We start from the raw sequence: 69,241 nt of genomic DNA on the forward strand, positions 1-69,241 counted from the left end.
CATGCTGAACTAGGTGGTACAGATGTAAAATGTACACAGCCTGCCTGAAAATAAAGTATGCAAAAACAAATTTAATAATATTACTTATTCTCTTGAAGACAAAATGATTTTTCAATATAAAGATGGTGTTGCAATGTAAGAAATAATTCTTACAAATCCAGAAGTCATCATATTTGTTAATGATTCTAAAGCTTCGCATTGTGTTGGATGAAAAAGAACAGATTTGGAATTTTTTAAATAAGATCCACCAATATTTCCTATTAATTGTTTTGGCATCAATTGCATTATTAACTTTTGTGGCCATGTATCTGCTTTTCTAAAAATTTTAACAAAACAGCATTATTCTATATAAGTATACGATTATTCATAACTATGATAAAATAATTATTTAAAATTATAACTACAATATATTATTAAATTAAAAATTTTTACAATTCTGGATCTCCATCTTTTGAATTGGCAGAAACTTGACAAGGAACGTGTCTTGTTTGCTTCTGTGCATCAGCAGGATTTTTAGTCTTTTCAATCCATTCCACAACACCTTGCCAAATAGTATGTCGTTCTCTTGCAGTTGTAATCTGTTGATTTGAAACATTTCCACTCCCTCCATTAATCTGCAATGTAGATAGCAGGACAAATACAGAACAAAACTTTTAACATATATAAAACGAAAGGAAACAGAAGAACGTGAACAAAAAGAGGGAAATGGAATCATTAAGAAAAAATTATTGGAAGATGCACTTCTATAATAAAAATATTTATCATGAAGTACCTGTGCTTGAGGATGAGTAGCTAGTGGAGTTACAGAACATACTGGAACTGGGGCTTGAGATGCAGTTACAGTTGGTGGAACTTGAGTAGGCACAGATGGACTTACACACGATGCTGTGAGTTGTGGCGTTGCTTGACTGTGTGCTGGCTGATTTGAAATAGATAAGGATGCTTGTTGTTGCTGTTGTTGTTGTAGCTGCATAGTCAATCGCAATTGATGCTGCTGTTGCTGATTTATCTGTTGTTGTTGTTGTTGAGCATTTGCTGCCATGATATTACTGTTAACCACTGAAATGTGAATATATAACACATGAGTAAATTCATATAATTTTGTTACGCATATAAATATAATAGAATAATTTGCAGTAACATACTACCATCCATTCTTTGACCATATGGAGATACGTTAAGTCCTAATGATGAAGGTGGTTGTGTTAATTGAGCAATTAAGGCACTACTCTGTGCATTAGTGGGAGCATTAGCACTTGGTGCTATGAATGGTCTCATCCATCTAGAATGTGTAGCTCTTGCACCGACAGCCCCTGGATGATAATTTGGAGGAGCAGATATTTGAGGATTATAGGGTGATCGGGCACTTATAGGTGCAGCCATATTTTGTGCTACTGATTGATGAACCGAAGCAATATTTTGAGGTGTTTGATTTCGGAATGTAGGAGTCTGTGATTGTGGTGTTGGAGCAATACTTTGCTGGACTTGATTTGGATTTGGGCTATCGTTGCTTTGTAATGGGCTAAGAGGAATCTGTGCTGTATTTGGTACTGCTGTATGAACTGTTCCTCCAATTGATGGACTGACAGGTCTCTCTTTTAAATTATAATTACGTAAAAGTACTAAATGTCGTGGATCTTTAGCATAATTCTTTGTTTGAGACGATTGCAGATCACCTCCTGCCTTTTCAAATAATTTGAACAATGCTGGTATTTTTCGTGGAGACAATACCGATAAATTGATGTTTCTCTAAAAATAAAAATATTATAAAGTACTCAATTTATATATAAGAATCGATTAATAATTACTTAAAAAATGGTAGACCTCTTGGAAAAGAGTAGCTACTTGTTCCACAGTATGACCGGCAAATTTATAAGATTCTTGAATAACTGTTTGATACGGTGGTGAATTACAGATCAAAATACAATGTTTCTGTGTTGCACTACTCGGTTCTCGTCTTAGCAATAAATCTTCAAAGCATTGCAATGCAGTAGCAAGGCCTTCTCCAATATTTGCATGTGATTCTCCTTTTCCACCAACCATTCTACAATCATAACATTTTAAATTAATAAATGATACATATACATACATAGAAAAAATTATATTAACTGGCGGTTTGCATAGAATGCTTTCAGTAGTTATGCCAGCTATGTTTGTAACTAAAACGCAGATTAAAATAATAAATATAAAATTTTACATACTCAAGTTTATCTAAGATAAGTAGTAATTTATGGGGATTTACGTAAGGGCCAAGAGTTTCTGTGCAAGATGCTGGCAAACAATCAGCAGCATGATATAATACTATTCCATACAGTGTAGTACTATTCTGTTATATTAAAAGAAAAATACTTTACAATACTTTAAATATAAATGTTGCATAAAATAAATAATAACTCATGAATTCAAATACCTCTGCAACATATTCTCTGTCTTCTATACCACCTTGACTAAAATACCTATAAAAAAAATAAAATCAGTGTAACAAACATTACTGTTATTACATTTTATTCATATGTATTTAAGTTTCATAATTACACAAATATTACTTACTCTAATGTAGGTATTAAATAATTGGTTTTGAGATCATTCAAATATGCACCATTTACAGCTGTTTCTTCAATAACAAATATAACATCAGCTTGTATACCATGTTCAGCAGGTCCAGTAACCATTTTTTTAAATTAAATAGATTATCACTCGAAAAGCACACAACATACACACAAACCTTAAACAAGTTATAAGAAGTGTATTCGAAAATTTTCATCAATGCCTGTAAAATATAATTTAAACATTATATTTGACCAATTTTGTATAAATACCTTGAATCACAATATAATAATAATAATAATTGAATTTCGTATTAATGTTATAATCTTATTTTGTTGAACAAATATACCCATAAAATTTCATAACTAAATTTATCAAACACTTCATTTTATAAGTTAGTATTTACATTTAAACTTTCATGACGTTCTACTACAGTAGCTCATAGTAATTATATCGTGAAATAAAGTTTACTTTATATCTGTAGTGTTAATAACACTTATAAGAGAACATTTCGAGGGAAAAAAGCACGGAGCTTAGATAGAAGGAGCACGAACGTATAGTATCAGAAGTGTCCCCGAAAAGTAGAGCAAATAAAGTTTCATTACAGAGTGCGCTGCAACTGCCTCGAACCAGTTTTTAAATTTAGCGGTTAAAAATATTATAACACAGAGTAAGCTATACTTAACCTACAATTCCAATGTTTACAGATTTTCAAATAAATAATTAACAATTAAAAAATAATGTTGAAATAAATAGTTAATGGCACATTTAATTTTTTTTTGTGACATCACAGAGATTTACTTGCCCGTTGCGCTACTCTGGTGGTGAAAATATGTACATGTTATTTGATGCTGTTTTTGGGGACACATTTTATACCAAATGCCCTATGCTGTGCGTGCTCCTTCTATCTAAACTCCGTGGAAAAAAGCAAGATCCTTAGTGATATTAAACTTTATTTTAACTCCCCTTACGACGCCCTCTTTTTTACGTGACTCATACTCAACTGATTTTTGTTTAAGACTAAAGTGGACTAAAGTCCTTAGAACGCGTTGCCAATAGTCGTAAATTGATTGTCTTATATAGCGATAGGTGGCGGTAGGTAGCGTTTTGTAGCGGAAGGAACCAGGAACTTGAATTCTATTGGTTCAAATACCGAACGCCACTACTATTTTTATGTAACATTTATTTTATTCATAAATTATTACAAAACAAGAACGGATAGCAAAAATGCGTTGTTGATCGAGCACGTGTAACTTCTTAATTCATTTCTTTATTTATAATAACGGAAGAAGAAAGTCTTTGTAACTATAGAAACATTAACGTTCCCATAGAAACGTTGTTAGCCGTGATAGAGTGCTAACGCTAAAGTAGCTTGACCAAAGAATCAGCGGTGAGGATGGCGGCGCCAGTCGCATAGGATAAGGTAGAAATCTGCTTATTGACAGCAGGCCGCTACAGTTTGACAATCGCCGCGCTATGCACTGTTAAAAACTAATAGCTTAAGAGCTCATGGAAAAACGCTAAAACAGCTCAAAAAAGTTGGCATAAAACCTCCAGAATTAAGAACAATGAAGATATAAATTTAATTGCTAGCTATCTGCTAATTCGAAATCAATATTTGTTATGTCTTTTAATTAATTATTTAATTAGTTGTTGATAAATAAAAATTCGAAATTTTTTTTTTTATTTCTCAGTAAAGCAACGTAGTTGGCCACAGCAGAAAAAAATAAATAAGTGCACTAATTTGCTAACAAAATTTTTATTTAAAATACATAACTTTTAACTTTATTAATTAATTATTTAATTAGTTATTACTAATTAAAAATCAAAAAACGTCATGAAGAGGTTATATGTTATGCGCATGCGCAACCACAAATTCAAGGTGCAAGCGCACTTTGGAAAAAATAAAAAAGTAAAGTTGGTAAACCTGCAGGGGATATATTTAAAGTTGATTAATAAATATAATATAAATAAAGATTATATATAGATATAGATATAGATATAGATTATATATAGATAAAGATATAAATAAAGTTGATTATAAAGCAATCTATTATTAGTTAAGGTATGACAGCCTTTCTTAATTATTTTTAAAGACAGAATTAAAAACTATATTTTGGAAGTCATATAAGTATGTTTATTAAAAAAAAAAGAACACTTTTTTTAACCTATATAATGGATATGTTCTTAGGCCAGTCAACGAGGGCCAAACATCGACTTATTTAGCTAAACGCCTGCATATTTGACCTAAGGGTAAGTTGACGACGCTGAATCGAATGGTGCTAATTATAATAAAATCTGATCTCGAGGTTTTGAGAAAAAGGGTAAAAAAGGGTAAGATATGGCGTTATCTTAGAATCTAGGCATTTAATCGAAAAAAGTTTCAAACAAAAGTTGTAGAGAATTGAAAAATACATAAAAATGTTGTATGGTTTATCTTCGTATCTGCAAAAATAAACGAGAAAAAGTGGTCAAAGTTATTGTAAGAGTGGGGAAGCAAGTATCGCCCCTCTGTCGGTTTTTACACGCGAGCGTACTAATGTGCGTGCGAGCGTCCGTGTGCACTAATCACACAAAAACTTATAAAAAAAATAATTCCCCCACGAAGAATCGAACGTTAATAACCGGCGCGAGAAGCAAAGACGTTAATACTTACGCTAACGCACCACTTGACGAGTATTCTAGTTTTTTCGTACAATCCTTAAGACTTCGAAGATGAATCAGAATGCATTACTGTTTTCTTATAACATAATAAAAATGGATTAAAATTATGTATAGGCAAAAAATAAATTCCACGTTTTTAGAATATCCTTTCCTGTATATCTTGAATTAATTTTATGTGCAGATATAAAATTCTTCTTTTTCAAATATGTATTCAATTTGATATACAAATAAATTTTTGTGAGGCAAAGAATTTATATCAATTAATTATTCTAATTAATTTTATGGCGAGACACAAAATTGATTCATTATTTTTACTCTCTACTAAATAATAATAGTTTCTGCTAAAATGAATTATAACTCCACCTGCATGATCGCAGCGATCATGTTGCCGGTCCTAAGCCCGGGAAAAGGAGGAAGGTTGTTGGATCAGGTTAGCTCCCTACCCAACGTAAAAAAAAAGAAATTTGCTCATAGAAAAGAGTTTTTGCCTCGGAACAGGACGGATATACAGATGACGACACATGTAAGGAAATGGACAACGAAATGGAAGAAAGAACATGTAATGCGTCTGGCTACATGGAACATCAAGTCATTCAATAATAAAGATCAAGAAACCCTGAAAGAACTGAAAGATAATAACATCGATATTTGCGCCTTACAAGAAACCAAAAAGAAAGGCAAAGGACAAATACAGTACGAAGACTACTTAGTGATCTATAGTGGTGTAGAACAACAAATCAGGGCAAAAGAAGGGGTAGCCATCGCAGTGTCTAAGAAGTATCAAAATAACATACAAGAATGTAGCTACGTATCTTCACGAATCTTGGTCGTAAAAATGAAAGCGGAAGACCAAAAATTAAATATAGTGTCAATTTATGCACCCGAAGATAATAAACCGAAGGAAGAGAGAGAAGCCTTCTACGACCAACTACAAAATTTAGTCGGATCATTACCAAGTAACCAACAAATGATAATCCTTGGAGATTTTAACGCCCGCATCGGAAACGATATAATACCTGGAATAAAACAAAGGTTCAACGAAAACGTGTTAAATGACAATGGAGAACTAATGACACAGCTATGCACATTTAACGAGCTAAGGATTAATAATACATTTTACAATCATAAGGAACACTATAAATTTACATACAGCAACACCAGAGGCTTCAGGTCTACAATTGATTACATTGTTACCAACAGATACGTCCAACCAAACCAAATATTAGATATCAGGACGTTAAATTCCGCGAATGTAGGAAGCGATCATAGCCTGCTATTAGCAAAGATAAGAATGAAGTTTAAACCCCAAAGAAATCTTGCACGAGCAACTCAAGAATTGAAAATAAACATCGAGTCACTATGGAACTTACCAACCAAACAACTATACGAGAACAGGTTGAAAGAAAAAATCGAAAAAAGCCCAATAAAAGAAGAAGATAACATAAACATAGCCTGGAAGAAACTAAGAACCAACATTTTAGAAGCTGCATATGAAGCCCTAGGAACACGAACTGTAAAAAACCGGGCTAGAATGATCAAAACTCCTTGGTTCCGCCCAGAGATTAAGGAAATATGCAAAAAAAAGAAAATAGCATACCTTAACTATAGGACATTAAGAACACCTGAGTCATACGAAACGTATAGACGAATCCGGAATCAAACAGCGACATTAGTAAGGCAAACAAAACAACACCATTGGGAGATTTTTTCGAAAAGAATGGAGAGTGACTTCTATGGACTCCAAAAACAAATCTGGCGATTTATTAGAAATCAAAGAAAGGAGGTCAACGAAATGATCGAAACAAATCAGATCACAAGAGAAACATGGATTAACTACTTAACAGAACTCTATAAATCAGAAGAACCTCAAGCGGAACTAAATACGCCAGAAATAGTAACTAAAAACGACATACAAATTGAGTCCAGTGATGTAGAAACAGCTATTCGGAAACTAAAGAATAGGAAGAGCTCAGGGCAAGATGGCATTCCAAACGAATTATTAAAATATGGTGGCCAACGTCTCACACAACAGTTAACACTCCTAATCCAAAAAATAATATGCCAACACAAAATACCTGAAGAATGGCGAACTAGTACAACTATAGTTATGTTTAAAAATGAGACAAAAAACTACCTACAAATTACAGGGGAATAAATCTTTTAAACACTTCATTGAAACTAACAACAAAGGTTATAACGAATAAAATTAACAGCTTAACGAATCTAGAAGACGAACAACAGGGATTCAGATCAGGAAGATCGTGCACAGACGCGGTTTTCATCATAAGACAGGTAACAGAAAAATCAATTGAATACAACAGACCAGCATATGTGTGTTTCATTGATCTGGAAAAGGCATTCGACCGTGTGCAGTTAAAGGATGATATACACCTCCTCTATAACCGGCAAATTCCGAACAATCTTATCAAGACCATAGAGGACATCTATAGAAACAATAAGATCCAAGCAAAGATAAATGGCGCCTTGACTGAACCGATTGATGCAGGTCGTGGTATCCGACAAGGGGATTCCCTAAGTCCTCTGCTTTTTAACATCATTATGGACGAAATAATAAGAAACGTAAGACTGCTAAAAGGATATAAAATGGGCAGTGAAGAAATAACCATCCTATGCTATGCTGATGACGCTGTATTAGTGGCCGAAAATGAGGATGATCTACAACGTCTACTACACCGATTTAACTGCATAGCCAAATCATTCAACATGAAAATATCGGCCCAGAAAACTAAATGCATGACAACATCAAAGACGCCGTTAAGATGCAAACTGGAAATTGAAGGGAAGGTTATTCAGCAGGAAATGAGATTTAAGTACCTAGGAATAGAAATCTCAGGATATGGTGATGTTGAAGCAGAGGTAAGAGAACAGACAATGAAGGCATCCAGAATAGCGGGTTGTTTGAATGACACAATATGGCGAAACAAAAACATTGACATAGAGACCAAAGCAAGAATCTACAAGGCAATGGTAAGACCTATTATGTCACATACCGCAGAAACTCGACCAGACACGGCGAAAACGAAACAGTTACTAGAGACAACCGAAATGAGAGTTCTTCGCAGAATAGCTGGAAAAACACTACTGGATCGAGAGAGAAGTGAAGATATAAGAAGAACATGCAAAGTGGAAAACATCAACGAATGGATACTAAAAAGAAAAAAAGAATGGAACGAACATATTAACAGAATGGACAACGAAAGAATTGTCAGAATTGCACGGGATAAGTCACCTGTAGGCCGCAGAAGCACGGGACGCCCACGAAAACGATGGTGCGACAATTTAACAGTGCAATAGGCAGAAAAACGTCGTTACGAAACAGGCAATTTGCCTAAACTAAAGAAAGAAGAAGAAGAAGAAAATGAATTATTTTTTTTTTTATTCAAGTTTCATTATTTTTACAATAAATAAGAAACGGCGTGCTATAAGCATCAAGATTCGATTTAAAAATGCCACGCTTATACGCCGATATATATAGATATACAAAACGCTCGACGCACGATGGCCAAAACGAAAAATTCTCGCTACCGAAAGAAAAAATAGAAAGAGAGAAATATCAGTTTATTGTCTCACTCGCACTCGTATAAAGAGAGCTCAACAATCGATGGCCAAGACAAAAATACTCGTTATCGCCTAAACAAATAGAAAGGGAGAAATATCAGTTTCTTCTTTCAGTCGCACTTGCATTCAAGATCTATAGTCCAGTCAATAAGGGCCATTTGCCGCGATTTCAGGAAAGAAGGTGAAAACTTGATCTAAGGGTAAATAGACGATGCTGAATCGAATGGTGCTAATTTTTTTGAGGTGAAAGGTGCCGTTTTTGAGAAAAAGGGTAAAAAAGGATAAAAATTGGTAAAAAATGGCTTTATCTTAGAATCTAGGCATTCTCTCGTAAAAAAATCTTGTATTCACTTTATAAAAAAAAGAAAATTAAATAAAACTTCACAAAATTATAAATTTAATTACTTTCACTATATACGAGATTCACTCTATAGCAGCGTTCAAAAATATTTGACGAAAATCCATTACTGAAATGGACTGCAAAAAAAAGATGATTCGTTCCAGTAAATACAATAATACTGTATCATTGAGAATAGAGAAATAAAAAAGATCTGTTTAGTCTCTATATATAGCCCAGTCAACGCGGGCCAAACACGGAACTTTTTTACTAACAGCTTCAAAATTTGATCTAAGGGTAAGTTGACGACGCTGAATCGAATGGTGCTAATTATAATAAAATCAGCAACCGGCATCTTGGGGAAAAAGGGTAAAAAAGGGTAAAAAATAGCCTTATCTTAGAATCTAGGCATTTAATCGAAAAAAGTTTCAAACAAAAGTTGTAGAGAATTAAAATATACATAAAAAATGTTCTATGAGTTATCTTCGTATTTTCAAAAATAAGCGAATAAAATTGGATTGAAGATGGGAAAAAAATTGTAAGAGTGGGAGAAAGCAAGTTTATCCCTCCGTCGCGTTATACACGCGAGCGAGCTAGTATGCGTGCGAGCGTCCGTGTGCACTAATCACAAACGAAGGATCTTCGGCAATCTTCGGGACTCTCGGTCTTGAATGAAAGTGAGAGTGAGAGAAGAAACCGATATTTCCCTTTTCTATTTGTTTAGGCGATAGCGAGTATTATTGTCCTTGGCCATCGATTGTTGAGCGTTCTGATATTTCTCTTTTTATATTTTTTCTTTCGGTAGCAAGAATTTTACGTCTTGGCCATCGAGCGTCGAGCGTTTTGTATAGGAGTGCGAGTGAGAAAGAAAACCGATATTTCTCTCTTCCTATTTTTTCTTTCGGTAGCGAGAATTTTTCGTTTTGGCCATCGTGCGTCGAGCGTTTTGTATATCTATATATATCGGCGTATAAGCGCGGCATTTTTAAATCGAATCTTGATGCTTATGGCACGCCGTTTCTTTATTTATTGGCAAAAATAATGAACCTTGAGTAAAAAAAAATAATTCATTTTAACAGAAACTATTATTATTTAGTTGAGAGTAAAAATAATGAATTAATTTTGTGTCTCGCCATAAAATTAATTAGAATAATTAATTGATATAAATTCTTTGCCTCACAAAAATTTATTTGTATATCAAATTGAATACGTATTCTCTTTAAGACGAAATTTAAAATTTAAATATTTTTCCTATTAAATTATGTATTTTATAAAATTTTAAATAACTGACTTTTTGTCTCGTAAAAATTTATTAGTGTATCAAATTAAATACACATTTGAAAAAGAAAAATTTTATATCCACACATAAAATTAATTCAAGATATATATGAAAGGATATTCTAAAAACGTGGAATTTATTTTTTGTCTATACATAATTTTAATTCATTTTTATTATGTTATAAGAAAACAGTAATGCATTCTGATTCATCTTCGAAGTCTTAAGAATTGTACGAAAAAAATTGAACAATTACCAAGTGGTGCGTTAGCGTAAGTAGTAACGTCTTCGCTTCTCGCGCTGGTTTATTAACGTTCGATTCTTCGTGGGGGAATTATTTTTTTTATAAGTTTTTCTTACACGGCTAACAGGATTACGTCTTACACGTCTTACAAGTCTTACACGTCTTACACGTCTTACACGTCTTACACGTCTTACACGTCTTACACGTCTTACACGTCTTACACGTCTTACACGTCTTACACGTCTTACACGTCTTACACGTCTTACACGTCTTACACGTCTTACACGTCTTACACGTCTTACACGTCTTACACGTCTTACACGTCTTACACGTCTTACACGTCTTACACGTCTTACACGTCTTACACGTCTTACACGTCTTACACGTCCTTTCGTCTGGACGATCGGCCTACGACTCTCTCTCCTGTCTTTCTTTTCTTTATTTCTTTATATTTGTCGCAACGGCTTTACTGCGTTGTTCCACGCACCAATCACACAACACACACACACACACAAATACATTCATCTCCATCCTACAAACAAATCGCTGCACTGCACTTGCCGTTGCTTATCGGCTGTGGCCCGACATAAAGAGAGTATCATATTCCGTCTTCATATCAATAATCTTAGGAATAATATATATAACTGCTGTCCAGGTTTTGATGGTATATCTCCTATTTTTCTAAAATCCTGTAACTTTCTCATATTAAAAGGTATATCCTCCTCTATATATAATTTTCGACCTATTTGTGTTCAAAGCACTATTCCTAAGATCTTTGAAAATTTAATCAATAAAAAACTATCGTTCTTATTCAAAAGTACTATTATTTCTCAACAGCACGGATTCATTGCTAATAGATCAACCATCACCAATTTAATTGAATACTATCACTTTCTGTCCTGTCATATTGAAAGAGGCTTTCAAGTTGACGCTGTCTAAACTGATTTCAGTAAAGCTTTTGACTCTATTAATCACTCAATACTATTAGATAAACTTAGTCTGCTTGGTCTTAATGGAAGTTTACTTTCCTGGATGACCAGCTTTTTATCCTCGAGAACCCAAATTATTCAATTTAAGGACTCATTCTCTAGAGAGATTAGGGTTACTTCTGGGGTTCCGCAGGGCTCTCATCTAGGCCCTTTTTTGTTTGTTCTCTTTATTTATGACATTGGGCATGTTTTTAAGAACTTTAAAGTTTTACTTTATGCCGACGACTTAAAAATTGTTAATAGTATTGATAGCCCTCGCAGTGCTTACCTTTTATAAGATCTTAATAGACTTCATGTGTAGTGTGTAAATAATAAATTGTCTCTCAACTTGTCTAAATGTCATATTGTTCATTTCAGTCGTAAAAAAAGCATTAAATTTTTAATTATTTTATTGACTCTTGCAAATTATCCTCTATGAACTCTATTACTGATTTAGGCATTATTTTCTCATCCAATCTTTCCTTTAAATCACATTTCATTAATATTATTTCCCGTAGTATTAATGTATTGGGACTTATTTATAGAGTCTCCAGGCATTTCGAGTTTACCAACATTTTGAAAATTCTTTATTACCAATTGGTCCGTCCTATTCTTGAATATGGTAGTGTAATCTGGTCTCCTTACATCATATCTCATATTCATAATATTGAGAAGGTTCAACATAAATTTCTTAGACTTGCTGCTGCTCATAGTAATCAGCCTATGTCTTTCTCTTGTCATGATTATGATGATATTAGCAAATTCATGAATATGTCCACTCTGAACAAAAGAAGAATGATATCTGACGCTCTATTTGCTTGTAAGGTTTTTAAAGGATTTGTCAACAGCTCTGATATAATTCAGCTTTTCTCCTTCAATGTTCCTTCTAAATATCTTAGGAATTATGACCTATTACACATCAGTATTCATAACACCTCATATGCCTATCATAATTGCACTAATAGAATTTCCCAATCATTTAACCACTTTCATCAATTCATTGATCCTTTCAACCAATCCATATCCTCCATTAAATTTTGTCTAAACTCACTTTAATTGTATAACTTTATTTTCCTTTTTTTCTCTTTAATCGTTTTTATTACTACTTATTGTATATTTTTTATTTTATTCTTCATTAATTTTGTAAATATATTTATATAGTCCTTTTATTTATTGTTAATTTCTATGTATGTATTATTTATTTATTTATATTTATTTTTATATATTTTTTTTTCTTTTTTATATTTTGATTAATTTATTTACTTATATTTATATTATTCTATGTATATATTATTTATTTATTTATATTTATATTATTTTATTTTTATCAGTATTATATTTATATTATTGTGGGATGCGAGCGCCTCCAAGTCAAACATTTAAATAAGCATTCATGAGGAGATTGGACGGTGGGCCCTGAATAGCTTAATGGTTAAAGAGCAGTCGCCCGAAAAGCAGAAGATCCGGGTTCGAGTCCCGGTCCAGTCGGTCCAACGGCCCAATTTTTTCACGAATCCTAAATTATCTTTATATCAGTATTATATTTATATTATATTTATATTATCTTTCAATATTTATTCTGATTATGTAACAATGGATAATTCCCGTTAATGTTTAAATAAACAAATATTCGTGTGCCGTCGTTTATCCATCAGAACGTGATCAATTTGGTTACGCGTCTTTCTATCCGGGAAAATCCAAGTTTGTTTACGGATAGTTCTATGCTTGAAATACGTGCTTTTAACGATAAAATTTATTCCGGTCGCGAAGTTGATTACCTTTACTCCGTTATCGTTACTTTCCTCGTGTAAACTTTCGAACCCGAAAATGGTCTGAAAATGTCCTCTTTATCGATTTTCGCGTTAAAATTTCCCAAGACTACTTTCATGTAGTCTTTCGGCAATTGATCCACGAGGTGTTCGAGTTCCTCGTAGAACCCGTCTTAAATTTCATCTTCTTTGTCTTCCGTCGGCGCGTGCCCATTGATTATCGCGATCTTGTACCACCGACCCTGCACAACGAGTAGTCCTAATCTTTCGTTTATAAATTCAATTTTTCTTACCGCGGATAGAATTTTCTTACCAATCATAAACCCGACGCCAAAACTATGGGTCTCCGACTCTCCATAGTAAAGCGTATATGCCCCCGTGTTAAGCAAACCTTTCCCGGCCCATCTAGTTTCTTGCAGCGCGACAACTTCCACCCCATACTTTTTGATCTCCCCAACCATTGATTGCAACGCCTCGGATCCGTACAGACTTCGTACGTTCCACATACCCACATTTGGACTCTCGCGTTTTTGGACTTTACTCGACATGAGTTCCCTACCCGGAGATCCGAACGGGGGACTAGTTTACCTCCAGAAAATTTTACCCTAGAATAATTCATGGCGAGGTTTGGTTGTTACCAGATAAAATCGTTTTACGGTGTGAGCTTATCAGACCAACGCCCAACCCCCTACCAGGAGGGCCTTTTCCAATCAGCTGTCCACGACTGCTTATTCACTTTATTCACAGCTAACCTCTATCCCTATCAGAGAAAAAGAGGCCATTCCTCTATCCGCAACCTGAGAACGCACCGTGTCGTGGTGACTAGGACCCACCCATCCCGGGGACCATAACAACTAGTTTTACTTCCCCGAGACTAGCAGCTCTTATGCTAACACAGACGGAATAAGGGTAGGAGATAATATAGAAAAAGATACGTATCTAATTATTAATACTTTACCGACCGATAACCTATTAATCGGCTTTTTTTATTAACAATGCTCACCGACTGATAATCTACTAATCGGCTTTTTATTGACAACGCTTACCGACCGATAGTCTATTAATCGGCTTTTTAACGACGACGCTTACCGACCGATAGCCGATGTTAATCGGTTACCATGGCAATAAACAATTTGTATCATGTGAAAAGTAATTTGTTATTTAGTATTGAGGTATGTTGCTCAGTTTAGTTAGTTGGGTCGCTTTATAACTTCCCACATTTTCAAACTGTTTTGAACGATACCATGATTTAAAAAATATTAATTCTTATTTGTAGTATAGACAACCATGTAGTAGACAACTATTAAAATACATAATAATAAATATAATTTAGCATTAATATCATGAAAATAAAAGATTTTATTAAATCTAATTATCCTATAATAACAGAAAGGAGATAATTTTATTTGAGCATACGAAACGCACAGACACTCCCGCGCGACAGTCTAAACCGAAACTGAGTCGGTGTCAGGGAGAATCCGTGGCTAAGCAGCCGGTCGGACCTGCGTATCCTGTTGAAAAACTAGCGGTCGGTAAAGTGTTAATAATTAGAGATATATATTTCTGTATTACTATTACTACTATAAAGATCAGCGTGGCGCTCGGTTTATTTATTAAAAGTTTAACTGTTTTTCCTCGTAAGATCACTTCTCCTTTCCTCTTTCCTTATGCTTTAAACATACCCCACTTAACACATTTTATAGATTAACCCTTTGCGGTCCTATGTCGAGTGTGACTAACATCGCTTTTTGTTCTGGCGCGTCCTATATCGAGTATGGCTCGACATCGCTTTGTGTTCTGTATTAAGTTTCATCCTACTATGTCTCAATCTTACATCTTATCATTAGTAAGTTACGTTAGTAAAGTCATAAATGTTTTCCAAAGTAAACGTTACCAAGCGGATAAGCGACTAATGAAATTTATGCGGACCAGCTGGAACGAAATGGTGAAGAGCGCTCGGTCCGCAAAGGGTTAATTTAAATTTGTTAAGGGCATTGTGTACAAACTTTTAAATTTCCATGGTCTGTATCACTTATACGAACTTAAAAACACAAATCCTCTCATGCTCTAACACAACTAACTGAAGCACATTTTATAGATTGACCAAAACCCACAGGGCCTTCTCTAGAATGTCTTATTTCATTGGGCCTTCATAATTATATATTGACCTATACATATTTCGATTTACTTGTAACTTTACCTATATAATTTAGAGAGTCATACCTACTTACAGTGTAAATAATATTTCTGTAAGTATTGTATAATATACTTACTATTATTACCAAAGCATTTCATGGTAAGTGTTCAAATAATTTTGTAAGTTACTGTATATGCAAGCTTTACCCGCTTTTTGTTAGTAAAATCAAATTGGCGCAAGAGTAAAGGAAACTGGGTAAATAATAAATAATATACTAACATAAGTCTTATAATTAAGGTAAAATAAAACCAGCCTTTTATTCGCTAACAAGTCTTTCATTTGTTACACACACGGTCACAGATCTAACATGGTTAGAATCCTGGAAGTGAACTATCCCGCTCAGCATCAAAATCAGAAAGATATCTTAATGCTAACATTATAGCAATATTTTTTAGAACTCATTGTCAGTCAAAAGATATAATTTAAATGACTTTTTTCTGAAGTCAGATTATTGAGATCCAAACCATGGAGAATACATAAGGAATACAATATAAACATAACAAAATTAAAATTCGGAGAAGGTTGAGTAATTTATTACAATGAATAATTCCTAACTCCGCCTGCATAATCGAGATCAGCGATCATGTTGCCGGTCCTAAGCCCGGGAAAAAGAGGAAGGTTGTTGGATCAGGCTAGCTCCCTACCCAACGTAAAAAATAAAATTTTGCTCATAGAAACGAAATATTGCCTCGGAATAGGACGGATTCACAGATGACGACCCAAGCAAGAAAAAGGACAAAGAATTGGAAAAAAAAAGAACACATAATGCGTCTGGCTACCTGGAACATCAAGTCATTTAATAATAAAGATCAAGAAACCCTGAAAGAACTGAAAGATAATAACATTGATATATGCGCCTTACAAGAAACCAAAAAGAAAGGCAAAGGACAAATACAATACGAAGACTACTTAATCATCTATAGTGGAGTCGAGAAACAAATCAGGGCAAAGGAAGGGGTAGCCATCGCAGTATTCAAGAAATATAAAAAAAACATACAAGAATGTGATTACATATCTTCACGAATATTAGTGGTAAAAATGAAAACAGAAAACAAAAAATTAAATATAGTGTCAATTTATGCACCAGAAGATAACAAACCAAAAGAAGAAAGAGAAGCCTTCTACGATCAGCTACAAAATATAGTCGGATTATTACCAAATAACCAACAAATAATAATCCTCGGAGATTTTAACGCCCGCATCGGAAATGAAATAATACCGGGAATTAAACAAAGGTTCAACGAAAATGTGTTAAATCATAATGGAGAACTTATGACACAATTGTGCACATTTAACCAGCTTAGGATTAACAACACATTCTATAACCACAAAGAGCAATACAAACTCACATACAGCAACACCAGAGCCTTCAGGTCCACAATTGATTATATTGTTACCAACAGATACGTCCAACCACACCAAATACTAGATATCAGGACGTTAAATTCCGCGAATGTAGGAAGCGATCATAGCTGCTACTAGCAAAAATAAGAATGAAGTTTAAACCCCAAAGCAATCTTGCCCGAGCAACTCAAGAATCGAAAATAAATATCGAGTCACTATGGAACTTACCAACTAAACAACTATATGAGAACAGGTTGAAGGATAAAATCGAAACAAACCCAATAAAAGAAGAGGATAATATAAATACAGCCTGGAAGAAACTAAAAACTAACATTTTAGAAGCTGCATATGAAGACCTGGGAACACGAAATATAAAAAACCGGGCTAGAATGATCAAAACTCCTTGGTTCCGCCCAGAGATTAAGGAAATATGCAAAAAAAAGAAAATAGCATACCTTAACTATAGAACATTACGAACACCTGAATCATACGAAATGTATAGACGAATCCGGAATCAAACAGCGACATTAGTAAGGCAAACAAAACAACACCATTGGGAGATTTTTTCGAAGAGAATGGAGAGTGACTTCTATGGACTCCAAAAACAAATCTGGCGATTTATTAGAAATCAAAGAAAGGAGGTCAACGAAATGATCGAAACAAATCAGATCACAAGAGAAACATGGATTAACTACTTAACAGAACTCTATAAATCAGAAGAACCTCAAGCGGAACTAAATACGCCAGAAATAGTAACTAAAAACGACATACAAATTGAGTCCAGTGATGTAGAATCAGCTATTCGGAAACTAAAGAATAGGAAGAGCTCAGGGCAAGATGGCATTCCAAACGAATTATTAAAATATGGTGGCCAACGTCTCACACAACAGTTAACACTCCTAATCCAAAAAATAATATGCCAACACAAAATACCTGAAGAATGGCGAACCAGCACAACTATAGTTATGTTTAAAAAATGAGACAAAAAACTACCTACAAATTACAGGGGAATAAATCTTTTAAACACTTCATTGAAACTAACAACAAAGGTTATAACGAATAAAATTAACAGCTTAACGAATCTAGAAGACGAACAACAGGGATTCAGATCAGGAAGATCGTGCACAGACGCGGTTTTCATCATAAGACAGATAACAGAAAAATCAATTGAATACAACAGACCAGCATATGTGTGTTTCATTGATCTGGAAAAGGCATTCGACCGTGTGCAGTTAAAGGATGATATACACCTCCTCTATAACCGGCAAATTCCGAATAATCTTATCAAGACCATAGAGGACATCTTTAGAAACAATAAAAGCAAAGATAAATGGTGCCTTGACTGAACCGATTGATGCAGGTCGTGGTATCCGACAAGGGGATTCCCTAAGTCCCCTGCTTTTTAACATCATTATGGACGAAATAATAAGAAATGTAAGACTGCTAAAAGGATATAAAATGGGCAACGAAGAAATAACCATCCTATGCTATGCTGATGACGCTGTATTAGTGGCCGAAAATGAGGATGATCTACAACGTCTACTACACCGATTTAACTGCATAGCCAAATCATTCAATATGAAAATATCGGCCCAGAAAACTAAATGCATGACAACATCAAAGACACCGTTAAGGTGCAAACTGGAAATTGAAGGGAAGGTTATTCAGCAGGAAATGAGATTTAAGTACCTAGGAATAGAAATCTCAGGGTATGGTGATGTTGAAGCAGAGGTAAGAGAACAGACAATGAAGGCATCCAGAATAGCGGGTTGTTTGAATGACACAATATGGCGAAACAAAAACATGGACATAGAGACCAAAGCAAGAATCTACAAGGCAACGGTAAGACCTATTATGTCATATACCGCAGAAACTCGACCAGATACAGCGAAAACGAAACAGTTACTAGAGACAACCGAAATGAGAGTTCTTCGCAGAATAGTTGGAAAAACACTACTCGACCGAGAGAGAAGTGAAGATATAAGAAGAACATGCAAAGTGGAGAACATTAACGAATGGATACTAAAAAAAAAAAAGAATGGAACGAACACATTAACAGAATGGACAACGAAAGAATTGTCAGAATTGCACGGGATAAGTCACCGGTTGGCCGCAGAAGCACGGGGCGCCCACGAAAACGATGGTGCGACAATTTAACAGTGCAATAGGCAGAAAAACGTCGTTACGAAACAGGCAACTTGCCTAAACTAAAGAATGAAGAAGAAGAAGAAGAATAATTCCTAACCGTGGAGACCGTAGCTTATTATAAGCAAAATTTACATGTTTATAATTCGGGTTGTCATGATTTCAATAAAAATATAAACCACATGTTTGTTTGGCCAGAAACTGAAGGATCTCGTGAGTCTCAAAAAATTTTATCATGCCTAATAAAGTACATAAAGACTTATGCTAAAAATTTAAAAAAAATAATGTATACAGATTCGTGTACCGAACAAAATAGAAATATCAAAACTGGCTTAAATTTACTGAAACTTGTTTAAAGTACGGAAGTAAGAACTGATAAAATTGAAATGAAATTTTTGGTCAGTGGACACAGCTATTTGCCTAATGATTCAGATTTTGCCATTATCGAGTCACATACAAAAAAGATTCAAAACTTTTTTTTATCAGACGATTGGTACAACATAATCAAAACATATAAAAAGAAAGCGCCCTTTAATGTAATCCAAATAACTCACAAAGATATTTTGTAAACAAAACCTTTAGAAAATGCAATGGTTAACAAAAAATTAACCCTTACAAAGTTTCCAGTAAATTAGCAATATGCTGGATAAAGTTAGAAAGCTCCAAACCGCATCTCATAGAATTCAGATGTAAGTACAATGAAAATTCAGAATTCAATGCAATTAATATATGTAAATTTGTAGCAGGTAGACCACAAAATTTAAAAAATCTAGATCAACCTTTAGTATATCCTAAAGGAAAAAATGTGACAAGGGAAAAAAAGAAACATGATGGATCTGCTAAAATTCATTCCTCCTATTAAACATGAGTGAAAATTTGAGAAAAAATCAAAATAACGAAATTTCACATACAGCTGATGAAAAATTTATCATTTATATTGCTGATGAATTAATCACAAATAATATATTATAAGAAAACTAATAATATTTACTTTTATGAAAAATCTTTAATAAAAATATATAAAAATTAACTTTTTTTCTGTAATAAAAAACTTAAAAATTTGAACACTAAATTTAACTATTACTATTTTCGCTTGCCAAATCGATTAACTCCCTCAGTGACAGAAAATTGATAACATTACTGACAATAACTTTTTGGATATTTGTTATTAATTTTATATACCGTAATATGAAAGCTATATCTGTATTTATGCATTCTACAATATTTATTTGAATTTATATTATAAAGAGAACTTGGTATGGGGGATATGGAAGAGGGCAGGGAGAAATGCTATGGAGGATAGGCTATACCTTCTGGACTCAGTAGTGAAAGCAGGAGTAATGTATGGAGTTGAGATATGGGGGTTAGGAGAAATAAAAATATTCGAAAGATACAGAGCAGATATTGCAAAATGGTATTAGGAGTGAGCAGGACAACGTCAAATTACATATGGAAAAGAGAGCTTGGAATCCCAACGATGGAATATCTAATAAGAGAAAGAGCACTAAGATATATATCAAGGAGGTGCTAAAAATGGAGGAAACAAGATGGCCAAAAATATGCGTGATGGAGGAAATAAGAGCGATAACGAACGGTAAGCCCTCAAAATGGGGAGAGAATTTAGTTAAAGTATTGAGGAAATGAAAGAGATAATAAGAGAAAGAAGAGAAGATGTGAGGATAGAGGAACAGATAAAAAAGGGATTAGAAGAATAGAAAAAGAAAAGTCTAAGGGAAGAAGAGGAAAAAATAAGAAAGTCAACACATAATAGCATATACAAACATATAATAGAAAACGATGAAATGTCATGGAAGTGTAAACTCCCCAGCACATAAGATTTCATAAGACCGTTACTTTCAATAGTGGACAATTCTTAATAATTGTAATAACCCGTTACCGTAAGATACATAAGACTCATGAGAATGGTCATCATAATAGGCCAGTCAACGCGGGCCAAAAACTGACCTTTTTAGCTGGCAGCTTCAAAATTTGATCTAAGGGTAAGTTGACGACGCTGAATCGAATGGTGCTAATTATAATAAAATCAGCAACCGGCATCTTGGAGAAAAAGGGTAAAAAAGGGTAAAATATAGCCTTATCTTAGAATCTAGGCATTTAATCGAAAAAAGTTTCAAACAAAAGTTGTAGAGAATTGAAAAATACTAAAAAAATGTTCTATGAGTTATCTTCGTATTTTCAAAAATAAGCGAATAAAATTGGATTAAAGATGGGAAAAAAATTGTAAGAGTGGGAGAAAGCAAGCTTATCCCTCCGTCGCGTTTTACACGCGAGCGAGCTAGTATGCGTGCGAGCGTCCGTGTGCACTAATCACAAACGAAGGATCTTCGGCAATCTTCGGGACTCTCGGTCTTGAATGAAAGTGAGAGTGAGAGAAGAAACCGATATTTCCCTTTTCTATTTGTTTAGGCGATAGCGAGTATTATTGTCCTTGGCCATCGATTGTTGAGCGTTCTGATATTTCTCTTTTTATATTTTTTCTTTCGGTAGCAAGAATTTTACGTCTTGGCCATCGAGCGTCGAGCGTTTTGTATAGGAGTGCGAGTGAGAAAGAAAACCGATATTTCTCTCTTTCTATTTTTTCTTTCGGTAGCGAGAATTTTTCGTTTTGGCCATCGTGCGTCGAGCGTTTTGTATATCTATATATATCGGCGTATAAGCGCGGCATTTTTAAATCGAATCTTGATGCTTATGGCACGTCGTTTCTTTATTTATTGGCAAAAATAATGAACCTTGAGTAAAAAAAAAATAATTCATTTTAACAGAAACTATTATTATTTAGTTGAGAGTAAAAATAATGAATTAATTTTGTGCCTCTCCATAAAATTAATTAGAATAATTAATTGATATAAATTCTTTGCCTCACAAAAATTTAATTGTATATCAAATTGAATACGTATTCTCTTTAAGACGAAATTTAAAATTTAAATATTTTTCCTATTAAATTATGTATTTTATAAAATTTTAAATAACTGACTTTTTGTCTCGTAAAAATTTATTAGTTTATCAAATTAAATACACATTTGAAAAAGAAGAATTTTATATCCACACATAAAATTAATTCAAGATATATATGAAAGGATATTCTAAAAACGTGGAATTTATTTTTTGTCTATACATAATTTTAATTCATTTTTATTATGTTATAAGAAAACAGTAATGCATTCTGATTCATCTTCGAAGTCTTAAGAATTGTACGAAAAAATTGAACAATTACAAAGTGGTGCGTTAGCGTAAGTAGTAACGTCTTCGCTTCTCGCGCTGGTTTATTAACGTTCGATTCTTCGTGGGGGAATTATTTTTTTTATAAGTTTTTCTATCCTTAACAAGGAGACGGTCAGTGAGTCCCACCTCAGATTTTTTTCAAATTTTGCACTAACGATATAAAATTTATTAAGAAATCAACATTATTACGCGAGTAATAAAGTTACTAATTATAAATTAAATAATATCCAATAAATAACAAAAATTAATTTTTAACGTGCCGAAACGAGACATTTTTTAGGATGATATTTACAGGATGAATTTGTAATTTAAGTAATAAATCTTCCTTTATTTGTGCAAGATGTAAAAAATTTATTGCTTTTAATTTTTTTGTAATAATTTTAATTTTTTTCTATATATAATTAGAAATTAGGAAATGTAAAAACAATTTATATTACCTAAGGATAGAAAAACTTATAAAAAAAATAATTCCCCCATGAAGAATCGAACGTTAATACCCAGCGCGAGAAGCGAAGACGTTACTACTTACGCTAACGCACCAATTGATAATTGCTCAATTTATTTCGTACAATTCTTAAGACTTCGAAGATGAATCGGAATGCATTACTGTTTTCTTATAACATAATAAAATGAATTAAAATTATGTATAGACAAAAAATAAATTCCACGTTTTTAGAATATCCTTTCATATATATCTTGAATTAATTTTATGTGTGGTTATAAAATTCTTCTTTTTCAAATATGTATTTAATTTGATAAACTAATAAATTTTTACGAGACAAAAGTCAGTAATTTAAAATTTTATAAAATACATAATTTAATAGGAAAAATATTTAAATTTTAAATTTCGTCTTAAAGAGAATACGTATTCAATTTGATATACAAATAAATTTTTGTGAGGCAAAGAATTTATATCAATTAATTATTCTAATTAATTTTATGGCGAGACACAAAATTAATTCATTATTTTTACTCTCAACTAAATAATAATAGTTTTGTTAAAATGAATATTTTTTTTTACTCAAGGTTCATTATTTTTGACAATAAATAAAGAAACGGTGTGCATAAGCATCAAGATTCGATTTAAAATGCCGCGCTTATACGCCGATATATAGATATACAAACGCTCGACGCTCGATGGCCAAGACGTAAAATTCTGGCTACCAAATGAAAAATAGAAAGAGAGAAATATCGGTTTTCTTTCTCACTCGCACTCCTATACAAAACGCTCGACGCTCGATGGCCAAGACGTAAAATTCTTGCTACCGAAAGAAAAAATATAAAAAGAGAAATATCAGAACGCTCAACAATCGATGGCCAAGGACAATAATACTCGTTATCGCCTAAACAAATAGAAAAGGGAAATATCGGTTTCTTCTCTCACTCTCACTTTCATTCAAGACCGAGAGTCCCGAAGATCCTTCGTTTGTGATTAGTGCACACGGACGCTCGCACGCATACTAGCTCGCTCGCGTGTAAAACGCGACGGAGGGATAAGCTTGCTTTCTTCCACTCTTACAATTTTTTTCCCATCTTCAATCCAATTTTATTCGCTTATTTTTGAAAATACGAAGATAACTCATAGAACATTTTTTTAGTATTTTCAATTCTCTACAACTTTTGTTTGAAACTTTTTTCGATTAAATGCCTAGATTCTAGATAAGGCCATTTTTTACCCTTTTTTACCCTTTTTCTCAAAACCTCGGGATCAAATTTAAATAAAATTAGCACCATTCGATTCAGCGTCGTCAACTTACCCTTAGGACAAAGATGCACGCGTTTAGCTACAAAAGTCGAAGTTAGGCCCGCGTTGACTGGCCTAATGTTAGGCGGAAAGATTCAGATCGGGATATATAAATTTTTCAGAAAAATTGAGGAGCTGTGTAAAAGGAGAATGACAGAGGAAAATAAAAGGGAAGGCGAAGACGAATTCGAATGAGATTTAGCAAACAGGAAGAATATATGACAAACGAAATGTGAGAAGATTGAAAGGATGATATGATTATAAGAATGTTGATAAATATTGGTAGGGGATGGAGAGGGAGAAAAGGTAGAGAAGAACGAAAAGATAGTATGAATGTAAGAAGGATGATATAAATGGTTAAGGCATGAAGGGGGTGGGAGTGGAGCAAATATCAAAAATGAGAGAGAAAAAATACAAGTAAGGTAATGATAAGACATTGTAAAAAATTTGTAAGTTGTGCAATAAAAACCTAATTATATATATAAAGAGAACTTTAAAAAACAGTGTACATTTTTTAATCGAATTTCTTTACGTTTGGTTTTATGGAGTAATCGATTAGTGCATTGAACGGCTCATATATTTTCTTTCGTAAACGCATACAAATCAGTACAAGTCATAAAAAAGAAAATCCGAACGAATTTTGTAATTTTCCTCATGAAAATCCAAATGCGTTCCGTAGACCAAGAGTTAACGATAATACTATTACTTGTTTACACAATGGTAATGCTATTACACGAGAGCCTCTTGCTTAGACTATGCATTTATTTACAGATTTTGAATACAATTTTTAATAACTGTTAATAAAGGTTTTTTATTATAATTTTCTTATATTGTTATATTTTCTGATATTCTATAAACAAACAAAAATTTCATTAACATATTAACATACATTTTATAGACTTGCTTAAATAAATATATAAATCTAATATGTTTACGATTTAACCACATTTATTTATATTATATTCTAACATTTAGAATAGTAAAAAATTAGTTATTTTTCCATTTGACTGAAGGAATACGCAAAGCATTCGTGGCGTAAAAATACTCTTCTGATTGTGGTTGAAGTTTGTTTTTGTATTCCAACAATGCCGTTCTATCACCTTGCTCCACAAAAATCTGAAATAATATCTGTTGATAAGTATACAATTTTTGTAAAATATACGTTCGTAATTATGACAATGGACAGAATAAATAAATCGATAAAACTGATTCTATTATTCATTTTATATTACAATTATTTATAATATAAAATAAATTATAAAATCCAGTTTTTTAACTTTTTAATTTAGTTCACTGGCATAATTATTGACATATATAAATATATTATTATTATTATTATTATTATTATTATTATTATTATTATTATTATTAATAGTAGTAGTAGTAATAGTAATATTATTATTATTTTTATTAAAAGTACATACATCTACAGCAATTCGGTAATAGTTGAAAGATTTTGCTAGCTCTAATCGTTTGTCAATATTGTCTACATATTTTAAATATTTTTCAATAACGTTTAGTGGTGCATGCGCTTTATGCAGCAATTTAACAATATCTTCTACTGGTAGAGATGTTTGTAACTTTATATTTCCACGCCAACCCTGTATTAAACAAACAAAATTAATTTGTGACATGTCATCATATGATTTATCATTTTTTTTTGTCACATTCATTTATTAAAATATGAAATTGTTTGTATTAAAATATAATTACTTTAGTTAAAAATATATGATCAATGGATTCCCATTCACCAAGCGATGCTTTAACCTTTATTACAATTTTATGATATTGCTCAAGTGATACATTGTGTTGCTGAGAAAACATTAGAGCTGATTGCGAAGAATATTTATCATTTTTACATATATAACGTAAAAAATCAAGAACTGAACAATTTGTCTCTATTTTTTCACCATTCTCTGTGTTTTTTACTGCCAAGCACCATTCTATACATATATAAATATATATATTATTAATTATCCTAAATAATACATATATATTTTTTTCTATACTTACCTAATAATTGAATATAAGAATTAAGAAACTGTGTTTCTTTACAATCAATTAAGTTAAAGAATTGTGTTTTATAACAGTTACGAAGTTTATTTAGTAACTTATCACAATCTTGAATATTCTTTAAAATAATATGCAGATTTATCATCTGTAATTAAATATATTAATATTATGTAAACAAATTATTAAAATTTTAAAAAGGTTATACTTACTGCAGAATTTACTGATTGACCTAGCATTCTGAAAAAAATATAAACACTATTATTATTAGAATATAAGAAAATACAAGTAACACCCGTATAACATGGCATTTTCACAACACTGACAAGGAGAATTGAGGACAATTTTTATACAACATAGTATCTAAGAATAAGGTCTCATTCACGGTTTGAAAATTAGAGAAATCTTTAAACAATGTAAAACGTAATATAAAAGAGTCAAGGTGATAAAAAATAAATACAAGAATATACAAAAGTATGTAGATTTAATGAATATACAAGATGTCATAAACTTAAACGGTAAAACTGCAAGCACTTAATTTATATCTAGAAAGAAAAATAAAATGTTCTGACAAATTTTATCAGAAAACACTTTGTTATAGAGTGATGAACAAATATTGTATGCATGCACACAACCTTTTTTTTCTTCTTTAGAGGAAGAAAAATGCTTCATGGACATTTAAGAATAAATGTTATGCCTCCCCCCTGTGTAGAACTTGCACTCACTAAAAACACTCTTTGAATTGTTTCAGAATAATTATCCCTGAGTAACAGAACTATTACGAAACATTACTTCATTACTTAGAATAATCGTGTGGCCCTCTTAAACTGTTGTCCAGTTCATCCTCCTTAGAAATACTGCCTTTAACGACACCTTTCCACATGACGCCCCTTCGGAGTTAATAGTACACACTGTTTCTAGGTAATTATCCATTCAAGTACTGACTGTACTCATCATTGCAAGTATAAATAGGTAGAGCATTTAGTCAAATGCAATAATAGTTCAAAATATATGTGTGCATACTTTTTTCTCACCATTCTGTCATTTATTAGCTAACTATCTAATTGTTAGACAAATTGGTTTAATATTATATATTGTTTTTATTGTTCTCCCTTTTATGGGTTTTTACACTTTTTTACAATACCTTCACATATAGTCTACTATCTTTCTAAAGAGGCCATCTTACTGCCTTTCTAGAGTCAACAGTACAGTGTTACTTAGTGTTCATCCATCCAAGCACAAACCGTGCTCACTGTTGTTTAATTTAAGCGATTATAGGAGAACTAGTTTTTTCAATGAGGCAAGGGCATTGATTACAAATTACTTTAACTAGTTGTATGCCACGCTGATCCTTACTTAGATTTCCATCCATACCATATTAATCATCAATGGCAGACATTCTTATGTTTTTCTATGGCTGACAATATGACCATAGCTTAAACGACCAGTTTAACAAAAAAGGTTTGGCGTTAAACGTGTTTACGCGTAAACGAATCTTTCATGTGACGCCGACATTTGTCCAATAGTTATAATGTGACATCAACGTGGTGTCACCGAATGTTGAAAATATCAGTCCACACGAACTTTTCGGACAACCAAACACTATGTTTTTTAATTTTTTAAAAACAACTTTCTTTTTTGTACTACTTTGTTTTATATAATACAGTATTTCCTAGAAATCTAATAACCATGTTATACGGGGTTATTTGTAATTGGTGCTTCAATGATGTACTTACGATAAAATATCTGTTATTTCATTTGTTTCTAATTTAACAGAAAGATAATGTACATATACATTCACTGCTTCTGGTCTTTCCGCCAGTAAACGGTAAACTAAAGATTTCTTTAAAGTTTTTTTTAAAAACAAAACTATCTAGAAAAAAATACATATATCAAATGTTCGTAATTGATATAAATATTGTTTAAAGATTCCAAAAAATGATATATATATAATTATATAATTACTATTAGTATGGCATTTCCATTTCCACTTCTTACAGCTGAATTTAATAATGCAGTCTTACTAGCTAATGATTTATATGGTTCCAATGAATAGGACTGCCCCATTAATATTTTTCTTAAAGTAATATCTGGTTCTATGCAAATGTTGTTAGATTCTTCATTAATGTTCTCTATTTTATCTAAAGCTAAAACTATATATAAAATACAAATATAAATATAAAATGAAAAATTCATATATTTATATATGAGATATAATTTATATATACAGTAGTCACTTAACTACACTGAAAAGCTTTTAATTTATTTTAGAAGTTTCTATAATGATAGTATTGTGAATCCATACTTTTTTAACAACATTAACTAGAAATTAATATCTTTAAATGAAAAACAAAATATTATAATTCTATTAATAAACAAATATTGATTCTTTTTTCATGGTGTCTTAAAAGTGACTTTTGTATATTACATATCAGTATATTACAATTTAGTATTTGTTAAATGTAGTATAACTTTTTTAACATACTGCAATGGAGTGTCTTTTCAGAAATAACAGAAAGTAGAGGTTTCAAATTCTCTGGTCTATTGATTAAAGCTTCTTGATCTTCCTATTGAATAAATATTATATATAATAATATAATAATAATAATAATATTAATATAAAGATATTACAGAAAAAAAGATTCATTAAAACATGTAATATACTTTTTAACCTTGTCGAAGCAGAAATAATGCTTTTCATTGCTATTCCAAAAATCTTCGTCGTCATCTTTTGGAATATTCATTTTGATGAGAAATTAATTCATTTGTTTCTATAATATTACAAGAAAGAAATTACTTTTTACAATTATTACCAACAATAATAAATATTGTGAAGCATATGTCGTTCGTAATTAATTATTGACATCCTGTCTAATTGCAATATAATTATAATTGAATATAAAATTGTCAATGTTATTATTGAAAAATTGATTGTTTTGGCCATGAATAAAAAAAACCATTCGGTTTTTCGAAATTAAAAATCTATTCTATTTGTATGGAGTGTAAAGATATAACCGATAGAGGACACATCGGTCTTAATAGACCAATCATAGTATATTAAGGCCACCAATGAACATGCTTACAATGAACACACTGATGTAGACTGACCAATCACGCTGTGGTTAGGCATTAATAAACGTATTTATATTTATTTGATTGATTAATTACGCAGTGGTTAAACAACGAAGCTCTATACAAGGAGGATGTCGAGATATGTGTTTTCGTCGAATTTGTGTTGTTGAAAATAAGTAAATACTGAGTACTATAATTCTCCACGAGGACGGCGGTGATGTTCAGGAGTTCAGATTTAAGTACTTGTGATTTTATAAATAATCAAATGAAACAAATAATTCTCTTTGATGTCCAGCGAATCGACGCGCTCTCTAGTGGCAATAGAAATCATCCTTTCATAGTGTATATACGTAGACACATTTATAAAACTGCGATCGTCCTCCTTGAACAAGCTCCGTTGGTTAAATAACAAATAAGAGCTCATTATATGAGAAGAAAATCAGCGGCACAAAAGACAAAAGGATAGCTGTGGAAGAAAAATAAACTTCATTATCTTTTGTTTAACACATGAAGAAAAGATGGATTTATAAAAATCTTATCTAATTATAAAATATACAAGATGTAGCAATTGCATATGTTACTATTAAAGTCACCCAAAATACAACAATAAAAAGAACGGGCAATATGACAACGAAAATGATCCCAATAACGAGCGGAATCAGACAAGGAAGCAGTCTGACAATAAGAGATAGAAGAAGAAACAAAGAGATAAGAAAAAAATGTGAGACCCATGACGTGGTAAGGTGAATAAGAAGGAAGAGAAGAGAGTGGCGATATCATGTAGACAGGATGGACGACAGTAGGCTACCGAAAGTGGCAAAAACAGGAAAAATAGGGACAACGAGACCACCTGGAAGACCTCTAAAACATGAAAGCTGGACATCATCGTCGCAGGAACAACAAACGCTCTGAATAGAACTATATAGCTAAAATATAACAGGACGAAGTCCTAATAAAAAGAAGAAGACTATTAAAGCGTGAAATCGTTATTCTATAGAATAACTAAACTAACAGTTAAAGTATGAAATCAGTATAATAATTCTTTACTTTAACTAGTTGTTCGATGCAGCCACTTCTTCACATCATTTAAGTAACGATATAAATATTGAAGAATTAAAAGAATTAAAATTTATACCAATAATGTTATTTTAGTGATGTTTGTTTCATCTGTTACATGTTACCCCTATAAAGCACTAATAAATAAACTAATAAGGAGAGACCGTAGTGCGAAAGGCTCTGATTTTTTTTAAACTTTGCACATCTGTAGTAGTCCTCGAGAATATACATTGTACTTTAAAAAAAGGTGTGTGTACTTATGTACGCACGACAGAAGTTATACTTCTTTGGCGTACCAAAACGAATATATCATCAAAAACCTCAAAAATATCTTCAAAAAAATAAGTATAATCTTATTTATTTCTACATAAGGAAGAAGAAGGGTTTAATTATAATAAGAAATAAAAAAAAAGAAAACTGGTGTGTGTACTTATGTACGCACGTCAGAAGTTATACTTCTTTGGCGTACCAAAACGAATATATCATCAAAAACCTCAAAAATATCTTCAAAAAAATAAGTATAATCTTATTTATTTCTACATAAGGAAGAAGAAGGGTTTAATTATAATAAGAAATAAAAAAAAGAAAACTGGTGTGTGTACTTATGTACGCACGTCAGAAGTTATACTTCTTTGGCGTACCAAAATGCATCAACAACCTCAAAAATAACTGCAAAAAAAATAAGTATAATCTTATTTATTTATACATGAAGAATAAGAAGGGTTTAATTAAAATAAGAAATAAAATAAGAAATAAAAAATTAAATAAGAAATAAAAAAATTCATCAAATAATAAACTTTGAGGTAAATTTTCTTCGCCAGGTGCAATACGTAAATATTGTTCTTCATCCCACATTAATGTCGGTTGGTGCGCCGTAAGACTCTCTTCTACAGGAATGTGTTCGCTGACATCATTTTGTCCAACTTTGTTGTGAATTTGATTATCATTAAAATATGAATCACCAATTTTAATATCGTACATTCTATACAATGGAGACGGTATTAAAAATTGTAGCCAAGCTTTAATTGTACGCTTGTTAACAATGCCATGTAAGTAACTAGATCGGTCAATTTTCTTACGTTTAATATGTACATTTATACAATAATCGTTATCGATATTTCTTTGAAGAGATTTGACCATTGTATTAACTGAAACATTAATTAATTGACCATAACTGGCGTATTTACCATTCACATGTCTCAGACGTCTGATCTGCATAAAAGAAATACGAGGCGAAATTAATCTTTCAAAAACTAAATATAAAGGTGGTAGATGCTAAGGTACATCTGGATATTTGAAGCCGTTATATGTTGATATTAGAGGAATATTCTTCTTGTTTAAAGCTTGTATGCATGTATTACAAAGCTTAGTATTTTCTATAGGTACATTAGGTATAAATTGTATTAGAATATCCTTATGTTCATTAGATGGCTCTTTTAAATCCTTTTTAAACCACAATCTGTCACATACTAAGCATGGATGTTCAAATGAATTGCCCAAGAATTTTATTTTAAATTCCTTATGAGCTCGTTTAAATTGATGATAATTGCTATATGGTAAAGAAGGATCTAAATCCATATCAATTTGCTCGCCAGTGGAATGATTAATTACTAACTGGTCTGAAGAGTTAGAATAAATAGAGGGTACATCTGATTGAGGTAATTCCTGATCCATGATTGTGTCTTGGTTTAACGAATTGCGTTCTTCATCAGGTACAATGTCTTGATTAGACAATACATGTATAATCGAAGCATCAGCTAAATATTGATTATTTCGTGCTTGAGATCGTGAACTTTGCTCCATGTTTGTTAATGTAATGTTTTTTGATGTTATACGATGATGACACGGCATAGAAGAATTTTCCATATGCACATCAGCTTGCACAGTAATATAGTTGTGATAGTCATCTTTTGCAGTAGACAACGATGCATCTTGAAGAAGTAAAAGTAAAAAATAAAGACCAAATTCCCAAACGTACCAAAAAGAAGTATAAGTTCAAAAATAATAATTAGCAGTACTATTAGTTATTGCTGTGAATTTTAAATTGTATAAATTTGTACCGTTAATCATAGGCTGAGCCAATGGTTCAGAAGTCACTAGTAAATTCGAAGTCGATGGGGCACATAAAGTTCCATTCGCAGACAATTGGATTTCTTGAAGAAATAAATGTAAAATAAATGTTAAATAAAATAAATGTAAGTAACTTCAAATAACTTCAAAACATAAAAACTAAACAAAAAAAATAAATAATTAGCAATAATATTAGTTATTGCTGGGACATTTAAATTATTTAAATTTGTACCGGTAATCACAGGCTTAGCCGATGGTTCGCAAAGTAAATTAGAAGTTGACGGAGTACATAAAATTTCATTTGCAGGCAATTCATAACCTTTTTGAATAATTTTTCTTCGCAGCCAAGAACCCTACAACGTTTGGCATTAGCGTGCATTATGTTTTCCTTATTTTCCTCATTATTTTCCTTATTTTCCTTATTCCTTTTCCTACGAAGACGATAATCTCTACATTTCTCTGCATTAGTTTTAGGCATATTGAAAACTAAAACAGAAATTTAAATGTATACTGATCCTGGTCAATAAAAAGCTGCAAGAGATTATAGTTTAATAATAACTTCAAAATTAAAATAATTAAAATAATTAAGATAAATTAAATAAATTTTCAATAATTAATAATAAATAATTAAATTTAAACTATAGATAAATGTGAACGCTTAATCTTAATTTTTGTATTGTTGCTAAGGAGAATAGTTGAAGATCTACGTCCGATCGGCACTATTGTTTTATTAATTTAAATCGCAACGTGTCCAGCAACTTTCTGTACGATTTTCTGGCCAATCTTTAGTGAATCTAAAAACTTAAGCCAAACAACATTTACTTCTCCATCTTCATTATATTCAATATGAAATAACTACAATTTTCCCGAATGCCAATATATACTCTACATTTGTAAATAAAATAAAATATAACTTCAATAAAAACTTTAATAAAATAAAGATATTAAATACAATTTAAATAAAATACAATTATTAAAAAAATTAATAAAATAAAACAACAAATAAGAAAAAAGAAAAACTCTTGGTTAAATCAATACAAAGTATAATACTATATTGGCTCGTCAGGCAAAAAGCCTTGTAGCATAAAAGCTCTGATTGATAAATTAAATATAATATGGAATTGCGGTTTTAACAAAAGATTAAACACGTATCTCACCTCTTGCTCACTTCGCTTGTATACGGATTCAACAAAAAGGTTCACCTCGTTTATGGAAGTATAAGGAATACTTATACTTTTCTTATTTCGCTTCTAGCTTAAATCGCTTTGTTCGTCGCTTTCTTTGTAAATTCTTCGCTTGTTATCTAAAGCGTGTCGTCGTAGGCTTCCAGTGGAAGAATAGGACGAGTGTTTTTGTTTAATAGGCCCAGCAGGGCGTGCTTAGCAACGGTTTGAAGAGTGGTGAGGGACGATAACAAAATTTCGATATTTTCAATATTTTCGAAATGATTGAGCTGCGTATTTCGAATATACGGTAAGAATCTATAATCTTTATAAATGGTACATAAATTGTAATTACGTTGAGTGTCTCACGAATTCTGTAGGAAATCCTCGTCAGGCTACGCTCGTTATTTAGTATTGAAAAAGAAGTATAACTTCAAAACAATCAAAAAAAATTCATGTTGCACAATACGTTTCCATTCTTTCATGCTAAATTCTTCATATTTTTATAATTAATTACAGATTACCTATCACAATGATAACATATTATTATTATTATTATTATCATTATTAATTTTCCTTGTTACTTTTTAATTTTCCTAGTTTATTTTTTAATTAATGTTATTATTATTACATTATTAGTATTATTATTATTAATTTTATTTTTACATAGAATATAGTTGATAAAGAAACCTGTTCCTCTTCCCTGCTTGATGATCGATAATATTTTCTAATGGAAGAAGATTATTTTTCTTTTACTATTATATTTTTATTCTCATTTATTTATTGAAGTTATTTAATTTTATATAAATATATATATATATATATATTTATAGCATGACCAGGTAAAAAGGAGGAGGATTGAAAATATGAGTAGATAAGCTACTAATTATTCTTTTCTATTAAGTTAACTAAATAACTTCAAAAAAGAAAAGAAAAATATTTTCAATCGATCGATATATTATATATATAAGAAAGAATAAAAAGAATAACTTCAAAAATATAAAAATATAGATATCAGTCCACATTAAATGTAAGGGAGATATATCGAATTACTTTATGCGTCAACGGCCATGGCGCGGTTACAGCATTAGTTCTCGATCGATCATTTAAGTAAAGCAGCGCTGAGTACGATTAGTATTTGGATGGGTGACCCGCTTGAGAAAAAAAGAGGAAGAAGAAAAGAAGACAACTTAATGCCGTAAACTTAAAATCGCTCTTTGCCGCGCGTCGTAAATACCGACAAACTTCATGGTGTCGTTTTCTCAGACGCTCGGAACCAAATGTAATCATTTTCCCCAACGCGCCAAAAGAAGTATTAGTCCAGTCAACGCGGGCCATCTCCTTCAAATCTCAGGAAAGAAGGTGGAAACTTGATATAAGGGTAAATAGTAGACGACGCTGAATCGAATGGTGCTAATTTTTTTGAGGTGGAAAGTGCCGTTTTTGAGAAAAAGGGTAAAAAAGGGTCAAAAATAACTTTATCTTAGAATCTAGGCATTTAATCAAAAAAAGTTTCAAACAAAAGTTGTAGAGAATTGAAAAATACTAAAAAAATGTTCTATGAGTTATCTTCGTATTTTCAAAAATAAGCGAATAAAATTGGATTGAAGATGGGAAAAAAATTGTAAGAGTGGGAGAAAGCAAGCTTATCCCTCCGTCGCGTTTTAACGCGAGCGAGCTAGTATGCGTGCGAGCGTCCGTGTGCACTAAACAAACGAAGGATCTTCGGCAATCTTCGGGACTCTCGGTCTTGAATGAAAGTGAGAGTGAGAGAAGAAACCGATATTTCCCTTTTCTATTTGTTTAGGCGATAGCGAGTATTATTGTCCTTGGCCATCGATTGTTGAGCGTTCTAATATTTCTCTTTTTATATTTTTTCTTTCGGTAGCAAGAATTTTACGTCTTGGCCATCGAGCGTCGAGCGTTTTGTATACGAGTGCGAGTGAGAAAGAAAACCGATATTTCTCTCTTTCTATTTTTTCTTTCGGTAGCGAGAATTTTTCGTTTTGGCCATCGTGCGTCGAGCCTTTTGTATATCTATATATATCGGCGTATAAGCGCGGCACTTTTAAATCGAATCTTGATGCTTATGGCAAGCCATTTCTTTATTTATTGTCAAAAATAATGAATCTTGAATAAAAAAAAAAATAATTCATTTTAGCAGAAACTATTATTATTTAGTTGAGAGTAAAAATAATGAATTAATTTTGTGTCTCGCCATAAAATTAATTAGAATAATTAATTGATATAAATTCTTTGCCTCACAAAAATTTATTTGTATATCAAATTGAATACGTATTCTCTTTAAGACGAAATTTAAAATTTAAATATTTTTCCTATTAAATTATGTATTTTATAAAATTTTAAATTACTGACTTTTTGGCTCGTAAAAATTTATTAGTGTATCAAACTAAATACATATTTGAAAAAGAAGAATTTTGTATCCACACATAAAATTAATTCAAGATATATATGAAAGGATATTCTAAAAACGTGGAATTTATTTTTTGTCTATACATAATTTTAATTCATTTTTATTATGTTATAAGAAAACAGTAATGCATTCTGATTCATCTTCGAAGTCTTAAGAATTCTACGAAAAAAATTGGACAATTACCAAGTGGTGCGTTAGCGTAAGTAGTAACGTCTTCGCTTCTCGCGCTGGTTTATTAACGTTCGATTCTTCGTGGGGGAATTATTTTTTTTATAAGTTTTTCTATCCTTAGGTTATATAAATTATTTTTACATTTCCTAATTTCTAATTATATATAGAAAAAAAATTAAAATTATTACAAAAAAATTCAAAGCAATAAATTTTTTTACATCCTGCACAAATAAACGAAGTTTATTACCACTAGAAAGACGGGAGCTTAGTATATACCTATATTGCCTGAAAGCAGTCAAAATGACTGCATTGTGAAAAAATAACTAATGCGCAAAGAAATTTGTTTAAACGTAATTTTTAATATATTTTATATCACTAACAGTCATATAACAAGTTATTAATAAGTATTAACTATAAAAAAATGTATTTCAGTTCGAAAAAAAATAATTTATACATTATCTGGACATTTTAAGCAAATAAAAGTGCAAATCTTCTTGGATGTACATCTTCCGCAAACATACCTTTTACATTTTTGACAAATATTATTTGTTTTGTTATTGTGGCAAAGTCGTATTTGACAAATTTTTCGTTTGGTAGAATCTGTTGTATTTGAAGATGTTGCAGTTGATACTTGTGGGTCTTCCTGTTGTGATGAATGTTTCTCTCTTTCAGTTGTGTAATCGGCGGAAAGCTGTTCTGCTAATTGAAACAGGAACTGTTTTCGTTCTATTTGCATTCCGGTCACTTCTTTATAAAGGATCCAAGCATTTATTGCAGCCAAATCTAAAATGTTAAAAAATATTTGGAGGGGCCATCTACAAGAACTAGATTTCACCGTATATTTTCTGGCCATTTGATCTGTCATATCAACTCCAAATTTTGTTTTATTATAAAACTGAATAAAATCTGGTAACATTTTTCTATTACTTTTATCAATTTTAACAAATTTATGCCTGGAATTTAGAACAGCTACTCTTGTTCGGTTTGCTTTTATATATTGTAAGGACACAATTTTCTGATCTATATAGGAGAGTGGAAAAACGAGGCATGTTATCCTTCGATTGTTTGGCTGCTTTGGGTAATTCTCTTTTATTTCCTCTAATAGATTCAACTAATGTAGTTTTTTTGTCCAATAATTTCGTCGCTAGTGACATGCTCGTAAAAAAGTTGTCGGTCGTGACACTTCTTCCACAGCCTGTATATGGTTCGACAAGTTTCAGAACAACGTATTCGCTTAGAAGAATTGACGATGATCGTTGTTCATCTTTCCCCAAGTAAGCAAAACCATTCAACACGTACTTGCTAGTAACGTCTGATGCAAGCAAGAATTTGATGCCAAATTTATTCGGTTTATTAGGCATATATTGTATAAACTTGCACCTAGCTTTTTTTCGAGATAATTGTTCGTCAACTGTTATGTTTTGCCCTGGTTGATAGCAAGCTTGACTGTTTTCAATAAACTTGTCCCATATTTCTGAAACCAAGGCAAATTTATTTGTTCGGATGCGTGTACTTCTTTCAGTCCGTTTGTCAAAACGAATAAATCGTAGAATTTGCTTGAACTTATCTCGGGACACAGTTCTTCTGAAAAATTCGGGACCCCACTTGATTGACCATAAAAAACTTAGTTATGAACCAGTTACGAACTGGTCTTTTCCAAGCAGTCAAAATGACTGCTTTTCGGCAATATAGGTATAACACACATATATATACCAGAAGTGAAGGAGGGGGGGGCAACAACAATGATTAATTAACCCATTTATATGTTGTAGAAAAAGTCACAAAATTATAAGAAGCTGTGTCATTATTTAAATAATTATTTTTTTAATTGAAATACAAAAGCAGTCAAAATGACTTGCTTAGGCAATCTAGTGTTACTTAAATTACAAATTCATCCTGTAAATATCATCATAAATAAATGTATCGTTTCGGCACGTTAAAAATTAATTTTTGTTATTTATTGGATATTATTTTATTTATAATTGGTAATTTTATTACTCGCGTAATAATGTTGATTTCCTAATAAAATTTATATCGTTAGTGCAAAATTTGAAAAAAATCTGAGGTGAGACTCACTGATCGTCTCCTTGTTAAGGAGACGAGGAGAGGTTTTTTTTTTTTTTTTTTCTCATATAATGCGCTCTTATTTGTTATTTAACCAACGGAGCTTGTTCAAGGAGGACGATCGCAGTGTTATAGATGTGTCTACGATATATACAATGAGAGAATGATTTCTATTGCCACTAGAGAGTGCGTCGATTCGCTTGATCTGATTTTTCAAATATGAAAAAACCTACCTTTAACTAAGGGATCAAATAGATAAATAAGTCGACGAAGTAAATAAAAAATTATAAACTAAGGAAAATGGAATAATTGGTTATGATATCAAAAAGTCAAGAAAAAATAACAATAGCATGAAAAAAATGTCGATAAATCATCCTATATATCTGTAAAAAAATTGTGAAATGGAATCAATTTATCTTTAACTCATTTAGTATAAAAATGAATAATACTGCATGTAAAATGCAACAAAAACATCAAAGAGAACTATTTGTTTCATTTGTTTATTTATAAAATCACACGACTTCAATTTGAATTTTGTGGTCACCACGCCAAAGTTTGGCGCTTAGGCACTTCTACTGTCACGCCTCTGGCGGTGGAACTGAATACCAAAAAAAACCCTACATACCTGAATAACAGACGCTACTCGCTCTCTTCCTTCTCGATTACCGAACGAGACAAGCATGGATTGGAACAAAATCGATTAGTATTTTTCTTATATTTGGGATCAAATTTCAATTTCATACTTCCTGTAGTGCTTTTCATACTTGCAATTTCATACTTGCTTCCTGTAAGTGCAGGATTTACTTGTTATTCCATAGAATAATTAGATAATGTCTATAATAAAATTATTTATTATATGCTTTTCCTAAAACGACTAGATATTCTATGTAATACATAATTATTCTATACAATAACGTATTTAAATATTTTAACGCTATATATATGTTACCGACAAAGTACAAAATGCCGGCATTCTGTAGACATTCTGTGCCGGCTTTTCGATTTTGCTGGTACATATATAGTAATATGCTTTTTCCCTCTATCGAATGAAGTGTTAGTAAGAATGCAAGCAGGATGATTTATAATCGATAGGTGAGGTAACGAACATATCTTACAATAAGCAACGATTGAATCCAACTCTCTTTCCTAGAGAGAGGTTTTATTAAAGATTTTTTCTGGCCAAAAAAATGCTGAAGTATGTACACTCGATTAGAAGATTTTTAAATGTATCAGTTAAAATGGTCGAGGAATGAAAACTGGGGCCAAAAGTCACGGGGCTGAAAAGGGAAGATTGACAACGGTCGTAACTATTGTGACAGTTAGTTCTTTTTTGTTCCTAAAACCACCGGTTATGCGCTTAAGTCGCTCTTTGATAATATCTGCTAACTTGTCCAGATTTGATACAGCAATGTGGCTTCAATGCTGCCTATGGAGGGTAGAGATAAGGAGAATCATTTCATATGAGAGAAAATTTGAAAAAGTGTCCAGTGTATGCTATAAATAAGAGTTCAAAAACCTTCCAGAATGGCACTGGTATAGACAAAGGGTATGGTATGAATGTAGCAATTGTAGACGAATTGAAGTATGCGGAAGTTTTCTTTTCCTTGTTTATTTCTCAATCTTACTCTAATATTTGACGCTTCCTTTAAAATTTACCCTGATGCTAATGTGGCGCCACCCTAATTTAATGCATTTGACGGACACTTTTTATATATACACAGATGATTCTCCTTACCACTATCCTTCACATATATATATATATATATATATAATGCTGCCTATACTAGTTAATTGAGAAATATCATGTGCTCGATTGAATCGCGTATTATCTCCACCAGGAATAAATTTGATTGGTTTAAAATTAGTTATAACAATTATATATTTGTAATATAATAACAGTTGTACATAAATTACTTGTATTATCGTGTTCATGGAGCTAGATAGCGCGTGTACATTCGTCACGTGAGATAGCAGAAGGAGAATAAGAGGAATAAAAGGAACGAGAGAAATTTTTGCGCTGTGTTCGAGATTATATAATGGTTGTGGCGCTGCTATCGCTTGATCTTATTAGTCGCTATTTGGACAAGTTAGAGAAAACTCCTATTTATACGCGGGCATTGCCTATAAACTAGCAAATCATGGACAGAATTTCGTATGAGCAGGAAAGAATAATATTATGGCTGACATATAACCACTAAATGAGTACTTTATGTATTTAAATTATTTTTGTTTAAGAAAGTTTGATTATTTTGTTAAATTATTACGAATAATGTCGGGAATATAATGATCTAAGTAATTAAATAATTATGGCAACTACAGAAATAATATTTCCTAAGGAAGAGCAAACAGCTAAACTGTTGAAATGGAGAGTTCGTATGAATACAACGGTATCAGCCGGTAGAGTATTGTTTTTTTACCGAAACATAACGTCGGACAATGATGAAAGTAATCATTCTGAAAAGAAGTTTCGAGCTATGCGATATGGCCGTATTATAAAATTATTATTTAAAGAAGGTGACATCATAAAACCTGGGTATATATTCCTTAACCTCTATATTATTATGATAATTTCATTTAAGTATTTAAAATCTTCATATTTTTATTATATATTTTGTTGCTTAATCTAATTTATGCATAAATTTAATATGCTTATAATTGTTCAGTACCTGGATAATTTGTTAGTGTTTTAGGGAAGTGATATTGATGCTTGAAGGATGCAAACATCCTACTGTCATGAAGGATTTGTGTGCAGAATGTGGTGTAGATTTAAGAATAGAAGGAAATGGAAAAGATGGAGGAAACGTAATTTCTCAAGCTGTTGTACCAATGATACACAGTGTACCTGAACTTAAAGTATGCCCAGAATTAGCTGAAAAAATAGGAAAAGAAGATGTACAAAGACTTTTACGTGATCGTAAATTGGCGTTACTTGTGGATCTTGATCAAACTATCGTTCACACAACCAACGATAATGTTCCGCCTAATATGAAGGTATTAGGCATTTTTTCTAAATAATATTCCTATCCTGTGGTATTATGAAATATTGTTTTAATATTTTAGGATGTGTATCATTATCAACTTTATGGACCAAATTCTCCATGGTATCATACACGCTTAAGACCAAACACTCGACATTTTCTCTTAGAAATGAGTCGTCTATACGAATTACATATCTGTACATTTGGTGCAAGAAATTATGCACATACCGTAGCATCTTTATTAGATAAAGATGGTACTTTGTTTTCTCACAGAATTCTTTCAAGAGATGAATGTTTTGATCCAGCATCCAAAACAGCTAATTTAAAGTATGATTATATATTAATATCTCTTTACTAGTATCAGATGTTTATTTTATATGGATCTTTCATATAATTAAATATTTTTAATAGGGCTTTATTTCCTTGCGGAGACGATATGGTATGTATCATAGATGACAGAGAGGATGTATGGCAAGGATGTGGCAACTTAGTACAAGTTAAACCATATCACTTTTTTCCTCATACCGGTGATATACATGCTCCACCTGGGTTAGAAAAAAATGATCCCACTACACCCATATCGACTGCTGTAAAAGACATACAAAGTAAAAATACTAATAACGGTACATTGCACTCAACCGATAAAAATGTATTAAATAATGATCCTAGAGAAAATATAATAAGAGAATTTAAAGGTGTTACTGTATTAGAAGAAGCAAAATGTACTGATGATGATAAAAGAAATGTAGAAGATACAGGTAAAAAAGGAGAAAAAGGAACTAAAGAAGATAAAAGAAATAACGATGATAAAGATGATGAAGATGATAAAGATGATAAAAATGATAAAGATGATAAAGATGATAAAGATAATAAAAATGATAAAAATGATCAAGGAGATCAAGAAGATAAAAATTATGAAGGTGTTAAAGAAAAAAATATTGAGATACAATCAAATGAAATAGAAAAGAAATCAGAAAATGATACTGAACAAGTTCAAAAATTAGATAGAGATAATTCAAAGGAAGAAAAAAATCTAGAAACAGAGAAGAAAGAGAAATGCAATGAAAATAAATTTATAGATGAGGATGAAGATGATTATTTATTGTATTTAGAAGATATTCTTCGAAAAATACATGCTGAGTTTTACAACAATATAGAAAAGGAAATTAGACAAAAATCATTAAGAGTTATCATACCTCGTGTAAGAGCACAAGTATTAAAAGGTATTTGTTTGACTTTCAGTGGATTGATACCTACTCATCAAAAACTTAATCAAAGTCGTGCTTATAAAGTTGCAAGAGCATTTGGAGCGGAAGTTACACAAGTAAGTTTTTATTTATTTATATATCTATTACTTTTATCTTATACATTTTTATGCATATACATCATGATTGACTAAAATGTATTAGGATTTGATGGAAAATACTACACATTTAGTTGCTATTAGACCGGGAACTGCAAAAGTAAATGCTGCCAAAAAACGAGGTGATATAAAAATCGTAAATCCAGATTGGCTTTGGGCATGTGCAGAACGTTGGGAATATGTTGATGAACGCCTTTTTCCTCTTACTACAAAGGTGGATATGATTTTATTATTAATCTTTTACACACCAATTATTGGTAATTGGTAAACTTTGCTCGTTTTTGATCATGTTAATAAAGATCAATAAATTATAGTAACATTATATAGTTTATTAAGTTTTGTCTGTACGTACACTTGTTCTATGAATATTGAATTAATAATAATATTTTTTTTTTTTAAAATACAGAAAAATACTAGATTTTTTTTATCTAGTCTAACTAATTTTTACACAAGAAAACATGTACCTGGTGTAAAGGATTAAAAAAAAGAACTTCAAAATATATAAAACAAACATTTCATTTTAAATCGTACAGATTATATATTAGATATAATGCCAAATATAATATAAGAAAAGCTTTTTAGGCGCGTGCATCTAGAATACCGCCTGCACACTGTAGCAGTCCAGAACATATAGAAGAACAAAAGGACGAATTAAAAGATAAATTTGCCGATAGTATAAATCCCTTAATGTCATTTACACAAGAAGAAATAGAAATAATGGATAAGGAAGTAGAAGAAGATATGGAAGAACAGGATATAGAGGCTTCTGTTTTTGATATAGATGATAATATTAATGAATATAATAAAAGAACACACGAAAGTAATTCCAATTCAGAAGGATTATCATATGGTAATATTTTTTTTATATGTTCTTATTAACCTTTTATAGATAAAGTAGTAAAATGTTCAGCTTACTTTTGTTGTGTATTACACATCGTATTAATATGTTGATTAATTGTATTGATCTACTGATTTAAAAGATACTGGTGCTACTATTTGATAAATAATATAGAAATTTTATGATCGTAAAGCATACTTATGACTTACTATTTTTATTATTGATTTAACTTCAAAATGCAATAATATACTGGACGCATATATGAGTTAATCGGCTACACTGATGATTTACGTTAAAGAGATATGTGTCGTTCGCATTGTTGCATTGTATACATCGTTTGTTCGTAAAGGAATTAAAAATGAATTTAAATTAAATTAAATTAAATTAAATTAAAATAATTAAAAAAGAAATAATGAATTAAATATTAACATTTTGAATTAAATTTTAATTGCAGATTTTGAGTGCAAATCGTTTAAAAAAAGGAGATTATGCAATCGAAGTTTCGATAATGACGGAGGCAACGACGACGACAACGACGATGATAACAATGATGACAATGATGACAATAATGACGAAGAAGACGATGACGCCAACGACGGTGACGACAATGACGATGGTGATGACAATGACGTTGACGACGACGAAAATGATCTTACAATACGTTTTAGAAGAGGGGAAGATTTACCAGATGATTTAGATTTTGGTGATAATTCCCAAGATTCTGTAGATCTTGAATCAATTGAAAACGAAGATGATAGAGAATGGAATGCTATGGGAGCCGCGCTTGAAAGAGAATTTCTTTCAGAATAACGTAATACAAAAGAAATTACACTATTTAATTGAATTTGTTATATTATATATTTGGTAAATGTAAAAGCACTTTTATATTCAAACGATTGTATTAACTGGAATTATTGAAAACAGTGATCGGGTTATGTATTTATACGATATGATCATAAAATTTATATTAAAAAAGAATTTTTGTTTAAACTTCTTAAATTAATATCACTAGGAATTAATTTGAGAAGAAAACAACTATACTTGGTTTCTTAGCATAATACATAATTTTGTGAAGAAGGCGTAATGAGGATCATATTAAATAATGAAAAGTATTTTTAAAACTAAACGCATGGAACATAAAGTCATTTTTCCATTACACAAATTGCCATTAAAATCTATTTATAGGTTTAAATACATAAGTACATTATACTGCATATGGTTGAGGATCTTTTGGATCTTCTTGGTATTTAACATATGTCTCTTGATACGTAAAATCTCTTTTATCTTTTGTGATTCCTCTAGCAGGTGCTTTATCGTAATCAAAAGCATTTTTGGATTCACCAAATAATTGATTAGTTTCCTTTATATCATCCCTGATTAAAAAAAAATCCATTTAAATAAAAATATATTGTACATAGATTTTTATATAGTCTATATATGTATGTACATATGTATACACACACACACACACACAATATCCATATTTAACATATTTAAGATTGACATTGTCGAGTGAGGTGTTTAGCTGGATATTGAATATGATAGCTTGAAATAATAATAATTAATAATTGAAATGTAATATTTAATAGCATAGGATTATGTGATCGATATTATACTAAAGAATTTGAAATGACATAGGAGTACGTTAGCGATCTCGAATATGTTAATATTAAACAACTGAGCGTTGTTAAATGACCGCGTCCGGTAATTTTTAAAAATTGCAGTGAAAACGCATAAAATTTATTTTATTCACTTTTAAATAAAAGAACATATATATTGTTCACTATCCAATTGGCTAAAATCTCATTTTATATTAAGATAAATGTTTTTTTTTTTTTTTGAAACGGTCATTTGACCGCACACAATAGGAATAGGTACACACGAAGTATCGGTAGGTTTAGTATTAATATAATACTTACCTATACTTGCTAACAACAACTTTTTTACCAGTTATAGGATCTGTAATATCACCTAATGGATAAATAACATCTACAACCTGTATTGAAATTTTATGATTAAAGAATTAAAATATTTAGGAATATAATAATCAATTATTAATGTTATTATTATTATTATTATTATTGTTATTAATAATGATAAATGTATACTTTATGGGTAATAAGACGTGTTAACTTCTCAGGTAACATTTGTATCAAAACAATATCTCCTATGTTACACTTCCTATCTGGATCATGGGCATAGATGAAATTATACTCTTTGAAATACTAGATTTTAAAAGTAAGAAATAAGTTTTATTTGAACCGATGAAAAAAATAAATCATACTTTTAATGTATTTATATTTTTAAATTTAAAATAGAACCTTACCATCAAAAGATGTTTATCTAAATCAAGACGTTGCACACGTATTTTTACAGCATTTTGTTTAACAGATGGTATACACGTTCCAAGAAAATACCGTAATACTTGTTTACTTGCCCCTGCCCCTGCCATTGCCATTATTCAAGTAATTTTACAATAAATAATAGTAAACGCGAATAAACATAACCTCTTTAACTTATGTAGTATACACAGAATTTCAATGAAAACGATGGACTAATCTATAGAAGCTTTTAAAATGGAAGCGGTACCTATCGGCGCGAAATATTGAAAATATTATTATTAATGATCGTTATCGAACATTGATAAATATTAATAAAAAAGAGAGTATAAATGTATTTATATAATATAGGCTACGATTTATTAAGACTATATATTAGTTATTTTAAATATCTTTTATCGGTATTTGAAATAAATGATCAGTATGTAAGGGAGAGAAACATGTAGACCCATACATTTTAATCGATTTTGTTAAATTTTTATATTAAAATGTAATTTATTTTATATTTTTGGAACTTCGCATATAGTTTATTTATATTTTTAACTATTAAAAAAAATTTTTTTTTCTATATATTTCAAAATGACTGATTTTTAGTCCAGTTTTCCAGAAGTCTCGCAGCGATTGACGAAAGTTGTAGCTTCTGTAGTATTAATCCAAAATGAAAAAAAGCAAATTCTGTATGATTAATAATGTTATAATTTATAGATGAACCTAAAAAATTATGAAAAAATAGAAGAATTTGCAGAATAAAACTTTATAACAATTTTTAAAATTTAAATCTATTGAAAAATTTGGTCTAAAGTGTTTTATTTTGCAAATTAAATTTTTTTTCATTTCTTTTAGGTTCACCTATAAATTATAACATTATTTATTATGCAGAATTTGTTCTTTTTTTTATTTTGGATCAATTCTACAGAGGCTACAACTTCCGCCAACCGCTGCGACACTCCCGGAAAACTGAACTGTAAATCAGCCATTTTTAAATATATAAAAAAAATTTTTTTTGTAATAGTAACAAATATATTTAAACCGTATGCGCAGTTCCAAAAATATAGAATAAATTATATTTTAATAAAAAAATTCATTAAAATCGACTCAAATTTGCGGGTGTACATGTATGTCCCCCCTTCCCGCTTAGCACAAAGTTATCTTAAAGAGCTCTAAAAGATAACATTTTTTTCATTTGACATTCGAAAAAATTGGTCAGAAAGATAACATAAAGTTAATTTTCTGACGTCGGTAAGAGCTCTAAAACCTGATATCCAAAAGTTAATATTAATAAGAAGAAATTTGGAGGTTATTCAGAAATTTTTGTTTTTATTGAATAAAGTAAAATATTTCATATTTTAATAATTTTATTTTTTTATAGTTAATACATTAATAGAGTAACTTACATCGAAATAATATTTATTATAATTAAATACAAGAATATAATGAAAATAAAAAAATTCTGTTAGTTTATAAAAGGTATAAATAAATTTGAATTTCTTGACTTTAACTTGATACAATCGCCAGCATGTTCGAACCACAATTTTATAACCGCTTCAATAGAAGCTTTATCGTCCCATTCCATCATTGCATTATAACTACTATAAAAACAACAAAAAGTTCTATAATACTTTATACATATATAAGCAAGCTATAAAGTTTAATACATTAAACATTTTCGCGTCTTACAATATGGCCCAAAAATTCTGATATAATTAAAAGTATACCAATTATCGTGAGGTTTTTCATCTTTTAACACCTAGGCTATAGGATTTTTCGATCTAGGTCATCAGGAAGTACAAGACGAATAATTGATCCACATCTCGTGGATAATAGTTGATGTACCGTTCCACTGTACGACTTAAACATTTTATGAGTTATGTTTTTACATTTCAAAAAAATTAAATAAAATATAACAAAGTTAGCTACTTTTTTTTTGTACACAAAATATATAAAATAAAATATTAAATACAAATTGAAAGGTATAAATAAATATTAAATACAATATTAATATAAATAAATATTAAATACAATATTAATATAAATAAATATTAAATACAGACTGAAAGGTCATCTAAATGATATCTTTTGACTGATCTCTAAAAGATATCGCTATAATGTTAATATTAAGATATCTTTTTGATTTTGATGCTGAGCGGGTTAAAATAAAATATCATTATGTAAGAATTGTAATTGGTTGCAAGTTGTTTTTTGAGAACATTTTAATGCTGTAAGAAGTTCTTGTTAAGTTGATTCAAGGTTTTTAATAGAAAGACTTCATATACTTTTTGACTGGATACACAGGCAATGACCATTTTTATGTAGTAACAAAAAATTACTTTTACGAAATTTTGTAAATTAAATTTACTTGTCAAAAGTTCTGTATTGACCGTATAAGTGAATGCACGTTTATTTGTACACTTTTTAATGAAGCATACATTTAGTTAATTATTCCTTAAAGGTAATAATATTTTTATTGTCTTGCTACCGAAAGAAAAAATCTTATACAGAACGCTCAACTATCGATGGCCAGGAAAAGAAATACTCGCTATCGCCTAAACAAATAGAAGGGGAGAATTTCGGTTTCTTCTTTCAGTCGCACTTGCATTCAAGACCGAGAGTCCCGAAGATTGTCGAAGATCCTTCGTTTGTGATTAGTACACACGGACGCTCGCACGCACACTAGCCCGCTCGCGTGTAAAAGCCGACTGAGAGGCGGGACTTGCTTCCCTACTCTTACAATTACTTTTACCACTCTTTCTCGCTTATTTTTGCAAATACGAAGATAAACCTAAACATTTTTTATGTATTTTTCAATTCTCTACAACTTTTGTTTAAAACTTTTTTCGATTAAATGTCTAGATTCTAAGATAAGGCCATTTTTCCCTTTTTTACCCTTTTTCTCAAAAACTTGGGATCCTATAGCAAAAAAATTAGCACCATTCGATTCAGCGTCGTCGACTTACCCTTACATCAAAGAATCAAGAATACGGCTGAAATCCAGAAGTTGACCCCTTATTCAGCACACTATAATGGAATGGCTGATTTTGTATTTACTGAGCATAACATTCGTAACTGTATATTTTTCTATTTTCATGCGTAATTTATTATAACAGAGAAAAAAAACAAAGAAAATAGCGCGTGCAACTCAGTGCGCGCTTTTGAAGTGAAATTTCTTTATTGCAGGTGACTATTTAGATTCAACAAATATATATTAAGATATTATATAAGATAGATGAAGTATTTATCGTGGTTTCAGATTTCGTTGGTAAAATATTAGGGTCATTTATTATCTGCAAATAAAATTTTTTCTGTAGAAAGTCAACGAGCTTTGCAGAATTCTCTGATGCAAAATTGACATTGACGTCTTCAGTTAATATGTGTGTAGCCCGGTCGAGTTAGCCCAAATAATAGGAGTAAGGTTATTAAAATTCGCATAGAGTAATTTGTACGAATGTTCAGAACACCATTATAAATAAAATGTGAAAAGTTCTCATCGATTCGACATTTGCAAAAAAATTTATTCAAAGTTAAATTTCACAAATATGGGTTTTTTTTGCGTTTTTCAGCAAAATGGTAAGTTTTATCATAAAAATAGGTAGTCAAACTAAAATTTTAGATCATGCCATTATCTATAAAAATTGTCTCCACACTTTTTCTCCTAAGAGTCATCGTTTCTGAGATATAACGATTCAAAAAGTTGAAAAAGTTGTGTTCTTTATAATATGTATAAATAAAAATATTATATGCAATAGTAAAAATATTTTTTTATCGGTTTTTTTATTTTTGTCTAACAAGCTGATAATTATACTATCAAACGAACTTACCTGTTCGTGAAGTTCGATTGTTATTATACGACAGTCTTGCCCTCCTGATTACATGTAGTATCACCTCTTCTTGCTACTTGTAACCACGTATTTTTAGAGTTAAGATTTAAAATTGCCTAGGCGACTGTCTCTTGCGGAGGTGGCGGCAACGTACCGTCACTTTCATTATATCGTTGAAAGCAGAAAATACAAATTATTTTAGGTAGAAATTTTGGGAAAAAGATATTTTTTGGAAAAATATTCTGGGGAATGATAATCGATGGCTGGGACTGCAATTAGTTCGGGCGAGACTGTTTTATATATATATATAAAATATATATAAATTATAAATATTTTGATTTTGATTGTTTTTTAATTCTTTTAATTATGATTGGAAGGGCTTGACAGGACTGCTTTGTCAAAGTTATTGTTGTATTGGCTGCTAATTGGTCTCTTGTAGAACCTAGCAAAAACTTGCGATTTTTCTGACTATCTGGCTGTTTCCCGTATCAGGTCCAGACTTACTCCTACTTCCGCAGCTTTGGATGTGGACGCATGTCGTATACTGTGAGCTGTGAATTTTTTGTCCACTCCACAATCTACGAGGAAGGTTTTTAACCATCTACTCAGCGTTTGCGAAGACACAGCCTCATGTGGCTTGTGGAAAGATAACAGCAAACGCTTTTCTTTATTACGTAGTTGTTTTGTCTCTTCAATATATCTGAGAAGGGTGTTTGTTACGTAAAGCCCCAGCTTCTCCCTGAATACGGGCAGGACTAGCAACGGCTGTGATGCCCCAAGCCTCGAAGTCTTTATGATCTCCGGAATTTTAATTTCTATACTATCTTTCGACTGGACAATATTATCTGTTAAGATCATTAACAGTATTTGTACTCTATGTGCAGTTTTCAGTGCCAATAGAATTGTTAGTTTACTTGTGAATTGCTGTAGGGACAGCTTCTTCAATGGATATAACGATGTCGCATTATTTATTACAGGTTCAATGTTCTCAGTCGAGTCATATTTGGGTTTTATAGGTCTCAGCTTAAAAATTCATTGTCATTGGTGATGTCTTGTGTTGATATTACAGAGAGAGCAGATCTTGCCGAGTTAAGGGTTCCATACGTTGCGCCGTCTTTAAACTTTTGAGAGAGAAATTCTAGTATTGAATTTGGCTCATCACCTGCTTTTTCCCTGGAGAATTCCCACCAATCTTTTAAGGCGCTACTGTGTTGTTTTATTGTCGACTCGGCTAGGGATGCTGTCAGAATATCTATTGATGCCTGTGGTAAATTTCTTCTCGAGAACGCTTCCCTGATAATTTGACGGTCGCCAGGATAAGCGTTGCTGCCATTGGATGTTGCTGCTGGTCGCTAAGTGGAAAAATTAGAAGGTTAGCGTTAGGTTTAAAAATAATAATTTTAGAAGACATTAGGTATTTAAGTAATGAGAACCACGGCTGGGTAAACCACAGCGGTACTACAACAACCCCCGAGGCTCTATCATTGATAATTTTTTGAAGGACTCGCGCTATTAACGCGAACGGTGGGAAGGCATAGAAATAATGTCCATTCCAGTTAAATGTGAACGCGTCGATCGTCATCGCCTCAGGATCACGTTCTCAAGCGCAATATTTTTCACATTTCGTATTATTTCGCGAGGCAAATAAGTCAATTGACGGATCTCCGAACCGTTTCTTGATGCGTTTAAACGCATAGTCTGACAAGCTCCACTCAGTGTCTATGTTTTTAATGCGGGATAGACTATCTGCTTCCGTGTTTTCTTTGGAAGGGATGTAGAATGCATACAGCCAGATTTTCCGTTTCTCACACCAGTCATAGATTTCTCTAGCAAGTAAATGTAAGTGTAAGTATTGGAATCCACCCATCTTATTTATATATGCCTTGGCTGTTGAGTTATCAATTTTTATCATGATTTCGCAATCTTGGAGGTTCTCAACGAAACACTTTAGTGCCAAAAAGGCTGCCCGAATTTCCAGTTCATTAATGTGCAAGCCTTTTTTTTCAGGTTTCAAATAGCCTCGAGGTCGCTTTCCATCGTAAAATGCACCCTACCCCGTGAGCGAGGCGTTAGAGAAAATTTCATTTCTATAAGCAGCTATTATGATCATCCGAGAGGTTACAAGGATTTTTTCTCTCCACCACCTGAGGTCATCAACAATGTACTCTGGTAATAATATAGTCTTTTCATAGTCATTATGAAAACGGAGCCAGTGCTTCCGTTTTCACTTTCTCTAATAACTTACAATGCGACATTCCGTATTCGACGGCTAGGCAGGCTGCCACTAACGTACCAATCACTTATGCTAAGAACCTAATTTTGCATGTAAGATGGATTCCCGTTTCTTTTGCGTCAGGTGTAAGTAAAATTTTTCTGAATCAACAATTAGTCCCAGGTATTTGCATTGCCTGCTAGGTTTGAACATACTTTTCTCTTCATTTACTATGAAACCCAGAGAAAGTAATAACTTTTTTGTCACTTTTAAATTTTTCGCGCAGGTTTTGTTATTTAGCTCCATAGCAAGAAAATCATCTAAATATACTACTGACAAATAACCTCTTTCTCGAAGGTAGTTCATGACTGGTTTAATTATTTCCGTAAAAACAAATGATGCAGAACAAAGGCCAAAAGATACGCAAGTGAACTCGTATGTTACACCCTGGAAGATAAATCTAAGATATTTTCTATCTGATTTAATTATTGAGATTAAATAAAAAACAGGTGTGTGTACTTATGTACGCACGGAAGAAGTTATACTTCTTTGGCGTACCAAAACGAATATACCCTCAATAACCTCAAAAATAACATCAAAAAAATAACTAAAAGAAAAATAAAAAAAAATAATAATAATAATAATTATTATTATTATTATTATCATTATTAATTTTCCTTGTTGCTTTTTAATTTTCCTTGTTTATTTTTTAATTAATGTTATTATTATTATATTATTATTATTATTATTAATTTTCTTTTTACATAGAATATAGTTGATAAAGAAACCTGTTTCCCCCTCCCTGCTAGATGATCGATAATATTCGCTAATGTAAGCCGATTATTTTTTTTTTGTTATTATATTTGTATTCATTTATTTATTTATTTAATTTTATAAATATATATATAGCGTGACCAGGTAAAAAGGTGGAGAATTGAAAGTATGAGAAGATAAGCTACTAATTATTATTATTTATTTATTTAACAAAAAAAGAAAGGAAACATATTTTTAATCGATCGATATATTATATATATATAGAAAACATAAAAAATATCAAAATATAGATATCAGTCCACACTAAATATAAGGGAGATATATCGAATTATTTAACGGCCATGGCGCTGTAATAGCACTAGTTCCCGCTCGATTATTTAAGTCAAGCAGCGCAGAGTACAATTAGTACTTGGATGGGTGGGTGACCCGTTTGAGGAAAAAAAAGAAGTAGAAAAAGAGAAAAGACGACTTCATGCTGTAAATTTTAAATCGCTCTGCCGCGCATCGTAAATACCGACAAACTTTGTGGTGTCGATTTTTACCATGTCGGTCGTAAAAATTTCACTCTCATCATATTTTAGCAAACGCGCCAAAAGAAGTATAACTTCAAAAATAGGCATCCTTAAGAGGTTATACGCAGTTGCGAGGCTCAAAAAAGAAGTCTTTTTATGAATTTTTTATAGAAAAAGTTTTAACTTATCAATTATAAGTGATGGTAATTCAAATAGAGCCTACTTTTAAGAATACAATAGCGCGTCGATCATGTAAAAATATTAATGTGCACCGCTTCTGTAGATGATTTCCTGAACGTCCTCTAAAAAAAGGTAATTGACGGGCCCTCCATTTCAGTGGTATGGATTATCTGATATCAAAAATATGGTGGATTATTTTAAAGGATAGATAATTGCAGGTATTGAACGAAGGAATAATAAAAATTTTGATTTTTGACAAAATGGCGTCTATTTGAAAAAAATTTTTCGTTTTTGACTGAAATTTTCGCTCTAAATTGTTAAAAAAAAATAGTAATAATTTTTTTAAATCCTATTCCTTCGTTCAATACCTGAGGAATATGTCTGAAAAGATTTTGTTAAAATTTGAAACCGATCGGTTAAACTGTTTTTGAGAAATCGTGGTCACCGACTTTGAAAACACTGTTTTGAGAAAAACGCGTTTAAAGTTTCAAAGAGACGTTTACACAAAGTTAAAAATTTTTGTTTGCAGCTTACATGAAGTGAAGAATATTTTCCGGATCAATTTGAAATTTTCAGAGAATATACTTAAATATATGTACATTCCGAAAATGCAAAAAAAAATCGATTTTTTGAAAATTCTAACTGCGTATAACCCCTTAAGGTCTATGGTGCCCAAGAACATATCCTAGGTAATTAGCTTGCACACCGTTCTGATGTCTTCCATCTGGAAATGATGTACTTCTACATATTCATTGAGGTCTTTATGGTTAAATATAAACCCATTAGATCCGTTGGGCTTGGCAACCAAAAAGAAAGATGAGATAAACTGACCCTCTGTTGGCGTAACTTTTTCAATCACCCCTAAGTTTAATAGTCTCGTAATCTCAAATTCTATCACAGAGATTTCAGAACTCGCCCAATTGCGCTCGGGAGGCGGACCCGACTGATATGGTTTAGAGATAAAAGGAATTTTATAGCTTTTGATACATTTCAAGATAAAAGGGTCTGAAGTTATTGTAGACTATTCTTTTAAAAACCATCTTAACCTCCCTGCAATCTTTATCTGAGAACTGATAATTAGTATTTCCAGTTCTTGTTGTTGTGGCTTCGATGTTGGCCCTGGTGACTCCTTCCCAGGCTCTGGTACTTCGAATTGTACTGCGGTCTGGTGAACTTCGTCTTTGTGCCCGTCTGAGCTGCATATTTTTGCACATACGGCCTCTTCGCGTTAAATTGATGAAGGGCCTGACTTCTTCCCTGAGGGCTGAGATTTGATATCCGTACTGAGTTTACTGATCACCTTTTGTATTTGCCAAAATTCCTCCAACACGGAGTCCTCCGGCGATTGGATTAAGCTTATTATGAGGAGGGTGAAAAGGTGAATTAGAATATAATAAAACACGTGGTTGAGCCAATACGAGCAATGCTTTATTGGCTCGTCAGGGAAAAAGCCTTGCGGCAAAAAAACCCTGGTTGGTATTAATACAATGGACGACGATGGATCACGGACTATGTCCGTGATCAACTTCTCGTCACGATTAACCCGAATGGGTAATCACGTTAAAAGAAATAGAAATTATATCTCTCACCGTTAATTATCGCCTCTACTTCTACTACCGGGTTACCACCTCTACTTCTACTACCGGGTTACCACCTCTACGTCTATTACCGGGTATATCTGTAAGACGTATTCGTCTTAACAGATGAATTCTTTGCCTCTCTAATACTCCTCTCGCTTGTAGTCTCCGGGTATCTTGTTTCTAAGTGTTCTCGTAGGCGTCCAGCGTTGGAATAGACCGAATGTCTTTGATAATGGGCCCTGCAGGGTGCACTCACTCGACGGTCGAGTGGTGGGGTTATGGACGCTAGTTGCTAGTTCCTAGTCGCTCTCTGTCAATTGGTGCGCTCACAATAAATCTCGTTTTTTAGTTACAATCGATTTTCGGCTATGATCGATTCCGATCGTACACCTTTGATTCTTTGATTTTTTCCCTTAATTTATCGCCAAATAGGTATTCACCTGTCTCAGTCTTCTCCAGCAATGTAGCAGTTTGTTTGTTCAAACTCGGGGGAATACAGGCTTTCCTGGCCACTGTCTGGCCACGGTACAACTCCATCAATATTTCTGGCGATTCCCACAAATTTTCAAGCATCTTTTTGACATCGATGTCCTCTTTTTTCTTTGTGAGTAAGGGAACTATAACCAAGCATAACGTTGATAACGTCGCACCTGCTTAATTTTAAGTATTGGCCAAGTATTCGTCCTTTTTAAGAGAGTCGTCGTTTAAAGACGCTGCTATTTCCGAATTTAATTTAGGAGCCTCCAATGAGCACACACCCTTTCTAGGGTATTTTTTAAGTAGCGATTCTTTTTTCTTCTTAATCAAACCGGATTTCGACCAGCTTTTCCAGCGATCAGCAATGTTATTGAATACCTACAAGCCTTCCGGCTTTATTGTTAGAGATTCTCCAATAATTTTTAGGATTTCCGGGTCCAGTTCATTGAATTTTCTGTCCTCGCCCGTTGGTTGAAGTCCTGGTAGTTTCTGAGCAGCCTCACTCTCATTATTGACGTCAATGATTGGATTCTGCTCTGTTATTAAAGTCTGTTTTGGCGTCGGGATTGTCGACGATACTGTGGCAAGAGGAGGAGGAATTTTATTTTCGGTTATGTCTTACCTCTCGTGCAAGCTCAACCATAACATCTTCGGCACAATCTTATCTCTCGTATAAGCTCTGCCGTGTATGTATTCGTACTCCCGTTATGTCTAGCATAACCTCTACGGTAACTAAGATTTGGCATGTACATCGCCATTGTTTTCCTTGTCACTTTCGTGACTGTCCGATTGTCAGACTTCCAATTTTTTCTCTAATTCCCGAGACCGTTTCTTTAACTTCTCACGATCAAACTCTGACGATTTCCTCTTTTATCCACCCATATTGGGAATTTAATTCCTGTAGAAATAGTTTAGAAAAATACTAAATAATTAAGGCTGAATAAATTCTCACGTGTTTACTTTTTCGCACGAAAAAATGTTAAGACGAAAGTGACGGTACGGCGCCGCCACCTCCGCAAGAGGCGGTCGCCTAGGCAATTTTAAATCTTAACTCTATAAAAATACGTGGTTATACAAAATAGTAATAAAATACGTGGAAACAACAATAGAACAGTTCAACTTGACAAATACAACTAGTGTTGTTGGTGAAGATGTTGACTTACTTGTATTACTTACTGCTCGAGCTCCAACCGAAAAAATTATTTATTTTTTAAAACCTGGGAAAGCTCAACATTAGTCGGAAATATATTCATCTAGAAGTTTATCTATTTTTGCAAAGTGTCAAAATCATATACTATTTTTACATGCAATAACTGGCTGTGATACGACATCAGCATTTTTCAGGGGTAAGACAACAGTTTTTAAAATGTTTGAGAAACAAGATTTAGTTTATTGTGCTGAAGTTTTTAAAAAGAGTAACTCTACTCCACAAGATGTAATCACCGACGGAATTCACTTTCTTCTTTCTATTTATGGAGCCCCAAAAAAATTGCCTGCTTAGATAAGTTTCGATACGTATGTTTTGTACAAAATACTCGTAACAAAAAACGAGTACAATTAGTTTGTCATCCTCAGACCTCTGCTTCTGCTCATCAACATTTATTTTGGGTATATTATCAAGTTCAAGTATAGCTTAGTAATCAACTAGACCCAAAAGACTGGGGTTGGAAGTTAATCGACAATACATTGGAATTAATCCAGACTTTATTAGATTAATGTTGATTAGACTAATGTTGATTCGTTATGAGAAGAGTGTTCATACAATATCAGCGAGGAGACATCTGATTCATCGCTGTTAGGACAATTTACTTGAACCCAATAGGAAGAAGAAGAAGAAGAAGAACAAGAAGAAGAAGAAGAGGAACAAGAACAAGAACATGAGGAAGCAGAAGTATTAGATGATTACTAATATGTTTCCCCAATTTCTTAAAATTCATACCGCTTTCATCATTTCCAATAATACTATTTTTTATAATGAAATAGTATTGAATTAAACAGGATCACAATAAATCATAGAATAGGCCTACCGGGGAGACCACGTCAAGTACACTACACTACCTCACAGGTAACGTAGAAACGTGTGCATATTATGAAGAATACAACTTTTTCAATTTTTTGAATTGTTATAACTCAGAAACGGTGACTTTTAGGAGAAAAAGTGTGGAAACAAATTTAATAGATAATTGAATGATCTATAATTTCAGTTCAACTACCTATTTTTATGATAAAACTTACCGTTTGGCTGAAAAACGCAAAAACCCATATTTGCGAACTTAGACGTTGAATAAATTTTTTTGCAAATGTCGAATCGATGGAGACTTTTTACATTTCATTTATAATGGTGTTCCGAACATTCGTACAAATTATTAGCTCTATGCGAATTTTGGTAACTTGCATGTCTAACTTGACCGGGCTAGTGGTATCTGGTCCTCCTTTTTACTAAGAATTACAACTGTATGTAAGTAATGAACATTACAGAAAATAGATGATATCGTCAACTTTCTGATTTGGGAAGATATAAACGCCAACAATTACTATTATCTGTTTATTTCTCGTTTGACATTCAATAATACAAACATCACTGACTGACATCGTAGATGCAATATACTTGTTACTGTTGAGCTGTAACTTTCATCTGTAACCAGATTTACGACATCATTTTGATTCTGGTATATCACGACTCTTGCTGCCCGAGAATTCGATATTTTATACTGAACGATACAGTTAAAGTTCGGCAAACTGACTTGTTCATGGTTATTTAACCCCAAGTCTCAGAAAAGATTATTATATTAGAATTTCGTAAAACAGTGTTCGACATATCCGTAACGTGAGCTCGTAAACTCTGACAATTAAATGTGTAAATTGTCAGTCCCTGTGTTCTTTATACATTCTGTCAAGAAAGTACCGGGAAAAGATCAATAATACACAAAATGTTTGTTATTCATCCAAATTTATTTTATCACCTTCAAAGTATGCTCTTTCAGAAACGATAGACTTACGCCAACGAATAATCCAATCATCAAAACATTTTCTAAACGCTGTTTCCGGAATTGAGTTCAGTTCTCGCCGCGAATTCTCTTTTATGTCTTCTACCGATTGAAAACGGGTGCCACGAAGTGGTAATTTGAGTTTAGGAAATAGAAAGAAGTCAGCTGGAGCCATATCTGGTGAATATGGTGGTTGCTCGATGGTATTTGTTGAGTGTTTGGACAAAAATTCGTTCACAATGATGGCCTTGTGCGAGCGGAAACATGTTTCATACCCAAGTGATTATTTAAAATGGTACGGATCGACTCGTGAGACACAGAAAGTTCGGCGGCTATCTCTCTCAAAGTTGAATGAGGATTTTCAGTCACTATTTCCTTCACTTTTGCAATGTTAATTTCAGTTGCAGACGTTAATGGCCTACCAGAGCGAGGCAAATCTTCCATCACATCTCGACCGCTTTTGAACGCTTTGTACCACTCATAAGCACGTGTTTTTGATAAAGTCGATTCACCGTAAGCCTTCTGTAACATTTTCAGTGACTCCGAACACGAAATTCCATTAGCGATGCAAAATTTAAGACAAACTCTTTGTTCGATGTTTTTGTCCATTATGAAATTCGCAATACACACTAGATATGATATAACTAAAAACAGCACTATATTTAATATAAATAACAGATGCAACTCAAAAACTCCGCGCCAAAATGGAAAACAGTTGTGCCAATCTAACAACAACAAAAAAAACAAAAATTTGAATTTGGAACCATAAACAAATCATCCATTCCTAATACTTTCTTGACTGAATGTATGAACTGCAGTATTTGTTGATCAATAATTTCCAAACAATTAGTCGAAAATCTGCAAATTTCCTCTTGTAAAGATACTATCGCCGTTGGTTGCGTCCGACCATGATAAAACGTTATATCATTATTGGGTATGATTACATTCAATCCATCAATCTGGTAATACGTGACAATGCAACATACACAAGTGACTGTGAATACTTCTTCTCATATTAATAAACAACTTCTACTTATGTACTTTCCTAAACCTTGTGTATGGTAGTAGCACATCCACAAACTAAGGGAAAATGTGTTTGTTTTACATTTATATATAATTTTATTATTATTCAATGCTATTGTCGATCTTCTTCTTCTTCATAAGAATGAATTCTTCTTTATGAAGAAGAAGAAGAAGAAGAAGAAGCAGAAGAAGCTATTGTCGATAATAAATTTGCCTATTATTTTGTTTACATTGAAAGCTATCATATGTGCAGCGCATTTTTTCGAATTTTTTCACCTATTTTAGGCATATCAGGGAAATCAAGCCACAAAAAATTAATTTCTCCAGCATTATCTAAATCGATATGCACTAACTTTCCTACTGCACCATTTTTTAAACCGTCCGTTACGTCAATATTTGTTGTAATCATGTAGTATAGGTTTTTTACAAATATTGTCTAGTATAGCAATCCTGCTGTATCAATGAGAGACATTTTATGAAGTTTTTGAATGCTATTTTTACGAATGCTTTTCTTCTTCTTTCCTACGATATTTCATATAAATATCTGTCGCTGTGGAAACTGTTTTTTCTTGAGCAGAGTTTAATATACGATTATTATATTTAGTAACGGATTGGTTGGTATTAAACAAACGGATTCCATGAGGACATCGCTCATTTTTAATGCTTTTAATCGTGCCCTATACTCCCGAGTACTTTCAGTTTTCGGTGGTGGTTTGACTTCGAACTGTACTCTCTTTTGAGAGTTAAGAATTTTTTTTCGGCATCTTGAAATTTATAAGTGTAACAAAATATATATATATATTATATATAACTTGCTTAGTGATTGTATTTTATAATAATTTTATCTAATAGAACTTATATATGTTGTAGGGAAAGTGAAACCTTCAGGGATTGTGAGCTTGTCCTAGGCATTGACCAATCCCCCCCGTGGGTAGGGGGTAGTAGAATACTCCCACAGTATTCCCTGCTTGTCGTAAGAGGCGGCTAAAAGGGAGGGTATGAATGGTGTGTGCGTGCTCTGTGTGGCTATTCCTCTCTGTGATTCTTTCTATCCCCTCTTTTCTATTATTTTCTTCGCCTTTTCTTCTTCTTCTTCTTCTTCTTCTTTCTTTAGTTTAGGCAAATTGCCTGTTTCGTAAAGACGTTTTTCTGCCTATTGCACTGTTAAATTGTCGCACCATCGTTTTCGTGGGCGTCCCGTGCTTCTGCGGCCTACAGGTGACTTATCCCGTGCAATTCTGACAATTCTTCCGTTGTCCATTCTGTTAATATGTTCGTTCCATTCTTTTTTTCTTTTTAGTATCCATTCGTTGATGTTTTCCACTTTGCATGTTCTTCTTATATCTTCACTTCTCTCTCGATCCAGTAGTGTTTTCCCAGCTATTCTGCGAAGAATTCTCATTTCGGTTGTCTCTAGTAACTGTTTCGTTTTCGCCGTGTCTGGTCGAGTTTCTGCGGTATGTGACATAATAGGTCTTACCATTGCCTTGTAGATTCTTGCTTTGGTCTCTATGTCAATGTTTTTGTTTCGCCATATTGTGTCATTCAAACAACCCGCTATTCTGGATGCCTTCATTGTCTGTTCTCTTACCTCTGCTTCAACATCACCATATCCTGAGATTTCTATTCCTAGGTACTTAAATCTCATTTCCTGCTGAATAACCTTCCCTTCAATTTCCAGTTTGCATCTTAACGGCGTCTTTGATGTTGTCATGCATTTAGTTTTCTGGGCCGATATTTTCATGTTGAATGATTTGGCTATGCAGTTAAATCGGTGTAGTAGACGTTGTAGATCATCCTCATTTTCGGCCACTAATACAGCGTCATCAGCATAGCATAGGATGGTTATTTCTTCGCTGCCTATTTTATATCCTTTTAGCAGTCTTACGTTTCTTATTATTTCGTCCATAATGATGTTAAAAAGCAGGGGACTTAGGGAATCCCCTTGTCGGATACCACGACCTGCATCAATCGGTTCAGTCAAGGCGCTTTTTATCTTTGCTTTGATCTTATTGTTTCTATAGATGTCCTCTATGGTCTTGATAAGATTGTTCGGAATTTGCCGGTTATAGAGGAGGTGTATAACATCCTTTAGCTGCACTCGGTCGAATGCCTTTTCCAAATCAATGAAACACATATATGCTGGTCTGTTGTATTCAATTGATTTTTCTGTTATCTGTCTTATGATGAAAACCGCGTCTGTGCACGATCTGCCTGATCTGAATCCCTGCTGTTCGTCTTCCAGATTCGTTAAGCTGTTAATTTTATTCGTTATAATCTTTGTCGTTAGTTTTAATGAAGTGTTTAAAAGATTGATTCCCCTGTAGTTTGTAGGCAGCTTTTTGTCTCCTTTTTTAAACATAACTATAGTTGTACTAGTTCGCCATTCGTCAGGTATTTTGTGTTGGCATAATATTTTTGGATTAGGAATGTTATTTGTTGTGTGAGACGTTGACCACCATATTTTATTAGCTCGTTTTGGATGCCATCTTGCCCTGGGCTCTTCCTATTCTTTAGTCTTCGAATAGCTGTTTCTACATCACTGGACTCAATTTGTATGTCGCTTCTGGTTATTATTTCTGGCGTATTTAGTTCCGTTTGAGGTTCTTCTGATTATAGAGCTCTGTTAGATATTTAATCCAATTTTCTTTTGTGATCTGGTTTGTTTCTATCATTTCATTGACCTCCTTTCTTTGATTTCTAATAAATCGCCAGATTTGTTTTTGGAGTCCATAGAAGTCACTCTCCATTCTTTTCGAAAAAATCTCCCAATAATTTTGCTTTGTTTGCCTTACTAGTGTCGCTGTTTGATTCCGGATTCGTCTATACGTTTCGTATGACTCAGGTGTTCTTAGTGTCCTATAGTTAAGGTATGCTATTTTCTTTTTTTTGCATATTTCCTTAATCTCTGGGCGGAACCAAGGAGTTTTGATCATTCTAGCCCGGTTTTTTACAGTTCGTGTTCCCAGGGCTTCATATGCAGCTTCTAAAATGTTGCTTCTTAGTTTCTTCCAGGCTATGTTTATGTTATCTTCTTCTTTTATTGGGCTTTTTTTGATTTTTTCTTTCAACCTGTTCTCGTATAGTTGTTTGGTTGATAAGTTCCATAGTGACTCGATGTTTATTTTCACTTCTTGAGTTGCTCGTGCAAGATTTCTTTGGGGTTTAAACTTCATTCTTATCTTTGCTAATAGCAGGCTATGATCGCTTCCTACATCCGCGGAATTTAACGTCCTGATATCTAATATTTGGTTTGGTTGGACGTATCTGTTGGTAACAATGTAATCAATTGTAGACCTGAAGCCTCTGGTGTTGCTGTATGTAAATTTATAGTGTTCCTTATGATTGTAAAATGTATTATTAATCCTTAGCTCGTTAAATGTGCATAGCTGTGTCATTAGTTCTCCATTGTCATTTAACACGTTTTCGTTGAACCTTTGTTTTATTCCAGGTATTATTTCGTTTCCGATGCGGGCGTTAAAATCTCCAAGGATTATCATTTGTTGGTTACTTGGTAATGATCCGACTAAATTTTGTAGTTGGTCGTAGAAGGCTTCTCTTTCTTCCTTCGATTTATTATCTTCGGGTGCATAAATTGACACTATATTTAACTTTTTGTCATCCGCTTTCATTTTTACAACCAAGATTCGTGAAGATACGTATCTACATTCTTGTATGTTATTTTGATACTTCTTAGACACTGCGATGGCTACCCCTTCTTTTGCCCTGATTTGTTGTTCTACACCACTATAGATCACTAAGTAGTCTTTGTACTGTATTTGCCCTTTGCCTTTCTTTTTGGTCTCTTGTAAGGCGCAAATATCGATGTTATTATCCTTCAGTTCTTTCAGGGTCTCTTGATCTTTATTATTGAATGACTTGATGTTCCATGTAGCCAGTCGCATTATGTGTTCTTTCTTCCATTTCTTTGTCCATTTTCTTGCGTGTGTCGTCATCTGTATTTCCGTCCTGTTCCGAGGCCAAAACTCTTTTCTATGAGCAATTTTCTTTTTTTTTTACGTTGGGTAGGGAGCTAACCTGATCCAACAACCTTCGCCTTTTACTTCCTTTATTCCCTTTCCTTTCCACTGGGCTTGTGCCTACATAATAATAAAAAATATGGAAGGTACAAATTCAGTGTCCAACCAGTGTGGGAGGGACACCCACACAACGGCGGTGCTTGGTGGTGGTAGGACAGGCCACCCATCGTCGACAGCCTGCTACTGTCATGAGTCTGCGGTAGGCAACCCGGCCTAGACTCTGGTTACTGCCTCGGGAAGTTGTCCGCGGGTAGGCGACCTGGCCTGCGGAATGACCAATGCTACAGGAAGGCGAGGGCGCTCCTTGGAAGAGGGGCCAAAGTGCACTATCAGGTGCATTGAGGAGATGGAATCGGACACAATTCCAGTCCGATTTATGAAGAAGAGGGCAAGACCAGTTGCCTACACCTCGTCATCGGAGGATGAGGTGATTGATCTCACAAATATGTATGGGGTCGTTCCAGAGGGGCCATCAGTCTCCAGTTTGGAGACCGGGAGGTTAATCGACTTCATTTTGGATCATGCCGCCGAGGCCGAGGTTAGAAGGAAGACCTGCGGCAACATTAAAGGGGAGATTTCCGGAAGAATCAAAAATTGTAACCTGGGGATTGCGGAAATTGCTAGGGAGCTGCAGGCTCGCAACAGGGCGAACTGCGGCTCCGATATACGGGAGTCGCTAGAGCAGCTGCGCACCGAAGCGAGAGCCACCAATAACAGGCTCAAACAAGTTGAAGAGGAGTGCACGCGCCTCAGGCGTGAGCTGAAACGAAAAGATGCGCTTCTCGAAAAAGCGAAACTGGGGAATACTGCGAATGCCCCAACTAGAGCAGTTGCAGTTGCAGCAAACCAGGCCCGGTCTTTCGCAGAGGGGAGGCTAGTTGCTGCCAGGAAAGAGGAAGATTTGGACGGCAAGGTGACGGCGAGAATCCTCGCCGAGCTGTCCAAGTCTATGATAAATATCCAAGAAGAACTGATCGAGATAAAGGGGGGACGGGGCTCTTACGCCCAGGTCACAGCCCGGCCGCGGGTTGCTCCCCCGCCGCCGACGCCGACGCCTCTGGCCTCTGTCCCGGACGGGGACGGCTTCGTAGAAGTCAGAAGGAGGGGTAAGACTGCTGCGCCCGCTGGGGGGTCGTTGCCTGCACGGGCGGATGCCGGGAGGGTTGCCCCTTCTGTCCGTCCTCGTGCGGGGGGACGAAACCCTGTGGTGGAGGATCAAACCGGAAAGAAGAAGAAGAAGAAGAACAACAACAAGAAAAGAAGAATAAGGGAGACCGCAGCGGTGTCTCTCACATGCACAGAAGGGGCTTCGTATTTAGAGGCACTTAAGAAAGTTGAAACATGCGTCAACCTGGAGGAGATAGGGGGGCTCTCCTATAGGCGTGGTCTGACCGGATCTTTTATCTGGCAGGTCCGGGGGAAGGACGCGAATGCAAAGGCAGACAAAGTGGCGCAGGCCCTGAGGGGAGTCCTGCCGGAGGCCAAAATAGCTAGGCCTCAACGAACTAGCCCCATCAAACTAGTGGGGATTTACCCGACTACCACCCTGACGGCCATCAGGTGCGGGTTGTTGGAGGGTAGGGCGGGAATTGACCCCAACCTTATTAGTATGGGAGATATTCATCTGGGCAGGGGTGGCCGTTATGGGGCCACAGTTGTGGCCCCGACGGCACTTTGCCAAGCTGCCGTAGGAAAAGGTAGCATCCTCGTGGGGTGGAGCAGGGTCCGGGTGTTCCCGGTCAGACCCAGGCCCCTTAGATGCCACAGGTGCCTGGCGAGGGGCCACGTGGCGGCTTCTTGTCCGGCGCCGAGCGCCAGGATGGGCGTATGTTTTAGATGTGGGGAGCCAGGGCACGTGGCTAAGGACTGTGGGGACAAACCCAAGTGCCCGATTTGCGTGGAGGCGGGGCGCTCCCAAACCTCTCACAGGGCCGGGTCCTGGGAGTGCCCTTTGGTGCCTCCTATCAGGGGGAGGGATATAATCCTGGGGGTAGCTGCGGGTCGACGGGACACGTCAGGACGTGACATTGACGTTCCGGGTAGTGCGGGCGACAAAACTAGATCACAAACAAAGAGTGTTGTGATTAGTGCGGGTCCAAGTGCGGGTCCGAGTGTTGACAACGACATGGAGGTCGAGCAGGTGAATCCTGCCCCTCCATGTAGTTTAGAAACGATTTAAGTTAGATACTATTATGGCAAAGGTAGTGCAAATCAACCTTAATCATGCGCGTCGCGCCCAGGACTTGTTGGGCCAGCGGATGAGGGAGATTGTTGCGGACATCGCGATAGTGTCGGAGCCGTGGTGGGTCCCTCCTGGGGATGAGAAATGGTTCTCATCCCTGGGGGGGTCGCCCCTTTCTGCGATTGTTGCGGGCAAAGGCGGGGGAACCTGTAGCTTGGTGCGCAGGGGTTTGTTTTATGTAGCCGCTAAGTGGGGGGACTCGCTGGTAGTTTCTGTCTACTTTCCTCCCAGCGAGAATATTAATAGTTTTTGTAGACTCCTTGATGAGCTCGAAGAGCTCTTAGGAACATTTCCCGCTCTTCCAGCGCTGGTTGCCGGGGACTTTAATGCCCGGTTCCCTAGATGGGATCCGGAAGGCAGAAGCAACCTAAGGGGTGAGTTGCTCTGTATGTGGGCCAATAGGTTGAACCTAAGCCTGGGTAACCAGGTTGGCCACCCCACGTGCGTTCGGCCGCAAGGGTCGAGCATTGTAGACCTTACGTGGGGATCTCCGGCAGGTAGTGTCCGCTTATCGGACTGGAGGGTGGATGAGGCTGAGTTCTTTTCGGACCATTTATATATTATATTTAAGTATAGGCATGAGGCTGCAGGCTTCCGAGGCCTTCGCTCCAGGGATAGAACCTTCCCAAGGTGGGATACGAGGGCTGTGGACGAGGATAGACTCGCCGCAGCCCTCGTGTCCGGTAACTGGACACGGGACAATGGTGCCAGTGTAGAAAACTTAGTGGAGTGGGCAAATAAAACCCTACTGAGGGCATGTGAAATAGCCATGCCGAGGGTTAGATCTACGGTAAACTGGGGACGTGCGGTGCCGTGGTGGTCGCCGGAAATTGCGGCCCTACGGAGGGCGGCTACGGCGGCGAGAAGGCGCTACCTAAGGGCAAGGCGTAGTGGGGATCTGGACAGGATTGGTGAGTGTTTGATGGACAGGAGGGAAACTAGGAGGAGTCTGGTCCGTGCCATCAGAAGGGCCAAGGCTTCGGCCTGGAGGGACTTCCTCACTACCATCGAGGAAGATCCCTGGGGGAGACCTTACAAGCTAATGATGAACAAGCTAAGGGCTCGCGGTGTCCCCCCCCTTACTGAGGCACTGGATCCTTCTCTCCTGATGGGAATTGTGGCGGCACTATTTCCGGGGGACGGGCGTCCAATTGCCCCAAATAACAACGCGGAAGACACGGACGATATCGTCGTCACCGTTGAGGCGGTGCATAGGGCCGCTCTAAAGGTCGGTCTCGGGAGAGCACCGGGACCCGATGGGATCCCTGGCCTGGTGATTAAGAAGGCAGCCATTCACTGCGGTAGCGGCCTGGCGAGGTGCTTCACCATGCTCCTAAGGAGGGGAGTGTTCCCACGGGCGTGGAAGAAGTCAAAACTCGTCCTCATTAAGAAAAGGTATGACTGTAGCGAGGACACGCCCGGCTCTTACAGGCCGATATGCCTGCTGGACGAGGTGGGGAAGCTATTTGAAAGAGTTATCGTCACCAGGGTGAGCGAGTTTTTAGAATTAAGAAGTGTCCTTTCGCCCCGTCAACATGGCTTCAGGGTGGGTTACTCTACCCTCGGGGCCATCGGCGAGGTGAGGGATTATATACAGGAGTGCGCGAGTGGTGGACGGGTGGGCGTCCTAGTGTCGTTGGACGTCGCCAACGCTTTTAACTCGCTCCCCTGGGTGACTGTGATAGAGGCTATGGAGGGAAGTGGCTTCCCCACCTATCTTGTAAATATCATTAAGGACTATTTTCGAGATCGGCTCCTGTCCTTCATCGGAGGACAGGGCAACGTCTATAATGTAAGAATGACGTGTGGGGTCCCACAGGGCTCCGTCCTGGGTCCCACACTTTGGAACATCGCCTACGATCGGGTCCTCCGGGTCCCGCTGCCGGGGGGGTCTCGTGTGGTTTGCTACGCGGACGACACGGCCCTCCTTTCAGCGGGGCGGGACCTATCTAGTGCGGTGTTAGCGTGTGAAAGGGACCTCGAGGTCCTTGTGAATGAAATCGAGAGTTTGGGCCTTAAAGTGGCGCCGCAGAAGACGGAGGCAATGACCTTCCCTGCCTCTGCCTTCCGCAGACGCAGGATTGCTCCCCCCCCTGTGATCAGACTCAGGGGGGTTTGTATTGCAGTGAAGCCCAGCGTTAAATACCTGGGCATAGTTTTAGATTCAGGCTTGACATTTAGGCCCCACTTCGAGGCCTTAATCCCGAAAGTGCAGGGGATCCTTCGGTCTATTGGGAGGATCCTTCCGAACCTCCACGGGCCGAGGGAGAAGAAGCGACGACTCTACAGCAGCGTGATCCACTCCGTGCTCCTCTATGGTGCTCCGGTGTGGTGGCGCGCTGTTGCGGAAGATCAGAGGGTCAGGCGGGCTGTTCGGGCCTTGCAGAGAAGGGTAGCAATCAGGGTGTGTTGCGCCTATAGGACGGTATCCTTCCATGCGGCAATGATGGTCGCGGGGATCATTCCCCTCGACCATCTGGCACCGCAGCTGGCGGATGTATACGCAGCGGTCAGGGAGACGGAAGATCCCGTTTCCCCTAGCACAAGGGCCGTGCTGGGTGCCATTGCCAAGAGGAGGGCAATTGCAGCATGGAAGGAAGAAGAATTAGGTCTCGTTGGAACAATCGGAACAACAGGGGTGCGCGTGAGGGCAGCCATCGCTTCCGGGTTGGAGGAGTGGGTTGGAAGGCCGTTTTCTTTGGAAACGACCTTCCACACCACTCAGCTGATGACTGGCCATGGCTGTTTTCCCGCGTACCTGTATGGTATCAGGAAGACAGACTCCCCGCGGTGCTTTCACTGCGGTGCGGATAATGACGACGCGGAACACACCCTGATCGAATGCCCTGCGTGGACGAATGCGAGGGATTCCTTGGTCAGGGAGTTGGGGGGGGTGCAGCTCACCCTCCCCGGGATAGTTGGGCTGTCCCTGGTTACCCCGGGGGCGTGGGCTGCATTCCAGTCCTTTTCAGGACTAGTAATGAAGGCCAAGGAAGATGCTGAGAGAGTGAGAGAAAGAGAATTTCTCAATAGGAGAAGAATGTATGCTGGGCCGCAAAGGAGACTAGCTCCTAGGCGGCCCCCCCGGGCGAGGCTCCGGGCAGCTTTGGCGGCGCCTGGCCCGGTCTAGCGCGTCGCTTCCCCCGAGATGAGGGTTGCATGCGGATGCATGGGATGCGTGAACCCGACCAGTGCATCTTGGGATGGATGGTCGGGTTTGTACATATACATATATAGGTAGAGTAAGTTACGCATCCGGAAGACCGTGAGGCGCAGTAGTTAGGTAGTTTTAAGGTGTGAGTGTTTTGTATGAATGAAGAGAGCATGGCAAAACACCGGCCAGGCTCATCGGGATGGGAGAGTGGGTGTGTTTTTGTGACATATATCACGAATCCGCCTCTCCCATCCAGCGAATGAATGATTTGCCCCAGGTGGGTTTTTTATTTGGTAGAAATCCGACACTCCCTTGGGTACCGGGCCCAGGGGGCCTTTTGAAGGCCTTTCCCCTTGACGAAAAAAAAAAAAAAAAAAAAAAAAAAGGCATTGACCAAAATGCCAAGCGGTTTTTGGCAACGTAGGAAACAGAAGAATTGTTATCTGTATCTTTTGTTCCTTATAGTCCAGTCGACGAGAGCCGTTTCCTCCATGTCTCAGGAAAGAGGGTAAGAACTTGATATAAGGGTAAATAGACGACGCTGAATCGAATGGTGCTAATTTTTTTTCCGGTAAGAGGTGCCGTTTTTGAGAAAAAGGGTAAAAAAGGATAAAAATTGGTAAAAAATGG

The 69,241-nt window shown here is 34.4% G+C and overlaps 5 protein-coding genes and 1 long non-coding RNA gene across 16 annotated transcripts in view; 2 read left to right on the forward strand and 4 right to left on the reverse strand.

Moving 5' to 3' along the window:
• The window catches only part of LOC122520326 (mediator of RNA polymerase II transcription subunit 25-like), a 6,838-nt gene extending 3,258 nt beyond the window's left edge, over positions 1-3,580 (reverse strand). For 2 of the 9 annotated variants that reach the window (XM_043640434.1, XM_043640423.1), the window contains exons 1-10: positions 2,820-3,579; positions 2,551-2,725; positions 2,411-2,456; positions 2,202-2,326; positions 1,825-2,044; positions 1,146-1,749; positions 773-1,059; positions 433-614; positions 154-316; positions 1-44 (exon numbers count right to left, since the gene is read on the reverse strand). The exon at positions 1-44 is cut by the window's left edge and continues 148 nt beyond it. In XM_043640434.1, coding sequence (XP_043496369.1) covers positions 1-44; positions 154-316; positions 433-614; positions 773-1,059; positions 1,146-1,749; positions 1,825-2,044; positions 2,202-2,326; positions 2,411-2,456; positions 2,551-2,672 — 1,793 coding nt within the window. In that variant the 5' untranslated portion in view covers positions 2,673-2,725; positions 2,820-3,579. Of the gene's footprint in view, positions 45-153; positions 317-432; positions 615-772; positions 1,060-1,145; positions 1,750-1,824; positions 2,045-2,201; positions 2,327-2,410; positions 2,457-2,550; positions 2,771-2,819 lie in introns of those variants that run through there. The other 7 variants (XM_043640455.1, XM_043640450.1, XM_043640446.1 and 4 more) reach the window with 7 other exon arrangements.
• Positions 3,581-24,616: 21,036 nt separating this feature from the next.
• LOC122513172 (spermatogenesis-defective protein 39 homolog) lies at positions 24,617-39,403 on the reverse strand. 2 transcript variants are annotated; one of them, XM_043629470.1, is made up of 11 exons: positions 39,213-39,403; positions 38,723-38,882; positions 28,740-28,838; positions 28,553-28,634; positions 28,033-28,220; positions 27,804-27,940; positions 26,280-26,307; positions 26,071-26,215; positions 25,771-26,000; positions 25,482-25,658; positions 24,617-25,173 (listed from the first exon to the last, which is right to left on the reverse strand). In XM_043629470.1, exons 3-11 carry the CDS (start codon positions 28,809-28,811, stop codon positions 25,045-25,047), a joined length of 1,188 nt encoding a protein of 395 aa, XP_043485405.1. In that variant the 5' UTR covers positions 28,812-28,838; positions 38,723-38,882; positions 39,213-39,403; the 3' UTR covers positions 24,617-25,044. The 2 variants fall into 2 exon arrangements, with proteins under 2 accessions (XP_043485405.1, XP_043485473.1); XM_043629538.1 differs by lacking the exons at positions 38,723-38,882; positions 39,213-39,403 and adding an exon at positions 29,151-29,335.
• On the forward strand, positions 31,205-31,448 carry LOC122513401. Its single transcript, XR_006302751.1, has 2 exons — positions 31,205-31,244; positions 31,324-31,448. It is a non-coding gene; the product is annotated as an uncharacterized LOC122513401 (long non-coding RNA).
• A 484-nt stretch (positions 39,404-39,887) lies between the features above and the next one.
• On the forward strand, positions 39,888-44,266 carry LOC122526671 (RNA polymerase II subunit A C-terminal domain phosphatase). 2 transcript variants are annotated; one of them, XM_043650237.1, is made up of 7 exons: positions 39,888-40,630; positions 40,788-41,088; positions 41,158-41,402; positions 41,487-42,399; positions 42,485-42,652; positions 43,021-43,288; positions 43,731-44,266. In XM_043650237.1, exons 1-7 carry the CDS (start codon positions 40,404-40,406, stop codon positions 44,084-44,086), a joined length of 2,478 nt encoding a protein of 825 aa, XP_043506172.1. In that variant the 5' UTR covers positions 39,888-40,403; the 3' UTR covers positions 44,087-44,266. The 2 variants fall into 2 exon arrangements, with proteins under 2 accessions (XP_043506172.1, XP_043506211.1); XM_043650276.1 differs by having other exon boundaries at positions 40,539-40,630; positions 40,780-41,088.
• Positions 44,267-44,421: 155 nt separating this feature from the next.
• Positions 44,422-45,839, reverse strand: LOC122513313 (28S ribosomal protein S17, mitochondrial). Its single transcript, XM_043629667.1, has 4 exons — positions 45,603-45,839; positions 45,385-45,501; positions 45,196-45,272; positions 44,422-44,649 (listed from the first exon to the last, which is right to left on the reverse strand). Exons 1-4 carry the CDS (start codon positions 45,732-45,734, stop codon positions 44,481-44,483), a joined length of 495 nt encoding a protein of 164 aa, XP_043485602.1. The 5' UTR covers positions 45,735-45,839; the 3' UTR covers positions 44,422-44,480.
• Positions 45,840-58,386: 12,547 nt separating this feature from the next.
• LOC122522289 (protein GVQW3-like) lies at positions 58,387-58,761 on the reverse strand. The gene has a single exon (XM_043643217.1). It carries the CDS (start codon positions 58,759-58,761, stop codon positions 58,387-58,389), a length of 375 nt encoding a protein of 124 aa, XP_043499152.1.
• Between the last annotated feature and the right edge of the window lie 10,480 nt (positions 58,762-69,241).

This window comes from Polistes fuscatus, unplaced genomic scaffold (assembly GCF_010416935.1).
Source record: "Polistes fuscatus isolate 324 unplaced genomic scaffold, CU_Pfus_HIC Scaffold1, whole genome shotgun sequence".
Classification (NCBI taxonomy): Eukaryota; Metazoa; Arthropoda; class Insecta; order Hymenoptera; family Vespidae; genus Polistes; species Polistes fuscatus.

Bases quoted from the DNA above. Each gene is read 5' to 3' on its own strand.
- LOC122513172 (XM_043629470.1), bottom strand. From the start codon at position 28,811: ATGAATATTCCAAAAGATGACGACGAAGATTTTTGGAATAGCAATGAA. The intron at 26,308-27,803 runs GTAAGTACATCA...TATTTTTTTCAG, and splicing joins GAAATAACAGATATTTTATC to AATGCTAGGTCAATCAGTAA. The intron at 25,659-25,770 runs GTAATTATATTT...TGTTTAATACAG, and splicing joins ATCATATATTTTTAACTAAA to GGTTGGCGTGGAAATATAAA.
- LOC122526671 (XM_043650237.1), top strand. From the start codon at position 40,404: ATGGCAACTACAGAAATAATATTTCCTAAGGAAGAGCAAACAGCTAAA. The intron at 41,089-41,157 runs GTATTAGGCATT...TTAATATTTTAG, and splicing joins ATGTTCCGCCTAATATGAAG to GATGTGTATCATTATCAACT. The intron at 43,289-43,730 runs GTAATATTTTTT...TTTTAATTGCAG, and splicing joins TTCAGAAGGATTATCATATG to ATTTTGAGTGCAAATCGTTT.
- LOC122513313 (XM_043629667.1), bottom strand. From the start codon at position 45,734: ATGGCAATGGCAGGGGCAGGGGCAAGTAAACAAGTATTACGGTATTTT. The intron at 45,502-45,602 runs GTAAGGTTCTAT...TTTAAAATCTAG, and splicing joins TAGATAAACATCTTTTGATG to TATTTCAAAGAGTATAATTT. The intron at 44,650-45,195 runs GTAAGTATTATA...TTTTTTAATCAG, and splicing joins GTTGTTGTTAGCAAGTATAG to GGATGATATAAAGGAAACTA.
- LOC122522289 (XM_043643217.1), bottom strand. From the start codon at position 58,761: ATGGACAAAAACATCGAACAAAGAGTTTGTCTTAAATTTTGCATCGCT.